Consider the following 72,089-nt stretch of genomic DNA (forward strand, 5'->3'; position numbering starts at 1 on the left):
CAGTGCATCCACATCAGAACTTTACATTGTATTTAGTTCCAGCTCCTTCCAATTTGTAAGTTAGCACAAGCACACCTTACTTTAGGCAAGCAATGCTTTCCTGAAAAGGAAGGTGAAAAAAAGTAACTGTAAATGAGAAAATCAACCTCTATGAATTAGTGGAATCTGCTATTTAATATATTCTGTAGGCAATACCTTCACAAATAATATTGTTGCAATTTTATCTGTCTCATAAGTATGTTTTGTATGCTGTATTTCTTCAAAGTGAGGTCTTCCTAGAGCTGATTTTCTTTGCCTTTAAAATGAACTGCCATAATAAGGTAATCTTCCTGCTCACAGTACTCTGATGGAAAACCTATGACTAAGGTTAAGAATTTTGTTATTCTCAGAAGTCAAGATCTACTGAAAGAGAAAGTTTTAAAAGTTTTGAAATTAAAAATACTCTGTATTCCACCTCATATGACAAAGTGGCAACACAAGATAAGGGTTTAATAATTATTTTATTTATAAATTTCCACAAACTCTTCCCATTCATATTATTCTGGCTATCACAGATGGATTAACAGTATTATCGTACACTTATCTGCATGAAAATTAGGGGGGAAAAGACATATAAACTGTATGAAAATGACACCTTAAAGCTCATATTTACAATATAATACTCTGTAAACACACAGGCCTATTAGCTGAAGTCAGCTCTTGTCCTATCGCCATCCAGCTGTTCAGTCTTGGGCAAATCATTTGTTTCCTCATTTTTAAATTACCTATCACCTGACTTTTCTAACTCATAGACTCAATTGGATGCATGCAAAAATATCTCTAAAAATACCATGCAGTTTAAGTGTGAAATAAGTTACTATAAAGTGCTTTATTTACGACTAGCCTTCCCCTTTTTAGAGTAACACTATTCATATTTCAGTAAAAGTCATTTGTTTGTTTGCAAAGCGACTCTTAAAAGGAACTCTTCGGCACTAGTCTTACCGACAGTCTGGCATGATCTGAAGCCAGTGTCTTAAACTTTAGGAACAGAATATGCCATAAATACATATAATAATCATAGCTTCATTTAATAACTAATAAAAGTGGCTTGTTAATTCTCTGAAATAGAATAATCCAAAAGTGACATGCTCAAACTGTGGAGAAAAAACCCATCACAGCTGGTTTAAGTGATGTAAAATACAAGTGATAACTAAGGAGTGGAAACCAACTTTCACCTAAATTGAAGCTTTTCTGTATAGAAAAACATCAAAGGATAATCACTAAAACTAAAATTCCCTGAAAATTTCTAAAAATTAAAATTCTGAGATTTTTGTTGAAAATTTTGTTTCTTTGGCAAAATATTTAGCACAGACTACATTATTCTCAAATCAATGTTGTGGCCTTCAAGCAATTTTTTTAGAAAGAGTCACATTGCTTTTTAATTACAAAATGACTATCTCCATGACCTCAAAATTCAAAGGACAACCTAAGTGATATTTATAATGACGAAAAAGGGATGACTATGGCATGCAGAGCAGAACTACACAATTATGAATATCTAGCAAACTGATCTCTATTTGTATACTTACAGGGTAAAGCTAACATGATCACAAGGTTTTTTTGGAATGGAGGAAGAGGAAAATAATCTGCAAATATATCTTGACTTACTCAGTGTTTGGGTGCGTGCTCAGTCACATCTCTTTGAGACCCCATGAACTACAGCCTACCTGCCTCCTCTGTCCATAGAATTGTCCAGGCAAGAATACTGGAGCAGGTTGCCATTTCCTACTCCTGGGGATCTTCTCAACCCTGGGATCGAATCTGCATCTCCTGTAGTGGATTCTTTATCGTGCATCACCTGGTAAGCCCACAATGTACTAAGTACCACGTCATTAATGCAGTCTCCATACTATTACCCTTATGTCAGTTCCTCAGAACTTTTTAGCCTTTAGGTCCTCTAAGCTTTGGTTGGAATTATTTAGGGAATGGTTAGATATATGCAGAGAGCTTTATGCTTTAGAAATGTTCTTGGTTTATCAAAGTGAAAAGATAATTATCACACATAGTGAAAATGTTTGTGAGAGCTGCCAACTATTTGGGTACCACTTATACAGTATCTTCATCTGATTCAATATCACTCTTGGGTTTGGTAAGTCTTTCCAGTTCTTCTCCATCCTAAAAGGAAACATGAAATCAGTAATTAATTAGGACAAAACTAGAAATGCTCCATTTTTAATGATTAGTAACAAGAACCTTTACTAACAAATCATGGATTTTATTTAATTAAACTATAATCTGGCTAATGAAATGGAATAAATACTTATTCTTAGAAAGTTAATTTTAGACATATAATGAGATCATAAAAAATTGGAATGCATTTCAATGTATTTGAATTTCAAAGTTAACAAGAGCAAAGTAAAGGGCGCCCTCTGCTGGTCCTGAAGGGAAATGACTAAAGGTTGCAGAAATAGGTATAAACTAGGCGTTGTTACCCAAATTCATTTTCTTTTACCTAAAAAAGTAGGGCAAACAGTGTTATTAGACTTTTGGAAAAGAATACAGAATTTATAAATCTATACTCTGACTGAGATTAGAGCAGGCTTCTAGTTTTTCCATCTTAAGAATCTGTCGTATTATCACTTCAGAGGCATTAATGAGGAAGCTCTGCCATGAACTCTAATAAGCAACAGGCTAACTTTCCCAGAGTAAAATGTTCATTGTATGAACTATCACATGAAGTATGTTCATGGTGCGAACTATCTCGTGTGTTCACGAGAACTGTAAATGTAAACCTAGATAGAGGACTCTATTTCATGTTTTATTTAAACATATATCCCACTCCTAACTTGAGCCTCCAAAAGATCACTATTCATTTGCTAATAGTATGACTGGCAGACCTTCCTAAAACAATTATAAGCACTCAGAATAATATTCAGAATAACTGCACATGTACTTTTCTAGAAAACCGTTTTGGTCAACGTGCAGAGATCCTTTTGGGGACCACCTTCTTAGTGAGATAAAAACAGCCTGTCCTTCAGGCACACTCTGGTTTATGAGTAACTACCAAGAAGCAAGGAGCCAGGCTTTCAATTTAGTGATACATTTAACAAGCCTTACTAATGTTGAAGATCAGCTTTTTTTATAAATGAAGCTTTTTTCCTCAACTATGGTGGAGTAAGAAGAGTAATGAATGGATAAGAAGTCAGACCTCATGGGTTTGTTACAAGTTCTTTCACTTATTATCTGTCACCCAGTAAGCCTCTCAGAGTCTGTTTCTTCATTGTAAAACTATGGAGACTAGACAAGATAACCTATGAAGCATTTCTGGCTCTATGACTCTATAATAGTCTATGATACAGCTAATGTATAAGGCCCTTGACACTCCGATTTATAATTTTTTTCAACCCGACAGTATTATCAGGAGCCCTTACACACAAGGAGTCCAACAAAGTTGGACTTGCCAGAGTTGAATGATTTTTAAACTCACAGAGATTAGATATGTCCTGTGATAAAACAGCCCTGATCTATTTCTTTTCTCGTATAACCACGCTTTGAATTTGGGAAGCAGCAGCATCCTCACAAACTTACCCCACTGGAGCGCTCCCAAAGAGTGCCACTTAGATCTCGAATCCTTTCTTTCCTAGGTACATATTCCACACCTTGAGGATTGCTGGCATTGTAAATAAGTATTGAGAGAAGAACTGATGGGGCTTCTAAGAAAAACTGCAGGGAGGGCCTGAAGTCAAAGACCAAGACAGACACTGTTGTGATCACGACAGTGGTGACCTGTGCCATCAAGACATGGAACATGTTATCCAGGAACTTCAGAATAAAGGCCACTGAGAGGCCCTGGAATGCAGTTACAAAAATAAGGGCTACTGAAAATGCATTGTGGCCATAAAAAATCCCGCAATTCTTAATCTGATCACGGTTACTGCTCTGAAGGCCCAGGGTCAGTCCATTAAAAAGAACGCCAAAGAAATAGAGTTTGCTGTTCTGTACGAAAATGCTTTCGGTGAGTTGGTTCCCTTCCTTCAGTATCTTTTCATTATAGATATTGGCCATTGAAGAAATAAAACACTGGACTATAATAAGAACATGGCCCAAGCCAAGACGGATGTGACTGAAAACTCTGGCCGTCGTGTTCCACTGAGCTTCAGAAAATGTCCACTCCTTTGCTGTGCAATTGTCTTTCCTGGGACACTCCCTTTTGAAGAGAAGACAGGAATTGGATGGGCTGAAGAGGGCGTCATGATGAAATCCATGTCCTGCCAGGCTATGCTGTGAGGTCTCAGTCCCAGAAGTGAGGGCCACAATAGACAAAAACAGAATCAGGAGGGAAGCCCACTGTATCCCGTTTAGATGCCTCCTGTTCAAAGATGAAAAACGAGATTTTTAATTACTCATTTTCCCTCCTCCCACATCAACTGTTTCTACTGAAAACTCAATTACTTGAGTACTTGGTTGCCTGAACCACACCATTTTTGCTAGCATTCTCTACAATTCAAGTTCAAAGGAAACCTGTTGGGTGAGTCTGCTTCTTGAACTTGTTATTTTTATTCACTTTTTAGAGTAATTGTCTCTTAAGGCTATCCAGTCATTTCTCCTAGTTGTTGTTTAGTTGCTCAGTCATGTCCGACTCTTTTGCAACCTCCCCTAAGCTCCTCTGTCCATGGAATCTTCCAGGCAAGATTACTGGAGTGAATTGCCATTTCCTCCTTCAGGGGATCTTCACATTGTAAATTTCCTTCTAACTTATATGTTTAACCAAGTCTCCTTTCTACCTTGAGAGCTGATCTTAGTTGTTTGGTACAATCACTTTTTATCTGGGAATAAAGTACGTTAAAGCAGGAATTCTTAATCTAGTTTCCATGAATCAGAAGAAAACGTGATGAACTTTTCTGTAAATTCTAAGTGTGTGCCAAAGGTTCTACAATACATAGGTGAATTTCTGGCCTTCCTCACCCTCTCCAGGAGACCCTTCAAAGCTCTGTCAAATTTTCAAAAGTATTCATGACCCAGAAATGATTTAAGGATGAAGCTAGCTCCCTGATCCATAGCCTCATCATAAGGTATTACACCCCAAACTACTGTTGGCTAAGACAAGTTAAAAATATATATATTTTTAGTGTTTCAGTTGACAAAGTATTTATTTACTTTGTAACAACACATGTTGAGAAAAAGAGGATGTAATGATTATTATTCCATTTTCTGAGTTCAGTTTAATAGATATTTAATGAGTAGCAACTATGTCCTAGGCATTCTGCAAAGAGAAAAAAGACTTGGTCTCCAGTCTCTAAGAATTAACACTTTAATAGGGAGAGTCATACCTAAATGATGACAATATAATGTGTGGCATGTTATACACAGAAATAGGGTACATTGAGGAAGGAACACTTGAGTCTGTAAATAGAATCAGGTATTGCTTTGAAGAGGAGATGACACTTAAGCTGAAAGATGAAAAATAAACTGAAGTTTGTCATGTGAAAAGAGAGTTGGTGATATATCCAGGCAGAGGCAAGAGTCTATGCAAAGGCTAAAAGAATGTACATTGACTAAGGAAAGAGGAGGATGGCAGTCAGGTGGGAACAGCCAAGGAGGCTTCTGGAGGTGACAACATCTTCAAGTTTGAAGATCAGTCAGTTAGATGAAGAAGAGGGATACCAAGAATAGAGCAACATAAACAAAGGCCGACGTGTAAAGCAACAGGTGAGAACTAGAAGTAAGAATTTTGGAGCATTCGTTGAGCATCTACCATGGGTCAGGCAGTTTGTTCTGGGGCAGGAAATGGTTCTCAGAAGTTAACTGACTTCCCTAAGGTCATGTATTCATGAGAGCAAGGAAGCAGTCTGAGTCATGGTTTTGTTAAGTCCTCCTCCTGGACCAATGCACCTCTTATGTATCAATACAATTCTGAGTACCGAGTATGCCTATATGGGAATACGTCTGATTTCACCAATGCTTCCATGGTTTCATGCTGTGAAACTGCTAACTACACAGTCTCAAAAGCAGCACTATCTGAGCATAATATCATATGTCTTCTTGTGCAGACACTTTCAAATAACCAGATCTAGCACTTAGTGATTGGACTAGCATAGTCCTACTTTAAGAGATCAGAAACTGTTAACTAGTCACTGACATTTCTGAAGATGCAAGTGGTAAACCTTCAGTGGTAGAAAGCTAACGTGATGGAAATTGAAAAGACATAGATGAGGTGCTCAATTCATAAGAATCATCCTACAAGTGATTACTACGCATCAAGATAAAAGAGGCAATGATAATACTCTACAGGTCCTTTAGAAGCTATAGATTTTCACTAATATTGTACTAAGAAAAAAGAACCTAAGAAAGTAAAGCCTTATACAAGCTAAATCGTACCTACTACAAATAATTACTCATTCTAGAATGTTCTAGGGAAGATTAAAAATTACTAAGGCAGCCAAAGATGGAGAAGCTCTTTACAGTCAGCAAAAACAAGACCAGGAGCGGACTGTGGCTCAGATCATGAACTCCTTATTTCCAAATTCAGACTTAAACTGAAGAAAGTAGGGGAAACCACTAGACCTTTCAGGTATGACCTAAATCAAATCCCTTATGATTATACAGTGGAAGTGACAAATAGATTTAAGGGACTAGATCTGATAGACAGAGTGCCTGATGAACTATGGACAGAGGTTCGTGACATTGTGCAGGAGACAGGGATCAAGACCATCCCCATGGAAAAGAAAGGCAAAAAAGCAAAATGGCTCTCTGAGGAGGCCTTACAAATAGCTGTGAAAAGAAGAGAAGCGAAAAGCAAACGAGAAGAGGAAAGATATTCTCATCTGAATGCGGAGTTCCAAAGAATAGCAAGGAGAGATAAGAAAACCTTCCTCAGCGATCAGGGCAAAGAAATAGAGGAAAACAATAGAATGGGAAAGACTAGAGATCTCTTCAAGAAAATCAGAGATACCAAGGGAACATTTCATGCAAAGATGGGCTCGATAAAGGACAGAAATGGTATGGACCTAACAGAAGCAGAAGATATTAAGAGGTGGCAAGAATACACAGAAGAACTGTATAAAAAAGATCTTCAGGACCCAGATAATCACAATGGTGTGATCACTCACGTAGAGCCAGACATCCTGGAATGTGAAGTCAAGTGGGCCTTAGAAAGCATCACCAAGAACAAAGCTAGTGGAGGTGATGGAATTCCAGTTGAGCTATTTCAAATCCTGAAAGATGATGCTGTGGAAGTGCTGCACTCAATATGCCAGCAAATCTGGAAAACTCAGCAGTGGCCACAGGACTGGAAAAGGTCAGTTTTCATTCCAATCCCAAAGAAAGGCAATGCCAAAGAATGCTCGAACTACCGCACAATTGCACTCATCTCAAACGCTAGTAAAGTCATGCTCAAAATTCTCCAAGCCAGTCTTCAGCAATACGTGAACCGTGAACTTCCAGATGTTCAAGCTGGTTTTAGAAAAGGTAGAGGAACCAGAGATCAAATTGCCAGCATCTGCTGGATCATCGAAAAAGCAAGAGAGTTCCAGAAAAACATCTATTTCTGCTTTATTGACTATGCCAAAGCCTTTGACTGTGTGGATCACAATAAACTGTGGAAAATTCTGAAAGAGATGGGAATACAGACCATCTGACCTGTCTCCTGAGAAACCTGTATGCAGGTCAGGAAGCAACAGTTAGAACTGGACATGGAACAACAGACTGGTTACAAATAGGAAAAGGAGTACGTCAAGGCTGTATAGTGTCACCCTGCTTATTTAACTTATAAGCAGAGTACATCAAGAGAAACGCTGGGCTGGAAGAAACACAAGCTGGAATCAAGATTGCCGGGAGAAATATCAATAACCTCAGATATGCAGATGACACCACCCTTATGGCAGAAAGGGAAGAACTAAAGAGCCTCTTGATGAAAGTGAAAGCGGAGAGTGAAAAAGTTGGCTTAAAGCTCAACATTCAGAAAACTAAGATCATGGCATCTGGTCCCATCACTTCATGGGAAATAGATAGGGAAATAGTGAAAACAGTGTCAGACTTTATTTTTTGGGCTCCAAAATCACTGCAGATGGTGACTTCAGCCGTGAAATTGAAAGACGATTACTCCTTGTAAGGAAAGTTATGACCAACCTGGATAGCACATTTAAAAGCAGAGACATTCCTTTGCCAACAACGGTCCGTCTAGTCAAGGCTATGGTTTTTCCAGTGGTCATGTATGGATTTGAGAGTTGGACGGTGAAGAAAGCTGAGCTCCGCAGAATTGATGCTTTTGAACTGTGGTGTTGGAGAAGACTCTTGAGAGTCCCTTGGACTGCAAGAAGATCCAACCAGTCCATCCTAAAGGAGATCAGTCTTGGGTGTTCATTGGAAGGACTGATGTTGAAGCTGAAACTCCAATACTTTGGCCACCTCATGCGAAGCGCTGACTCATTGGAAAAGACCCTAACGCTAGGAAGGATTGGCGGTAGGAGGAGAAGGGTACGACAGAGGATGAGATGGCTGGATGGCATCACCAACTCGATGGACATGGGTTTGGGTCAACTCTGGGAGTTGGTGATGGACAGGGAGGCCTGGCGTGCTGCGATTCACGGGGTCACAAAGAGTCGGACACGACTGAGAGACTGAACTGAACTGAGGATGAAAATAGATTTTCAGCAAAGAAAATATAACAGTAAGTCATTTTGTAAAGTGAGCTGAGAATCTGTGCTCTTAGAAATGATGACTGATGATGCACAGAAGAGTGCTCCTCAGTTTAGGGGATGGACTCATGCAGAAGCTGAAGCTCCAATACTTTTGGCCACCTCACCTGAGCAAAAAGCTGACTCACTGGAAAAGACCCTGATGCTGGGAAAGACTGAGGGCAGGAGGAGAAGGGGGCAACACAGGATAAGATGGTTGGATGGTATCACCAACTCAATGGACATGAGTTTGAGAAAACTCAGGGAGATAGTGAAGGTCAGGGAAGACTGACGTGCTGCAGTCCAGGGGGTTGCAGAGTCAGACACAACTTAGAACAACAACAGTAGACACTCAGTTGACCTCTCCACTGCTCTGTGAAACATTCAGATTGATGTGCAGAGCTGAATGCTTCTGGCTGGAAAGCTGCTTGCTGAACATGAGGGCCTCTCCTCCCAAGTGAACTGTTTGCTCAAAAAAAGTGTCTGTTCCAAAATGTGTTTTTGCCAGGTAAGCTCATTATTCTAATCATACATTTTAATGATTATAGAAACCATAAATTATGTGTGAAAGAAAAGGATTGCCGTTTTTATGAAAACTAAGTTGAAAGCTTTAGGAAGATTAAAAGCAAATCACAAGATTAAAAAAAAAACACAACTGCCTTTGAATTAGATGCAGGTGAGTTAGTTTTAAGATTGGGGAATGAATAATAAAGAATCTACTATAAAAATATTTTTAAGGCTTGTTCCACTTTAAAGAAATTGGAACTGGAAACCATGGATGATGTGTAATGAAGGTAGCTTCAAGCAAGAAAGAAGCCAAAGAACTCCCATCGGCAAATCCCAGACACACACAAAGGAAAGGCCTTAGTTCTTTATCAAAGGAATGATGAATGGAAACTCACATATCCTAAGTTAAATTTTCTAAAGTGTGTATATATATGTACATACATATACACACAATACGTATATACACCATATTTGGTGGTGAACCAAGGCAGAGCAAGAAAATATTTAAGTGGAAAAATACTTTTTTCAAGAAACCATACATCATACCTTTCTAATTAGCACAGAAGATGACCAGGGACATATTTATCATGAGAAATTACAAAAAATATTTATCACGTGAATGAATGGTTTGGGAGAAATGCTTATATTACTGAGTGGCACTTTTGTTTTTCCTGCTACTTCTGAAAGTAAAGTTTACCGCAACTTCCAAGATACCCATCAAAGTTTCAAAATGTGTTTTTTAATAATTTTTTCCCCCTGCCCTTTGAAGAAATCAGGAAAAACTCATATACATTCTTTAGGTAAAAGTAAGTGCTGTTCCTGGTTCTGTTCCCAAATCTCGATGTTCAGGTTGAATTATTATTCCCTAAAGCCTAGCAAACAAGATTATACAACCCTGCCAAGCCTTAAGAGCAAACCAATGGGGCTTTGAGGCATGCTCGTTATATTTCTACTTTGAATCATTAGTTATACTTCAAAGAGGGAATCTATGCATTCACATGGGGTTTAGAATAAGACATTTGGATAGTGGTATTTTTCTTTTTCTCACTTTCAAATTCTTACAAGTAAATTCTTGCATTAGTCATCGGACTTATTTTTTTTCTACTTGTATAGCCTTATATTCTTTACCTGTATGGGAAAGGTATTTGATGGCTTTGCCAGAGTCAAGTGTAAGACAAGATCTTCAATATTCTAAATGAGTTATTTATGGCAAACAAATTAAGAATTTGTGATAAAACTCAAACTATTTTTAGGTCAAAATTTTATTGCAAAAGACCATCAAAGAGTCACAAAAAATTAAGTTACACAGGGGAAAACAAGCAACATACATCACCACCAACAAAAAGATCAAAACAGAACAAAGTTGATTTTAAAATGTACTAACAGGTAATACTTAAAAGGTATTTCCATAAAATACATTATTAGATTTACTATAATATTTCAGCTCTACTATTTCAAGTAACTTCAGGGGTGATTTGTGAATTACTCAAACTAAGACCCACTCTGGGAACTAAATTAAAGCTTCTGGAAATAATAAAAATGGAGTGATTTATTGTTTCTTTAATCCAAGTAACTTCTAAGTATTCAAAACAAAGAGATATTCATAAACTTAAGAGAATGAACTTCCAGTTGCAGAGGGAAAGAATGGAGTGAACGGATACTAGGGAGTTTGGGATGGACATGTACACACTGCCATATTTAAAACAGATAACCAACAAGGACCTACTGTATAGCCTGGATGGGAGAGATGTTTGGGGAAGAATGGATACACGTACTATGTATGGCTGAGTCCCTTCGCTGTTCACCTGAAACTATCATAACACTGTTAATCGGCTATACCCCAATACAAAATAGAAAGCTTAAAAAAAACAGAGATACTAACAACAAAGTAAACAAATGCTTAGGAATCAGTATTACTGCTTCGAATATTAAAAGGTAAAATACGTGAAAAAAAAAGTTTGAACTATAGTTCATAATGTTGTTTACCCCTCTGCCCCCAGCCTAGTCACCTAAACTCCCTCCTCTGCAGCCAAGGGGAGCTGCCCAAAGGCTGCAAAATGCTTAGTGGCTCCGGGCTCCAGGCAGACCCAGCCTAACTGCACCTACAATTAGGGGTCCTTATGGAATTAAGTTAAAATAGGGTGGAGAGGCCTTAGGGTTTTCTGGTCACTGCCTGATGGAAAGCCTCCCCGCATAGCTGCCACATGGCAGTAAGGGCACCCTGGGCAGGGCTTTTCCAAGTGGCCCTCACCTCAGCCTATGGCCCTGCTCATGCTCTGGAGTCACTAAAAAATCAACCAACCAACTCTGGGCACAGCTAGAGCTACTGGCCAATCTCAAGCCAGGCAATAACATACTTTTAACCTTCTCTTTGGTAAAATCAGTTTTAAATTAATGTAATTTTGGCATAATACTTATGCATTACATAGTAACACCATGCATAAATTATCATTTCATGGTAAAAAACGTTTTTTTAACTTAAAGGTAAAAAAAAACCTCAATCAACACAAAACAAAAAATGCATGTTTTTGTAACCACTGCTCCCCTAATAGTGAGCCTTTCTATGTGTCAGAGCCAATAATTTTTCCTTTATGGAAATGAATCTCACATAAAAATATAATTGCTTACATATGTCTTCTCAGAAGCCAACTTTTATCCTACTAAGTGATATTCATGCTGATTTTAAAGACTATAAAATGCTTTTGGATTAGCATTCTTTACATATTAGTTGGACTGAATTATTCTCACAATTCATAAAGAAAGAAAGTGATGCAAAAGCAAACTTCAGTTACTCTAACATTTAAATTGGTTGAAATGCTATGTTCATTTTTTCCCCATATCTTACATCAACCATTAAACTGAATGCTTCCTCAAGGTAAAAGAAAATCTTTCAAGAATATCATATAATTTCTAAACTGAATGCATCAAGGGATTCCACAATAACTGCTGAGTGCCTATGTACCAAGCCTTTCACCCTTCTGTGCACATCAATTACGAAAACACTCTGTCACAGTACACTGAGAAAGAAATTAAAAACAGCAAGTGAATGTGAAATTAAAACAATCACAACACATATAACAAAAAGTTATTTTATTTTCCATCATCACCACCATCATTAAATAACAAATTAAACTGGAATTAAGTACCCATATCCTATATCACCTTAGGACATTCTGGCCTTTGCTTTGCAGCACAGCCTATTTAAACTTGATGCAAATCCTCTGTCAGTTAGAGCTTAAATAACATACTTATCTCAAGGACTTTTAATAAAGACAATTTGTCACTTTTTATCATCTCCAAACTCCAAATAACAAATACATTAATTTTAGGAACTTCTTGGTTCCCTATTAATGTAGAGAGATTCTGTTAAAAAAGAAAAGCTAATGAATTATTTGTTGAAAATCTGGCACTAAAAATTAAAATAATTAAAATCTAGTCATTCTTCTCTTTTTTTGAGATGCTAAGGAAAAACATTTCAAACACTGAATCGCAGGCTAACACTGCAGCTGCTTTCCAGATGGGTTAGACAACCTGCCCAATACACAAAGCCAATTAGCAATAAAATCCTGGCCTTGGGATTCAAAGGGTATATCATCTGAAACAAGGTGGTGCCACTTTAAAGTATGATATATGCTTTCACAACAAGTTACTTACTTCAGCACTATCCTGAATAGGAGAGCTGTTGTTATAATGCTAAAATTTGAGAAGATAACAGCCATGGCCTAGAAAGAAAGAGAAGATAGAGTTACAATCCAAACAAAGCACTGACCTCAGAAATCTCCCAGCTTGGTGCAAGTTCACCTGACAAAAAAAGCTTTTTGGTCAAAACCCAGAGGGGTTATTAGGGCAACTACTTCACTAGAGGATTAAATTCTATTTTTATTGCTGGTTGAATTTATGCAGATATGATCAAATCATTGTACAGGCTTTGAAAATGTGTTGAAGTTCAGCAAATGCCCGAGTAATAATCTGTATGAGCAGATCTGGAAATACTTATAAACTCTAAAGGTTTAAGTCCAGAAATAATGGTTACCATGACTATAAAGCATCCTTTTTCAAGCTCTTAAAGAGATTTATATAGTCGTTTAACGCTGATTATGTGGATAGAGAGAAAAGCCAAATACTGTTAGGCTCCTTTATACATTAGGAAGATACAGGTACAGGTTTTTAAGCATTTTTAATGTTCTAGAATGAAATCAATTTATTTGGTTCAACTACAGTGATTCAGTATCAGTGATTCATTACCAAACTCATACTTGACAGTCCTTTGGATTTATTCCCATTGTTCTGAACAATGGGAAAAAATTAGAAAGGTGCTAGCGCGATTTTTACAAAGGTTTGTTTCTCTGAATTTAGTCAAATTGCACATATGAGAATATGAATCTGAATATATGTACATTTTGGCCCAGAAAAAGTATGAAATTTATCAGTATCCTCATAACTGGATCTGACAATGTTATTTTTAAAAACAAGTCCTACTGCCTTCCTCCTGTCACTTTACATTGATTAAACCCTAAAGAGTTTACACAATCTATACAACCAGTAAACATGACCAATATACAGCTGAATGAGAGAAATGAGTAAATCCAATAAAAACTAGCAAAAACTCCAAGAATACAACATTGCTCTTTTTCTACTGCATTTTTATGGGAACCATTAATTTGAGGTTTTCTCTGTAGATGAATGCTTGCAAACCCCTGGTTAGGAGACGAGTAAGAGGAGGTAAGAAAAGTATGTGGCTGCTAAGTTGGAAAGTGGTGGCTCTGATCAGTCACAGTAACAGCAGTGCAAAGGTACACAGTGAATCAGCCCGCTGGCCTGGAGCACTGTATCCACTCTGTCCAGGCAGTGGTACACAATAAACAAAATATCAGAGCTCTATGCCCCCAAACTGCCATGCATCTCTAATTCTTTCCCACTAGGCTTGGGCACAGAAGAACACAGAATATGAATGCCAAGGGATTTATTTTGTAGTATCTGTGGTTGTAAATTATCAGGAAGGAAGAGCAAAGCAATAAGTTGTAAGAACAGGAAGCTGCAATCTTGCTTCAGTACTGGGGATTTAGCAAAGCGGTATAAATTTAGAGCTAGTCTGTTAGATACCAACGAAACACAACAAACATATACTTGTTGAATGTGAAAAATTATGTCGTTGGGTACAGGAATTCTCAGATCTGAAAAACAAAAGTGAAAGAATTTAGAAGAGGACACACTTTAGATGCAATGAACGCTTACTAATAAAATGGACCACAGACCCGAAGGAACTTCAGGTGCTCCTCTGGCCCATGTCCTTGCCTTTGGGCTAGTATGGTAACACTATTCTATTTTTATGGAGCAGTTTGGTTTTGCTTGGTTCTAATTTTCTAAATTGCGCAAAAGAATCAAACTCCTGTTCTCCACCTCAGTGCCTTCTTGGACCCTCCTTTTCACCCCACTCGCAAACTGATTTGGCTATACCTAAAGAGTCTTCAAATACAGGATTAGCGTCAAAAGAAATCCTACTTATAATCAAAATGAATGAATTTGGTCTTTAAATGAAAACACATTTTGTTAAATGCAGCAACAGAAACTTTCATTTTATAAAATAAAATTATAGAGAGGAAAAAATACATGTGATCCCAAATAAATAATAAGTAAAAGCAGAAGTGTGTGTTAATTGCTCAGTCATGTCCAACTGTTTGAGACTCCATGGACTGTAGCCTGTCAGGCTCCTCTGTCTATGAAATTCTCCAGGCAAAGAATACTGGAGTGGGTTGCCACTTCCTGCTCCAAAAGCAGAAGACCAAAGTTTAATTCTGATTACTAGTGGCTCTCTAAATTGGCATAGGGAATGCCAGGAGAGATAAGAAGCATTTCTAGTATTATCAGTTATGGATAGTATTTAGATTGGGAGGATAGAATCTTTACCCTTTAACAACTTGTTGGTTAAATGACAGGACTAACACAATAAGAAAATCATACCAATAGAATACATATAAACCACATTAAAACAAGTATAAGAGCAGTACACTGAGAATATAATTTTCCAAGTTGAACACTGGAGTCAGCTTGGAGGTCCTGGGTATTGAGATTAGCATTAGAGGTGCGTGACCACAGGATGGCTCAGAAAATAGGCAGACAGGTTAAGGTTACACAGAGATGGCTCTAGATTCAGGGATCATGAAGCAGCTCCCTCAGATCAGTCAGCACAGTTTAATACAGTTATCTTTCACAGTGGGAGAGTCTGGCAAGTGGATTGGCTGTGCTCAGGTGATTCTGGTAAAACCTTAGGAAGGCCAGTGAGGCAATGAGAAACTAACAAAGGCAAGGAAAACAAAAAAAGAAAAAGGTTAGTTCTGGGATTCATTTCTCTTGTCTTTTCAGTGCTATTTTGTCATTATTTACTTACAGGCTGAAGATAGGAAAGGACATAGAAGACAATCAAATTATCCAGGAAATAAAGAAAGGCAGGAATGGACCACTTCATGAAATTATAGAATTCCTTCCAGGAACCACATCTCAACTTTCTATTTCGATGATCTTCTGGAGAAAAGAAATACAGCAATAAATATATGACCTTGATAAGAATGCACATACTTTTAGAAAAAGTAATTTACATTGACTCCTGACACAATTCTTTAAAAGAGGCTTAACAAACTTGCTTTCATAAGTGACTATTAGTCTTGAGAAATCAAGGACAACACAGGATTTCATTACTGTCTTTCTTCACCCCACCACTGTGCCCATCACTGGTATCAGCAACACCTTAGGAATTACGATTTGCTTAATTTCTGCTAACCTGAGATGGATGTATCACTGAAGAATGCAACTCAGGATACCCTTATGGTTTCTCTTACTACTCTGAGCATAAAGCCAAAAGAGATCAACCAGTTAAAAATTTTAAGTGGAAAGAAAAATCAATCACTCGTGCTGTAATTTTTTTACCCTGGGGGGCTGTGTGTGGGGAGTGGGGGAGGGAATCACAAAAGGGAGATACTAACTAAAACTTAAATAGAGGGGAGTAGATAAAATTAACTTTTACTCATCCTAGTATGAGTTATTATCCTATCTCTAGGTTTCCAAAAACTTAACAAGGTACTGTAACAGAGAATGTAAAATAAAATAAAGATAGAAGTCAATTTAAATTTAAGCCCTAGTAAATAACGCATAAATTTTATGAGATAAGAAATGTATTCTACCAACTAGAAATGTTGCACAGACTGAAACTTTTGAAAATGAAAAGATATCTTTTGGGGCAAGTCTTTAGCAGTCCAAGTTCTCTGTTTACCTGATGTGGGAAGGCAGACCAAAGTGGTAGAGAGGTAAGGTTCAATAATTGGAGAATTAACAGCCACAAAAGGCTACTTACTTTAGATGTGAGGAAGGATTAGTATCCTTATTTGATAGCTAATGAAACAGGAACTCAGAAAAGTAAAATAATCTGTCCCAGAATACAGTCTGACTTCAAAGTGGTATGCTGCCTCCCCTAAAGGAAATGTGGACTACTGTCCAGTATGCTACATATCAAGTTACACAGCAGTGATTTAAATGATCCTGAACTTGAATACAAACTAACTCCTCCCTATGGGATCCACCACAGGAATAAGTCAAGAGGCAGAGCAGTGGACAGGATGCTAGGACATGTGGATTGGAGTTGGGGCTCTGCCCCCTCCTACCCAGTACCACCTCACATTTTCTGTTTGAGCCTGTTCCTTACCTGCCAAACATGGGTAATTGTACTTCTATTTGTATTTTAGCATCCTAATATATACAATTAATGGGCTAGACTAACTGACATAAAATTTTCCTTTCAGTTCTAAAATTTTTTGATTCTCTGATTTTTAACCAGTATATAGTACCATGTCAAGACTCACCTTTCTTTAAAACCCAGAATGACACAAGTGCACAGAAAACCAGCTTTACCAGTTCTGAGCACACATTCACAGTAGTTGGAAGATAATCGTATTTGTTCTCTGAAATGAAACAGAAATGTTTTTTAACTATAAATTTTGGTCTACATAATACTTGTTGTTGTTTAGTTGCCCAGTTGTGTCTGATCTTTTTGTGACCCTATGCACTGTAGCCTGCCAGGCTCCTCTGTCCCTGGGATTCTCCAGGCAAAAATACTGGAGTGGGTTGCCATTTCCTTCTCCAGAGGATCTTCCAGGGATTGAACCTGCATCTCCTGTATTGGCAGGCAGATTCTTTACCATTGAGCCACCAGGGAAACCCATATAATGCTTACATATACTAATAATCAATAATTTAGAGCTGTTTCTAAACTTAATAGTTAGATTTAAATACTAGTTACATTAAATTTCATCTAGTTGGCTTTGTTCTTTTCGATGTTTGAATCAATTCACCTAATGTGTTAGTTAGCCCTACCTCAGTCAGTATTTTATTATCCTTGAAATTGAGAACTCTCTCTCTCACGTTTTCATTCAAGTTGTTGAAAAATGTGCTGAGAGGGCTAGGGCTACCAGCAAAGAAAGCTTTGTGGTATGGCATTAGAGACCACCTTCTAAATGGACTATTAATTAACAATCAGTGCCTGACTCATCAACCAGCTATCAACTTATGTGGCTGAATTATTACCCAGCTCATGGTTCCTCTGTTTGTCTTATTTGCTTTGCTTAAACCAACATACATTCTGTGATATTCCCTAACTCAGAGGTTTCCTACCTGTTTCATATCATGGTACACATGTAAAACATTATTTGTTAGGCACTTTGGGACAAACAGATGCTGAGGTAACAAGAAGGAAGCACCAAGAGGCAACGGCCCAGGGCTCTAGGGTGGACAAACACGCTCTCAGACACATCCAAACCCACTGACACATTAGGAAGAGATGTCCCACCTTACAAGTCAATCTACTTAGGAAATGAGATTTGGTTAGTATATATACTGACTTAGCTGTTACTTCTTTTTTCCAAATGCTTACAAACAACTTGTTCTATAATTTTGCCAAGGACAAACAAATTTTATCCAGTACTATTTTGAGTAATGTATTTTTTAAAAAATATTTGCTTGTTTCCCTTGGTTGTCATATGAAAAACCCAAACTGGCCAAGTAGAAAGGAAAAAAGCCGACTCAACATTCTTTCTCCCCAGAACATCCTTTCTTCCTCTTTTCTGTGGTTTTCCCTGACCTTCTTAACCTATGCATAATCAATCCTTTATTCACCTCCAATCCTGTAGCACTACTGTAAGCAGATGAAGTCGGGGGTCCCTGGAGAAAGAGAACAGGCATGGCTCTCTTGACATAAGAGATGCCATTTTTAGTTTAAGTCATCTTGTGACCTAAACTTGGCCACAATGCTTATCTTTGAACAGGTCTCAGTAATTAAGAATCTTATGGAAACAAAAGAATGTAGGAATCAACTGTTATCAGTCAAGAAAAGTGACAATGGTAAAGATATCAGTTCATAAGATATTCGACCATATCAGTTACAAAGACAGTTCAGTTTCAATGGTAAAGATGAGACTGCAGTGTTCAACCACCAGGTCAACCAGAATCTACGGGATGATGATGCTGACCTTTTCTGCCCCTTGCAACTTCAGCCAGCTAAAGTCTGGATTCTGTCAATAACCCAAGCCCCTTCATAAAATGCAGCTTAACTTAAAACTTCCCCACTTTTGCTGTTTGGGGAGACACTGCTTTGGGAAAGCTCTCTGGTGTTCTCCTTACTTGCTACAAGTAATAAATCCTTTCTTCTCCTGATCTTTGGCTTGGTTGTATCTTTCGGTTCAACACCCACCAAGAGATGAACCCAATTTTCGGGTAACTACCTATAAATCTTTTAACAGTGCTTGTAACATTGTATTATGGTTATTTTTTATGTTGTATGTCTTACCCTTAAAATGTAAGCTTCTAATAAGACAGGGACTATGTTAGCCATCTTCCTAGACCTGGCAGTTAAGTGTTCTGTACTTAACAGGCACTTACTTAACTGCCTCTTAAACTTCGTCCATCATTAAAAGCTTAGCTAAAAACATCTCTTCCTCCCTTTTCTGAGCTGAAAGCTAGACTGAAATCACATTCTATTATCCTCCAACATACCTGCATTATTCTCTGGCATGATATACATGAGCATACATGCACACACAAAAACGGAGGGCCTCAGACCACAACTTTCAAACTCTTGTCACCGCTCTTTAACTAACTCATTATTGTTTTTTGTTTTTTTCCTTGCATTTCTCTCATGGCTGATTCCAAATCATGCCATGGTATCATTCCACTCACCTTCTGCCCACACTCACAGTTTTGTCTACACCATACCCATCCTTACTGGTTTCTCTTCAGTCCCACAGAGGACAGCCATGGCCTCACTATTCATCCATTCTCCCCATTAAAACCTTCCCTTCTCATCAGGGGCTTTGCTACAGTAAGTATTTCCTCTGGCTTCAGTGTATCTTTTTTGTCTTTCTATTAACTGCCTTCTTTTCCTCTCCTACAAATATGCTCAAAATTACCAACTTAAAAAAAAAAAAACTCCATTACACCCACTTTCCACTCAGATCTTGTCCCCAAACAGTCTGGTTTCTGATCCCACCTCAGTACTCCAACTATCCAGTCCCTGAGATAATACCTTCTAATTAGTAATTCCAAAAGGCAGGTTTTTTTTTTTTTTTTTTTAATGGCTTAAAACAACACAAATTTATTATCTTACAATTCTGTAGGTGAGAAGTCCAGTTCGCATCTCACTTAGCTAAAAGCAAGATATTGGCAAGTCTGTGTTTCTTTCTGGAGTCTCCAGGAGAGCATCTGTCTTCTTGACCTTTGCAGCTTCTGTGTGTGTGCGTGCCCAGTTGCTCAGCTGTGTCCAACTCTTTGAGACCACAGGGGCTGTAGCCTGTCAGGCTCCTCTGTCCATGGGATTCTCCAGGCAAGAATACTGGAGTGGGTTGCCATGCCTTTCTCCAGGGGATTCCCTCAAGCCAGGGATGAAACCCACATCTTCTGAGGATCCTGCATTGGCAGGTGGATTCTTTATCACTGAGCCATCTGGGAAGCCCCTGAGGCTGCTAGAGGCTGCCTGTATTCCTTGGCTCCTGGCCCTCTTCCTCCATCTTCAGAAGTAGCAACATCAGGTCAAGGTTTTCTCATATCACATCATTTCTGACCCTTTTCTGCCTCCCTTTTCCATAATGAAGGACCTTTGTGATTAAATTGGGCCCACCTGGATAATCCAAGATAATCTCTCTAAAGTTTAATCCTTATCTTATCCTGATATTGCAATTCTCTCAGGGTCTTCAAACTCCCTTCTACAAGTCATGTGCATTTAGTTCTCTCATCTTTCTAATTCCTTCTTAAGATCCTTCTGAGTGTTCGCATGCCTGTTAACTGTTGGCATTCCTCAGATTTCTATCCTTGACTCTTATTTTCTCATTCTGTGTGCTTACCCTGAATGAGCCCTCTGCTCATCAAATTTTAAATGTCAATATTAATGTTTCCAAATCTGTATTCTAGAACATTTAATGTTCACTAAATATATCCACATGAATAACTATCTTCTATTTATTCACTAAACTGGCAGTTCCTTGACATGTGTGAAGTGCTAGACATTGCAGGACACAGCTCCTGGTCTCATGTAAGGTACAAGAGCTAAAATTTTAATCTCTATGAGCTCTGTCCAATCTCCTCTTCCTCCTTGGTCTCCGTCTCAGTTGGGAGCATCATTACTCTACTGGGCATCTAAACTAGAAACCTCTGAGTGAGCTATTCAATACTTCATCTCCTTCAATCGCCACATTCAATACACTCTCCAAGCCCTGTCTTTTTTTTTGGTCATACCACACAGCTTGTGGGATCTTAGTTCCCTCGACGAGGGATTGAACTAGGGCCCTCTGCAGTGAGAGAGTAGAGTCCTAACCACCAGACCACCAGGGAATTTTCAAGTCCTGTGTTTTCTATGTTTAGAATATTTCTTGAATCTATCCTCTTTTCTCTACTCCTACTTTAAAATCCTTCATTAGTTTTCATCATCTATGGCTCAAATTTGTAATAACTCCCCAACTGGCTACTTCTCTTTTCCTTTAGTTTTGTCTTCACCCAGCTATTGTAACAGTCTTTCTCATTTTATCCAGCTGTTTACAGTTCTCCAAGTATTCCCTGTCCCCCAGAATCTACAGCCTAGAGAATAAAGTGTCAGATCCTTAGCATGGCCTATGGAGTCCTCAAATCCGTGATTATTAGTGCCCTCTCAAGCCAAGCGCTCCTTCCTCCCCTCCTCCAAGTCATTAAAATTTTTTCTCAGTAATTCTGAATGACATGTTCTTACAATCCATCCTGCTTCTTGACACATCTGTCCATTTTTACAGGCTGCTGCTTCTGTTTTGAGTACCTTTGCCCCCCTTGTCTTCTTGTAGGTCAACTGTCACCTTACCAGGGAAGTGTTCCCTGACCTCTCTGCAGTCCACATCATGCTCTCAGAGAGAATGTATCACCTTTTACTCTAAACTACCTCTGCATCTTTGGTATAGAACTGCACTTATTATACTGTATTTTCTTGATGCATTTACATGTATTTCTCTACTAATAAACTGTGAATTCTTGAGAATAAGGTCTACATCTTATGCATTTTTGAACCTTACTACTAACATTTAGCCCAGGGTGAATTAAGCTGTTAAAATATAAATTTTTACATCAGGAATAATAAAATATTTCTTGAGTATGTATTTACCAAAGCTAATGTGGGCAAGAATCCCTTAGAAGAAATGGAGTAGCCATCATGGTCAACAAACGAGTCCAAAATGCAGTACTTGGATGCAATCTCAAAAACGACAGAATGATCTCTGTTCGTTTCCAAGGCAAACCATTCAATATCACGGTAATCCAAGTCTATGCCCCGACCAGTAACGCCGAAGAAGCTGAAGTTGAACGGTTCTATGAAGACCTACAAGACCTTCTAGAACTAACACCCAAAAAAGATGTCCTTTTCATTATAGGTGACTGGAATGCAAAAGTAGGAAGTCAAGAAACACCTGGCATAACAGGCAAGTTTGGTCTTGGAGTACAGAATGAAGCAGGGCAAAGGCTAATAGAGTTTTGCCACGAGAACGCACTGGTAATAGCAAACACCCTATTCCAACAACACAAGAGAAGACTCTACACGTGGACATCACCAGATGGTCAACACCGAAGTCAGATTGATTATATTCTTTGCAGCCAAAGATGGAGAAGCTCTATACAGTCAGCAAAAACAAGACCAGGAGCTGACTGTGGCTCAGATCATGAACTGCTTATTGCCAAATTCAGACTTAAATTGAAGAAAGTAGGGGAAACCAGTAGACCATTCAGGTATGACCTAGATCAAATCCCTTATGAGTATACACTGGAAGTGACAAATAGATTTAAGGGACTAGACCTGATGGACAGAGTGCCTGATGAACTATGGATAGAGGTTCGTGACAATGTACAGGGGACAGGGATCAAGAAAATCCCCATGGAAAAGAAATGCAAAATGGCTGTCTGAGGAGGCCTTACAGATAGCTGGAAAGAGAAGAGAAGCGAAAAGCAAAGGAGACAAGGAAAGATATTCTCATCTGAATGCAGAGTTCCAAAGAATAGCAAGGAGAGATAAGAAAGCGTTCCTCAGCAATCAGTGCAAACAAATAGAAGAAAACAACAGATTGGGAAAGACTAGAGACCTCTTCAAGAAAATTAGAGATACCAAAGGAACATTTCATGCAAAGATAGGCTCGATAAAGGACAGAAATGGTATGGACCTAACAGAAGCAGAAGATATTAAGAAGAGGTGGCAAGAATACACAGAAGAACTGTACAAAAAAGATCTTCACGACCCAGATAATCACGATGGTGTGATCACTCACCTAGAGCCAGACATCCTGGAATGTGAAGTCAAGTGGGCCTTAGAAAGCATCACTACGAACAAAGCTAGTGGAGGTGATGGAATTCCAGTTGAGCTATTTCAAATCCTCAAAGGTGATGCTGTGGAAGTGTTGCACTCGATATGCCAGCAAATTTGGAAAACTCAGCAGTGGCCACAGGACTGGAAAAGGTCAGTTTTCGTTCCAATCCCAAAGAAAGGCAATGCCAAAGAATGCTCAAACTACCGCACAATTGCACTCATCTCACATGCTAGTAAAGTAATGCTCAAAATTCTCGAAGCCAGGCTTCAGCAATATGTGAACCGTGAACTTCCAGATGTTCAAGCTGGTTTTAGAAAAGGCAGAGGAACCAGAGATCAAATTGCCAATATCCGCTGGATCATCGAAAAAGCAAGAGAGTTCCAGAAAAACATCTATTTCTGCTTTATTGACTATGCCAAAGCCTTTGACTGTGTGGATCACAATAAACTGTGGAAAATTCTGAAAGAGATGGGAATACCAGACCACCTGACCTGTCTCTTGAGAAACCTGTATGCAGGTCAGGAAGCAACAGTTAGAACTGGACATGGAACAACAGACTGGTTCCAAATAGGGAAAGGAGTACGTCAAGGCTGTATAGTGTCACCCTGCTTATTTAACTTATATGCAGAGTACATCATGAGAAACGCTGGGCTGGAAGAAACACAAGCTGGAATCAAGATTGCCGGGAGAAATATCAATAACCTCAGATATGCGGATGACACCACCCTTATGGCAGGAAGTGAAGAAGAACTAAAGAGCCTCTTGATGAAAGTGAAGGAGGAGAGTGAAAAAGTTGGCTTAAAGCTCAACGTTCAGAAAACTAAGATCATGGCATCTGGTCCCATCACTCCATGGGAAATAGATGGGGAAACAGTGTCAGACTTTACTTTTTTGGGCTCCAGAATCACTGCTGATGGTGACTGCAGCCATGAAAATAAAACACGCTTACTCCTTGGAAGGAAGTTTATGGCCAACCTAGATAGCATGTTTAAAAGCAGAGACATTACTTTGCCAACAAAAGTCCGTCTAGTCAAGGCTATGGTTTTTCCAGTGGTCATGTATGGATGTGAGAGTTGGACGGTGAAGAAAGCTGAGCTCCGCAGAATTGATGCTTTTGAACTGTGGTGTTGGAGAAGACTCTTGAGAGTCCCTTGGCCTGCAAGGAGATCCAATCAATCCATCCTAAAAGAGATCAATCCTGGGTGTTCATTGGAAGGTCTGATGTTGAAGCTGAAGCTCCAATACTTTGGCCACCTCAAGCGAAGGGCTGACTCATTGGAAAAGACCCTAATGCTGGGTAGGATTGGGGGCGGGAGGAGAAGGGGACGACAGAGGATGAGATGGTTGGATGGCATCACCGACTCGATGAACATGGGTTTGAGTAGACTCCGGGAGTTGGTGATGGACAGAGGGGCCTGGCATGCTGCAATTCATGGGGTCGCAGAGAGTCGGACACGACTGAGCGACTGAACTGAACTGAACTGAATAACCTGTACTGTTCCACTGATAATGTAATTAAAATAGTACCTTACAAATGCCAGGTGCCCAAATATATCTCCTGTCCATTTCAAAATAAGTTATATATTGCTATAGGCTCAGAAACACCTGCTGACTGAAGCAACAGTCAGATGTTATGATCTGTTCTGCAAAAGTTTTGATCTGTACTTAACTGACCCAAATTTTACTCAGCATCAAAAATTTTTCTTGGTAAGGAATGCAAGACTAAAGAATCATATTTAAACATGTCTTATCATTTACATGAAACAGAGGGCTTTTAAAGATGAAAGTGAAAGTTGCTCAGTCCTGTCAGACTCTTTGTGACCCCATAGACTGTAGCCCTGAATTGTAGCCCACCAGGTTCCTTTGTCTATGGAATTCTCCAGGCAAGAACACTGGAGTGGGTTGCCATTCTCCTCTCCAGGGAATCTTCGCCACCTAGGGACTGAACTGGGGTCTCCCACATTGCAGGCAGATTCTTTACCATCTGAGCCACCAGATGGTGGCCAACTTTTAAGGGTATTATCCCCATTTTATACACAAGGAAACTATAAACAAGATAATATGCAGTTAGATGGAAGTGCTCTATACATATTTCAAATCTTAACTTACCTTCATTAGCTGAATATTTTACCAGTAGGATGCGACTTGAGCTTAAAGTAATGAATACGGCCCCCAGCAGGAATGTATACATTGCTGACGAGGCGCTTAACATGGGATGACCACAATTGCTTTCCATTCCACTGTTTTTTAATTCCCTTAAAGACAATAATAAATTCATGAGCAACCGTGCTGGCAGATTAAGCATAATACAAGTGCCACTTATTTGTGAAGAATAGAAAAGGAATTTTTTTAGATGTCTAGCTATGGCTATACCTAAACCAAAAGTTGAGGAATACAAGAGAAACCAGGGGAAAGGAAATGAAAGAGTCAATTTTATCAAATCTCTGATAGGAGGGGGGGAACTCCTTAGACAGGAAAGACAAGAGCCAGGTTAGAAGTGCTGTTCTCTAACTTGGAAACTTTAGAAGGACACTTTAGGACTGCAGAATTCTGCAGAAAAACAATGCTTTAACTTTCATTCTTATGAGCAACTTTGCTCTAAAGATAATTTCAGATTTGTCTTTTTCTCCTCAGTAGCGTCTTTCCATAGGATGAAAAAGCGCTTGCTGCGAAAGATTTCGTTGCCGTAAAGACCAAACGGAAATATCCGAAACACTACTGTTAATTTATACTGGATTACTGTTGAAAGTAGAAGACAACTTAAATATCAAGGACCCTAAGGCCTTCTTTCGATATATTAAGGCTACTAAACTCTAGGCCGGATAATTAACTTGCCCAAACCAACCTAGTATAAAGACAGCGCACAGGACCTGCGAAACTGATGGGAGACGGGCTGAAAATGCCAACACCCACACCCCAAGCGGGCCTACGACTACAGAGGCCAAAGAGACACCACCCCTCCTCGGGAAGGACAGGTTTCTCTCCATCATCTAGGAACGCCTTCTTGTCACACATGCGCAAGAGGCATCTGGTCGGCAGCGCCCTCCCTCAAACGCACGCGCAGTTCTTTGCCCGGGGGCCGGGGGGCGCGGTTACCTCGGTCCCTTCGAAGAGCTTCTAGTGGAAGAACGCACATCCTAGAGCTGAGACAATAACTGTCTAGCTCGGCAACAGCAGCAGCAGCGGCAGCTTTTAGGGTCCATAGGCGAGGGAGCTATGGGAGGAAAAGAAAAGCGAATAGGCCTCTGGACAAGACCCTCCTATTCCGGAACAAAAAGCACAACAACGACCCGACAGGGAAAGAGCGGACCTGCAGCCCATTGCGCAGGCGCGCTCTATGTTACGCTTCCGCAGGGAGGGGAGAAGCGACCTGATCCCGCCCCAGCGCGGCCTTTCTCGCGTCACGTGTCGGGAAGAGTCCTGTGTCACGTGAGGCCCAGGTGGCGGCGGAGCTACGGCGAGAGAGTGAGAGGAAGAAGGGGAATCCGGAAGGGGCGCGAGTGAAGCCTGCTGGAGAAGACAGCTCCCCAGAGGGCGGGGGGTGCGCGTGCGCCTGCTTCTCCCCGCCAGCTCGGCCCCGTCGCCCTCCCTCGCGGCCAGGTGATAGCTGGGCCGGGCCTGTGGCGCGCTGCCTGGGGCGAGAGGAGCGCGCGCCCTGCCCTCGCGCGCCGCGCCGGCCGCCCCTCCCCCTCGTCCCGTCCGTCCCGTCGCGACCCGTCCCCTCGCGTGCCGCCGGCCGGGTGCTGAGGCCAATCGGCATCAGCGGGGACATTTTCTGACTCCCGTTCCCTGCCCCGGCTGCCCTTCCACTCCTTCGCGGGGCCGGCCGCCCCTCCGGCCCCAGGATGCAGAATGTGATTAACACGGTGAAGGGAAAGGCACTGGAAGTGGCTGAGTACCTGACCCCGGTCCTCAAGGTAAGCCGGCCGTGAGAGGGGCTGGCAGGCACACGCTTGGCTCTGCAGGGACCGAGGACCTGGCGCCGGGGTGTCACTGTGGTGTCCGGCGGGGAGCGGTGTAGCCAGCTAGTGAGGGTAGTACGCGGGAAAAGGTGCAGCCCCCTACCGCGGTCTTAATCTATTCTCGCAGCGACGCTCCGTGGGTCTGTACTCTTGGCTACTCCCGTCGGAACTCAGCCCCTGTTGGGTACCTTGCGTTAGAAGGTGGTCCGCAGCTATGTGGGTTTGAGAACGTTAAATCGTAACATCGGAAATCTTTTGAACTTTTAAAAGAAGGATTATTATCTTAAATAAATCAGTGTTTGTTACTAAAATGACATGTCATTTTTTTCTTTGAAATTTCATAGTAAGTTTCTTATAATTAGGAGTTTGAAATAGTTGTGAATGAGGTCGCAGCTTTGTTAGATTTCAAAAGAGCAAGGTGAAATTTGCAACATTTTTTTTCAGTACCACTGAACCCAGTCTACAGGCAAAGCCCCCCTTTTTCTGGTTTTAAAATAGCTGAAACTAATTCATCCTGGACGTGAGCAACCTGACCATTCTAAATACATAATTTTATTTTACATTGGCAATAACAGCATTTTAAAAGTAAAAATTGTGACACATTACTTATTAAACCGGTGACTGATTTCTTATTTTCAAAGATAAATTTGTCGAAGTGCATTCGAGTTTTTCTTTTATAACTTTCAGGGTAGTTTTTTTGTTGTTATTGCAACTTTTTTTTTCCTTTTTGTAAAGCGAGCAATGATGAAAAGGAAATGAATAAGGATTTCTTGCTTAAGTGTCTTTTTCTGTAAGTTTTCAATTAAAATTCTACATTTCTTAGCGTGGGGATGAAATACCCTTGGAAATGGTTCCTCTTTATTCAAGAAGTTACTCTGGTATTTTAAAATTTTACTTTACACCCTTTCCAGGACAATGGGAAATGTTAATCCTGTGTTTTTAAATACTTATTTCTAAGAATTGTTTAAAATTATACCTTGTTGGGCCAAGTTTTTAAAAAATTTATAAAAGAGAACTCCAACACTTGCTATGCCTATGTTTGTTTACCAGGCTCCTCCGTCCATGGGATTTTCCAGGCAAGAGTACTGGAGTGGGGTGCCATTGCCTCCTCTGATTTAGTGTGAAACCCATCCTAATTAAGATTATTCAGTCTATTTTGAAATTGAAAATGATTTTGACATTGAATCAAGTGATTCTTTTGCATATTGTGCCATCTCTTCAGAAACATGTCTAACTAGGCATACAGCATTTAAATAATACATGCTTATTAAAACTTTTTAGTTTCAGGGAGAGAGGAGCAAGATAAAAAGACCTCTTAAACATGAAGCTGCTATTTTATTGACCAGTTGTATTTTATTGAACTTACAACAGAAGATTATGTTTTTAGGAAGCGTTCTACTTGTTCACCAAACTGAAAAAATGTGTTAGCTTCTTAGTATGTAGTTTTAGTAATAAGGAAAAAAGAATTAATGACCCTCTTCTTGTTCTTCCCTGTGCAAACTTCCTTGTTTACAAAACTAATTCTTGTGTTGATAGTTTCCTACTAGACATGGGAAGGCAAGGAGAAAAAACTAAATTCCTGGGAAAGAAAGAATGATTTCTCTTAGGAAGTAAAAGTTAAGAAAAATCGTGGTTTGAAAGGCATATGTATAGTGAAAGCCAAAGTCCTTACAGGGATCTTCAAGCCTATACTTGTTTTGTGGTTTTTGTTTAGTCTTGAAGTTGCTTCCGACGGTTTTGCGACCTCATGGCCTTTAGCCCGCCAGGCTCTCTGTCTGTGGGATTTCCCAGCCAAGAATACTGGATTGGGTTGCCATTTCCTACTACAGGCGATCTTGCTGACCTAGGAATTGAACTGGAGTCTCCTGCATTGGCAGGCAGATTCTTTAACACTGAGCTGCCAGGGAAGCCCATACTGGTTTGATAAAGGGTCCTATCTCAACTACTACTGGTTTTTAAGCAAAACCTCTTGCTCACTTTTGCTTAAAAGCCAGTCTAACCTCTATATTATCTATCAAGAGCTCTCAAAAAAAAACCAACCTTCTTGCCTTGGGTTTTGCATTTGCTCTGAAATGCTCTTCAGCATTTGGCTGTTTTCTTTTCTTTATGTCTCTACTGTATAGTCACCCATCAGTGAAGTCTTTGTTCCCTCACCATCCTATTTGAAATAACCATCTCTCTCTTTCCACCCCCACTAGTATCGTCTCTGCCTTATTTTTCTTTCTGGTATTGATTACCATTTGGCTTTTCTCCCTGCACTAGAGTTTAAACTTCTTATGAAGACAAGGATGAATTCGTCTATTTTTTTCACTCTATGTCCCTATTACTCAAATAGTGCTTAGTATATATTATTTGGTATTTTTTGAATCAGTAATGTTCATAAATGGATCTTCATTTTTGTAGATTTCTACCATAGAATCTTATGTAAAACTTAAACTTTAGAAAAATTTGGTAAGTAACATCCTTGCTTTAGGGAGAGTATAGTGTATACTATCTTGGTGGACATGAGAATAATGGGAAAGTATTAAATGGTTTAGGACTCCTAGATTTGGTTTCTAATATTACCCAATTTCAGTGAGAAATTGGCTGAATTGTAAGATGTCTAAACATCTTAAGATATTTTTACTGTCTTGTAAAATAATATTTGGTCATTTTACAAAATTATTTTGAGGTTTAGTGTTTGTATAAACCTTTGAATGTTTTTCCAAAGAGCTTTGCTCTAATGTAGTATTGATCACACTGTATTTTAATTATTTTCATGTCAGTTTCCTCTGCTACATAATCCTGAGGTCAGGTACCAGTGACAGATTCTTTTTTTGCACATTCCATTACCTAGATGGGTGCTAGGCAAATAGTTGCCCACAAATGTTTTTTCAATTGAAAGTGAGAGATAGTGTAATACTGTTACTCTTTTTACTCTTTTTAGGAATCAAAGTTTAAGGAAACAGGGGTTATCACCCCAGAAGAGGTGAGTATTGAAGATATTATAAAGCTGTTATATTCTACAGTTACAGAAAACTGGGCGACTTTTTTGCTTTATAAGAAAACATCTTGAAATTTGATCTTGATTTGAGTAAAATTAGATCCTATTGACTGTATTAGCAATCTTGTAAGGGTTTCTACTTCCCATAAAAGAAAATGTAACTTCCCTCCCAGTTTGTCATTTCTCATATTTTTCTATAGTTCCTCTTTATTTAAAAATGAGGGTGGGAGAAGAAATGGAAAAGACTCCTGTAGTCATTTATCCTTCAATCATATTTGTATTATATTGAACTGTGCATTGGACTCGGATATTTGTTACGTCTTGATTCTTTCTACACCAAACATGAGTATTCATGGCTTTCCATTTGGAAACTTTGGCTTGATACTTGGATATTAAGTTTTCTATCAGTATTCAGGTTACATATTTTATTGCTACACACTTAACACTGATTTTTTTCACCATTCTTTCACTTTTTCTACTAACCATACAATAATGAATCTGCTTAATGCTGAAACTCATGGTTCTTTTATAGACCAATTGTGTTTTATTGAACTTTTAACATAGAATTATGTTTTGAGGAATCATTTTGCTTGTTCATCAAACCTATGTAATAAAGGTTTTCTTTTTCCTTTAGATAATTTATTTTGTTGTCTTCAGAGAAATAAACTCTGGTCTAAAAATCCTTTTGGACTTTAGTTTTATGAGTAGTTACAATTACATCACATTTATTTTTTATTGTTAATGAATGGCAAATAATTTCTTTAACCTTCACCTTTAGCTCTCATTAAAAGTACCAGTCATTGGCAGTGGAACTTAACTCACTGTTTTGAAAGAAACATTTTGAAATGAGCCGTGTTACATGATCATGTTGTAAATTCCAAGACCTGAAGTCAAAGAATTAACTGATTTTTCAGTTTTCAGTTGTGATGCAATCTCTTCAGTCCCAAATCCTTTTTAAGTTCAAAGAATGGTGTGCTGAACCGACAATTTTATCTAAAATTGTCTTTATTTTTAGTGAAGACACATAGTGGTACTGACAAAACTTGGAAGACCTGCCTTCTAGACCCGTTTCTCTGATTTCTCCTGTTCTGACTTGGCCAAATCAAGCTATCCAGGCACAGGCCTCATGTTTCCTCATTTTTTTTATTTTTTAATTTTTTTATTTTATAAATTTATTTATTTTAGTTGGGGGCTAATTACTTTACTTGTTTCCTCATTTTAAGATGAGGAGTTTTGGCTTGACATTCTCTAAAGGACCTGTTTGCCTTAAACATCATAAGTTTAATATCTTGAATGCCAAGTAAAACTAAGTTTTGAGCTTAAGGATAGTATTAATGTTCTTGCCAGATATAATTTAGATATGAGTCTTAAAACTCAGTATCTAAAATAAAGAGCAGAGATCAATGTATGCCGTTTTTCTTGTATTTTTCGGCTTTATCTCCTCTATGTGAAAGTGACATGGATGAAAAGATAGCTGAAGTTAGAGATGCAAGCCTGTGGTCATTGAATAGAATTAAGCTGTTTTAAAACAGCTACTGTTCCTACAATGCACTTAATTGTATCATGAAGTGAGTTATAAATTTCCCCCTTTTTAAACAAATGCACAGCAAAAACTAGCTCAGTTGGGTACCAACCACATAATCCTGGATTGAGAATAGAGCACAGTTATAGGATTTAGTTAGTTTAGAATGAGCCTAGAGGAAGAAGATCAGAAGACATAAAATGCTTTGTTGTTGTTCGGTTGCTAAGTCGGGTTGCTAAGTCGTGTCTGACTCTTTGTGACTCCATAAACTGCAGCATTCCAGGCTTCCCTGTCCTTAACTGTCTCCTAGAGTTTACTAAACTCATGTCCTTTGAGTCAATGATGTTACCTAACCATCTCATTCTCTGCCGCCCCCTTCTCCTCCTCCCCTCAATCTTTCCCAACATCAGGGTCTTTTTCAATGAGTCAGCTCTTTGCTCAGGTGGCCAGAGTATTGGAGTTTCAGCATCAGTCCTTCCAATGAATATTCAGGATTGATTTCATTTAGGATTGACTGGTTTGATGGAAATGCTATACTGATTTGATCTGTTCAGTTGTTTTCTCTTACTGTTTCTGGGCTTCTGGCTGGCAGCATTTAGCTGTCTTTTTGTTTTCATTTAGAGATGTGGAAGTATTGTTTTTAAAACAAGGGACAAGCATTAATATGGTACTTTTTGGACTAAAAATACTTTAATGTACAGCATGTATATGGCTTGAGTAAGTCGAGTACTAGTAATAAAGGATAGCATGAAGAATAAAGCTGCTTATCAGAATGTTAACATTAATTCCATCTTGTTAGAGTTATCCAGTGTTTAATCACTAAGAGTAAGCAGTACTGAGAATTTAGAAATTTGAATCTTTCATTTGAACATAGGAAGCAGGTAATAAAAATAATGGCCACTGCTAATGAGAGCGAGAGATACCATATACTAAATATCATCGCGATGCTGTGTTCTTTTATAGTTTTCCTTATCTTCTAGTGTTTTTGTTATTTTTTCAATAGATGTAACCAGAGGTGCTAGGGAATAAATACTAGAGTCTTGTGACCTCAAAGAAATACCATTAAAGAATTTTAAAATTTTTAATTCTTTGTTTTGCTTGCATTTTGTTAATACTTTTGTGTTAGTGATGAATTAATTCCTGATAACCACCAAGTTGTTATGTAGCATCTGGTTGCAGTGACCCAAAATGCATAAAACTTGGGTTTTTGTCTTTACCTAATCACTTTAAATAGTCAAGAAATTCTTTAAATAAAAGAGTAGAAACATTTTGTAAAGTTGCTGTTGGGAGTATGCTGTTAAATCTTGTTTATCTGTCTTCTTAGAAGAAGTTATTCACAGAATTCTTAAGAGTTTTACTCTCAAATTAAAATAGGATATCACATAAAGACATACTTTTCTCAGAAAGGCATTAGAAGACTAAAGATAATGTATTTTTTTTGCTGTGTAATAAACATGTGAACACTACATGATTTTAAGTGAGAGCTATTGTTGTGAAATAGAATTGGGAAAGTGTGTGTATTGCTTGAGTCAGGACACTGCAGTTACGCTTAACAGACTCATTTTCTGCTTTTAAGAATAAGCAGAATTTCTGTCTTGCAATTAATATCAGTCCATGCTCACGTATACTGGGAATTTTCAGAAGGTTAAACTATTTCTTTCTGAGTCTGTTTTTCATTTTTGAAGAAAAACAAAAACTTGTACAATATTCAGCCTGACCAAAAAGTCCAAGATTTGTTAGGATTCAGTTTCTTAATTGTCTTGTTGTTTTCCAATTCAATCCAAAAGCTTCTAACTTTTCCCCATTGATTGGCAGTACTTTTCTCTCTTTTATTAATGATTGCTTTAACAGTGTGAAAAAGCTTTCACAATTATATATTACTTAAATTTTTTTTAAAAATGAGGAAGAAAAACTGTACACTATGAGGTAATAAACTATTCTTACATCATAGAACTGTTAAAATTTGTAGTTTTAATACATATTCAAAAATAAATCTTCAGGCTGTAGAGCAAGTTGGTGCTGTTTGCATTTTAGTTGATTATTTTGTATCAAGATTACACAGGATGATCCCTTTGGTATTCTGCCACCTTACATTCAGTGATGTTCAATTTTCCTTTTTTTCATATTTCTTCTAAATCTTGAATAGTTTGTGGCAGCTGGAGATCACTTAGTCCACCACTGTCCAACATGGCAATGGTAAGTACTCTTGATTGAGGAACAGAAAGTTCATAAAAGGTACGATTTCATGATTATGGCAGTTTACAAAATAGATTGGTGCATGAAAATTAGAATAACCAGTTTAATTTTCCTCTTGTAGATTGTTCTTTTAAATAGTGCCCCAGTATTACTCAAAGTGAAATAAATAAAGAAAAATTGAACTTTACACTTGTTTTGTTTTGCTCTGCTAACACAAAAGATGGACATTTTTGAGATCAGTGCCTTCCTGTGCCAGCATTCCCTTTCTTTACAGTGTCTAGGTCAGTTCTTATGGTAGGTCTTTAAAAATATTTTCAAATATTTTAATAATTTTGATTAGCTTATTTTTCAAATTAAAAAGTATTGAATTTTTTATGATATTAATAGAAACAGAATTTTTCAGAATCTCATGTTTCTTCACCATAAGACCTTCTTTGAGGTTCAAAAGTTTCTCCCCGTTTTTAGGAATTTCAGCTCAAAAGTTGAGAGATTCATGATAGCAAATGAAGTCTTAATTGGAAATCTATCTGTAACAGACTTTTCTAATTTTTATTTTTCTCATTAACTTTTCTTTTAATTATAAAGTAATTAAACAGCTTAACAGTTCTCATAATGTATCTTTAAAATATCTGAATAATAATAAATTTAATTTCATTACTTTGAGTACTTACGATAAAGCTACCTGGCAGTAGCTGAAAAATTGATCCCAATACTGGCACACTGTTTTATTAGGCTAGAATTGTTTGGAATTATTATCTTGTTTGGATATGAGTGGTTCAACTTGTTACATCCTTTTTTTTCCCAGTGACACTTTTTCAGTTGTAGTTGAAAGGTTGAGTTTTGATTAGGGAGCAGGGATTTTAGAATTAACAAGGTTCTAATTGATAATGTTTTCTAAAGAGCTTAAGTAAACTATTTAAAATCACAGTTGGAACTCTTTCATCTGTGGCCTATTCTGTTACCTTTAATTTTTATATTTTAATACATCCAAAATAGTTCTTACTTCTTGAACATTGTTTCCTATGTACCAAGAAAGGCTGAAATGTCAGGTTCATTTATTTTTATGTCTTCTGTTTCCTGTGTGTATTTCTGTTCCATATATTAAATTGTGTTCATATCATAGAAGCTCTCAGATTTAGACTTTTTCCCACCTTCTAAATTGTTAAAACTATATTTAGCTACATTCTGATCTACAGTACATCAATATATATATATTTCAAGTCAAATAGGGGTATAACATTTAAAATAATAGTCATTTTGTAAGAAAAGAACTAAAGGATTTTCTTCAGTACATATGTGATAGATGTATATTTTCTTTATTCAGATTTGATTGTTGTAGTCCTTAGTTGTCTAATTATATAATTTATAGTATTGTTTTAAGGGTTGATACCCATGGATAGAATCATCATTTAGCAGATAGTATTTATAGTTCCCACTTCATGAATTATGATAGTTGAAATAATTTTATTGTAACTTAGACCTCAGTTATATCACACTCCAGTGTCTATGCTTCTGACTGAATTGTTGGGGCTAGAGGAACAATTTATTTTAAATCTGTGCTAGAAGTAGACCATTTCTATGCTGTATGTTCATGTTTACAGGTGCCAGTGTGACTGTATTATATCGTCTTCCCTCAGAACTTCAGGCATTACCATTTCATTGTTGAGTTTGACACTTGGGAATGGTCTAAAAAATCCTAGAAGCCTGACAGATGGTTTTGGGGCATTTCCTGGCTTTATCTTATGCTCAAATCTATGGTTTGAAGTTTAGATGGAAGCTTAAGGCAACAGAACTCCAAATCATTTATATTTGTGACAGATACCACATGCCAGCCCAGCTCTGACCAGTTCTAGTAAGAGTCAACTCAAAAGAATCTTTGAAGAAATTTCTTAGTGAGATATTCCAGAGTAGCCCCCCAAATCAGAGATGTTATACCTGGCTCTGACGACCCACAGAGGGCGCAGTATTCAAGAGCAGAAGCCCCAGAGTAACTTGACTTGATCCTGGCTTCTTTATACCTTCTGGTTTTGTGACTGTGGGCAGCGTGACTTCTTTAAGCTTTTGTTTAACGTATAAACTGGGGCTGTTAACATTGTTCACTTCTTAGATTTCTGGGGATTATGTGAAAATAATGCATGTTGGAGTTCTAGATCCTGTACTTAATAGAAAGAAAGTGAAAGTGTTAGTCGCTCAGTCCTGCCCAACTGTTTGCAACCCCATGAACTGTAGCCCACCAGGCTCGTCTGTCCATGGGATTTTCCAGGCAAGGATAGTGAAGTGGGTTGCCATTTCCTTCTCCAGGGGATCTAACCCAGGGATCAAACCTGGGTCTTTTGCACTGCAGGCAGATTCTTTACGAACTGAGCTACCAGGAAGCACTCAATAAAAGGTTTTATTGTTTATTTCTGTCGTTATTATTCTCAGCATTATCATCTGGTGATTCAAAGCATCTTATCTCTGAGTTCCAGTTTTAATACAGCAGTAGGAATGTGAATCTTGTCAACTACCTACTTTGTTATGCAATATCATGCAGCTATTTTTCTGCCTCCTCTTGGTCTTACAATCAGCCCTACCTTAAAAATCTAGTTCAGATTATTTTTGTTTGAAGGAAGACATAATAGTTGCTTAATATATTTCCATATTATTCTTTTTTTAATTTAATCCAAATCCTCTTGGTCTGTCTGCAGTCTCTTAGTACATTTCACTTAAATACATTTCACTTTTATATTATTGCTATGCTCTTCATTGCCCCAACATACATCACTTTTTGGATCCTTCCTAAAGCAATCCTAAAATAGTTTTCTGATGGGTGTGGGTTGTGTGGTGTTGAGATTAACATGTGATACCTTCTGTTTTTGCCTTTTAAAATATTTTTTGTATTTTGGTGCTTTTCACTTTTTAAAGGGCTACAGGGGAAGAATTGAAAGTGAAGGCTTACCTACCATCAGGCAAACAATTTTTGGTCACCAAAAATGGTAAGAATTATGTTGCATATATATTAAAAAAAAAAAAAAACCTTAGTACTTACTGAACTTTTTTTTTAATTTATTTTTTTATTGAAGGATAATTGCTTTACAGAATTTTGTTATTTTCTGTTAAACTGCAGCATGAATCAGCCATAGGTGTACATATATCCCCTCCCTTTTGAAGTTCTCCCATCTCCCTCCCCATCCCACCCCTCTAGGTTGACACAGAGCCCCTGTTTGAGTTTCCTGAGCCATACAGCAAATTCCTGTTGGCTATCTATTTTACATATGGTAATGTAAGTTTCCATGTTTCTCTTTCCATACATCTCACCCTCTCCTCCCCTCTCCCCATATCCATAAGTCTGTTCTCTATGTCTGTTTCTCCATTGCTGTCCTGTAAATAAATTCTTCAGAACCATTTTTCTAGATTCTGTATATGTGTGTTAGAATACGATATTTATCTTTCTCTTTCTGACTCACTGCACTCTGTATAATAGTTTCTAGGTTCATCCACCTCATCAGAACTGACTCAAATGGGTTCCTTTTTATGGCTGAGTAGTATTCCATTGTGTGTATGTACCACGACGGTTGCTTCCACGTTCTAGCTATTGTAAATAGTGCTGCAGTGAACAATGGGATACGTGTGTCTTTTTCAACGCTGGTTTCCTCGGTATATGCCTAGGAGGGGCATTGCTGGGTCATATGGTGGTTTTACTCCTAGTTTTTTAAGGAAGCTCCATACTGTCTTCCATAGTGGCTGTATGAATTTACATTCCCACCAATAGTGCAAGAGCATTCCCTTTTCTCCACATCCTCTCCAACGTTTATTGTTTGTAGACTTTTTGATGATGGCCATTCTGACTGGTGTGAAGAGATATCTCACTGTGGTTTTGATTTGCATTTCTCTAATAATGAGTGATGTTGAGCATCTTTTCATGTGTTTATTAGCCATCTGTATGTCTTCTTTGGAGAAATGTCTGTTTAGGTCTTTTTCCACTTCTTGATTGGGTTCTTTGTTTTCATCAGTGTCTTATAATTTTCTGTGTACATTTCTTTTGTCTTGTTAGGTAAGTTTATTCCTAAATATTTAATTCCTTTTTGTTGCGGTGGTGAATAGGTTTGATTCCTTACTTTCTCTTTCTGATTTTTCATTGTTAGTATATAGAAATGCAAGTGGTTTCTGTGTATTGATTTCATGTCCTGCAACTTTGTTAAGTTCACTGATTAGCTCTAGTAATTTTCTGATACTATCTTTAGGGTTTTTTATGTACAGTATCATGTCATCTGCAAACAGTGAGAGCTTTACTTCTTTTCTGATCTGGATACCTTTTATTTCTTTTCCTTCTCTGATTGCTTTAGCTAGGAATTCCAGAACTATGTTCAATAGTAGTGACGAAAGTGGGCACTTTTATCTCGTTCCTGGTCTTAGGGGGAATGCTTTCAGTTTCTCACCATTGAGAATAATGTTTGCTGTAGGCTTGTCATATATGTGGCCTTTACTATGTTGAGGTAGGTTCCTTCTATGCCCATTTTTTGAAGAGTTTTCATCATAAATGTGTGCTGAATTTTGTCAAAGGCTTTTTCTGCATCTATTGAGATGATCATACGGTTTTTATCTTTCAATTTGTTAATATGGTGTATCACATTGGCTGATTTGCGTATATTGAAGAATCCTTGCATCCCTGAAATAAACCCAACTTGATCATGGTGTATGAGCTTTTGATGTGTTGCTGAATTCTGTTTGCTAAAATTTTGTTGAGGATTTTTGCATCTATGTTCACCAGTGATATCAGCCTATGGTTTTCTTTTTTTGTGTTGTCTTTGTCTGGTTTTGGTATCAGGGTGATGGTGGCCTTGTAGAATGAGTTTGGAAGTGTTCCTTCCTCTGCAATTTTTGAAAGAGTTTTAGAAGGATAGGCGTTAACTCTTCTCTAGATGTTTGATAGAATTCTCCTGTGAAGCCATCTGGTCCTGGGCTTTTGTTTTTTGGGAGATTTTTGATCACAGCTTCAATTTCAGTGCTTGCAGTTGGGTTGTTCATAATTTCTGTTTCTTCCTGGTTCAGTCTTGGAAGATTGAACTTTTCCAAGAATCTGTCCATTTCTTCCAGGTTATCCATTTTATTGCCATATAGTTGTTCATAATAGTCTCTTCTAACCTTTGTGTTTCTGCATTGTCTGTTGTAACCTCTCCTTTTTCATTTCTAATTTTGTTGATTGGATTCTTCTCTCTTTTGTTCTTGATGAGTCTGGCTAAAGGTTTGTCAATTTTGTTTATCTTCGCAAAGAACCAGCTTTTAGTTTTATTAATCTTTACTATTATTTCTTTCACTTCTGTGTCATGTATTTCTGCTGGGATCTTTATGATTTCTTTCCTTCTACTAATTTTGGGGGGTTTTTTTGTTCTTCTGTTTTCAGTTGTTTAGGTGTAAAGTTAAGTTGTCTATTTGGTGTATCATGTTTCTTGAGGTAGGATTGTATTGCTATAAACTTCCCTCTTAGAACTGCTTTTGGTGCATCCCATAGGTTTTGAGTTGTTGTGTTTTCATTGTCATTTGTTTCTAGAAATATTTTTATTTCCCTTTTGATTTCTTTAGGAACCTGTTGGTCATTTAGAAATGTGTTGTTTAATCTCCATGTGTTTGTGTTTCTTACACTTTTTTCTTGTAATTGATATCTAGTTTCATAGCATTGTGGTCGGAGAAGATGCTTGATACGATTTCAATTTTCTTAAATTTACTGAGGTGATTTGTGACCCAAGATGTGGTCTATCCTGGAGAATGTTCCATGTGCACTTGAGAAGAAGGTGTATTCTTCTGCATTTGGATGGACTGTCCTGAAGATATCAGTGAGGTCCATCTCATCTAATGTATCATTTAAGACTTGTGTTTCCTTATTAATTTTCTGTTTTAATGATCTGTCCATTGGTGTGAGTGGGGTGTTAAAGTCTCCTACTATTATTGTGTTACTGTCAGTTTCTCATTTTATGTTTGTTAGTGTTTGTCTTACGTATTGAGGTGCTCCTATGTTGGGTGCATAGATTTTTACAATTGTTATGTCTTCTTGTTGGATTGATCCCTTGATCATTATGTAGTGTCCTTCCTTATCTCTTTATTTTATGGTCTATTTTGTCTAATATGATGATTGCTACTCCAGCTTTCTTTTACTTCCCATTTGCATGGAATATATTTTTCCATTCTCTCACTTTCAGTCTATATGTGTCCTTAGGTCTGAAGTGGGTTTCTTGTAGACAGCCTATATATGGATCTTGCTTTTGTATCCATTCAGCCAGTTTGTGTCTTTTGGTTGGAGCATTTAATCTATTTACATTTAAAGTAATTATTGATAAGTATGTTCCTGTTGCCATTTTCTTAATTGTTTGGTGTTGATCTTGTAGATCTTTTTTCTTCTCTTGTATTCCTTGACTATATGAATCCATTTAACATTTGTTGTAAAGCTGGTTTGGTGGGACTGAATTCTCTTAACTTTTGCTTGTCTGAAAAGCTTTTTATTTCTCCATCAATTTGGATGAGGTCCTTGTCAGGTACAGTAATCTTGGTTGTAGATTTTTCCCTTTCATTACTTTAAATATATCCTGCCATTCCTTGTGGCCTGCAGTTTCTGCTGAAAGATCAGCTGTTGTTAAGCGTATGGGGTTTTCCTTATATATTACTTGTTGCTTCTCCCTTGCTGCTTTTAATATTCTTTGTGTCTAGTCTTTGTTTGATTAGTTTGTGTCTTGGCATGTTTCTCCTTGGGTTTATCCTATATGGGACTCTTTGTGCCTCTTGGACTTGACTGATTATTTCCTTTTCCATGTTGGGAAAATTTTCAACTATAATCTCTTCAGAAATTTTCTCATACCCTTTCTTTTTCTCTTCTTCTGGGACCTCTGTAATTCAAATGTTGGTAACGTGTGATATGGTCCCAGAGGTCTCTGAGACTGTCCTCAGTTCTTTTCATTTTGTCTATTTTATTTTGCTCTTCAGAAGTTATTTCCACCATTTTATCTTCCAGCTCACTGATTCATTCCTCTGCTTCAGATATTCTGCCATTGATTCCTTCTAGAGTATTTTCAGTTTCAGTAATTGTGTTGTTTGTCTCTGTATGTTTCTTCTTTATTTCTAGGTCTTTGTTAATTGATTCTTGCATTTTCTCCATTTTGTTTCCAAGGTTTTTGATCATCTTACTATCATTATTTTGAATTCTTTTTCAGGTGGTTGCCTATATCCTCTTCATTTATTTGGACTTCTGTGTTTCTAGTTTGTTCCTTCATTTGTGTAGCATTTCTCTGCTGTTTAATTTTTTTTTTTTTTTAACTTATTGTGCTTGAGGTCTCGTTTTCCCATGCTTCAAGGTTGAATTCTTTCTACCTTTTGGTTTCTGACCTCTAAGGTTGGTCTAGTGGTTTGTGTAAGTTCATATAGGGTGAGATTTGTGCTGAATTTTTGTTTGTTTGTTTGTTATTCCTCTTATAGGCAAGGCTGAGTGAGGTGATAATCCTGTCTGCTGATGATTATATTTTTGTTTTGTTTGTTTAGATGAGGCGCAGGGTGCTACTGGTGTTTGGGTGATGCTGGGTCTTGTATTCAGGTGATTTCCTTTGTGGGAGTTCTCACTACTTGATACTCCCTAGGGTTAGTTCTCTGGTAGTCTAGGGTCTTGGAGTCAGTCCTCCCACTCCAAAGGCACAGGACTTGATCTCTGGTCAGAAACGAAGATTCTATAAGTGGTTTGTTGTGGCATTAAGTGAGATTAGAACAAATATCCAAAATGAGAAACCAAAGATGAACCCCAGACAAATGGCAGTTACAAAATCAGGCAAATGATACTTAAAATAATGGAATATACATATATACCCATGAGCAAAGTCAAAACAGTACAACAAAAATAAAGTACAACAGATTGACCCAGCGAACACGGGAAATCAAAGATTATATTTACCAGTTAAGAATAACACTAACTAAAGCACAAACTGGAAAACAAAACTAAAGCAAGGTGCCATTTGGGGAATAAAGGAATGAAAATAATAGTAACAAATATGTTGAGAGGAAAGGAAAGAAAGACAGGAAGGAAAGAGTAGCTATGCAGTGTTAAATAGAGGTAGATGAAGACGATTTATAGCCATTGAAGATTAACTGCAAGGGGAAAAGAACAGTAAGAAAGGAAACAAAGGAAGAAAAGTATAATAGGTTTAAAAAATTAAAATTATAAAATAGAGAAAAGAAAAAATACGAAAGAAGAAAGAGAAAAAGAAGAAAAGGAAAACTCCACAAAACTTCAAAGGCCCAGTGTAGAGGCAGAGGTTTATAATGAGTATTAAAAGGGTGACTGAATATACACATATACATATACACCCATAAGCAAAATCAAAACAGTCCAACAAAAATAAAGTACAATAGATTGACTTGGTGAACAAAGGAAACCACAAATTATGTCTACCAGAACAAAACTTTATAAAGCACAAACTGGAAAACAAAACTAAAGCAAGGTGCCAATTAGGGTAGAAAGCAATGAAAATAAAACTTAACAAATGTGTTGAGACTAAAGAAGGAAAAGAAAGAATAGATGTGCAAGGTTAAATAGAGATAAATAAAGAAGATTTATATATATTAAAGGTTAACTGCAAGGGGAAAAGAACAGTAGGAAAAGCAAACGGAGGAATAATTGTAGAAAAATAATAATAGGTTTAAAAAATCAAAAAAGAACTCCCCTGAACCGCAAAAGCCCAATATAGAGGCAGAGGTTTTATAACAGCAATAAAAAATGTGACTGAGGGGGGAAAAAAAATGCTCAAAAGCTTAGTTAGATTTCACAGTGCCAATAAAATTGACAACTACAACAGAGGGAGGGGGAAAAATCCAAAAGAATCTACAGAACAAGTCAAAACATAAGAAGAAGGAATGATTTTCTTGAGTCACTGCTATCAGATTACTTTTCCCCACTGGGGGTCGCAGTTCACTTCACTTCCCTAGGATGCCCTCTAACACTGTGCTGATCTCTGGACCTGCTGTGAGGGCAGCTCAGATTCTAATCTGGTCCTTCTGCTACGTGTTCTTGCCTCCAATGTCCACAGCTATCAGAACTAGTGCGTTTTCTTTTGTGGGAGCTCTCAGTGACCTTTTATATATTCCACAGACTCACAATCTGCCTAGTTGATTGTGTGGATTTAATCTGCAGCTTGTACAGCTAGTAGGAGGGTTTTGGGTCTTTTTCCTTAGTGACAATGCCCCTGGGTTTCAATTGTGGTTTTATTTCCACCTCTGGATATGGGTTGTCCACTGGGGTTTGCTCCTGAGGCTGCCTTGGAGGACCTGGGTTTGCCCCTGTGAGGGCCAGGTGTGGAGGTGGTGCAGCTGTTTGAGTCGCAGGGGTTCTGGCAGCACCAAGTACTCAGAGGAGTTGGAGGCTCGGGCAGCAGGAAATACAGTGCTCTAGGAGGGTATGGCAACCAGTATAGGCCAATATTGGAGAAGGAAATGGCAACCTACTCCAGTATTCTTGCCTGGAGAATCCCAGGGGCAGAGGAGCCTGGTGGGCTGTCGTCTGTGGGGTCGCACAGAGTCAGACACGACTGAAGTGACTTAGCAGCAGCAGCAGCATTGGCCAGTATGGTCCAGTATTCTTGCCTGGAGAAACCCTCTCCATGACAGAGAAGCCTGGCAGGCCACAGTCCATAGGGTCGCAAAGAGTTCAACACAACCTAAGTGACCCTGTGTGCATAGACACAAGACATTTTTTGTCTGTGGCAGCTCTGCCCCAGTGAGAGTTGAGGGTGAAGGTAGCGCAGCTCCTGGGCTTGCGGGTACCCTGGTGGCGCCAAGTGTGCAAGGACACGGACTACCTCTGGCACAGGAGTTATGGCCCTATCAAGAGTTTTTTTGAGCCTCTTGTAGCTGGCGATCAGAAGGCCTAATTGTCCAGTCTTTCTCCATAGTAGCTCTGCCCATTCAGGCACTTATAGGGCTCCCTTGTGTGGGATCCTTCTCTGTTCAGTGCATCAGGCACATAGAGGGGCCCCCTGCCTGGGATCCTACTCTCTAGATCGGTGTTTCAGGCACTTAAAGGGGCACCCTGGGTGGGGTCCTACTCTCTAATTCAGTGCATCAGGCATTTGATGGGCCAGCCTCTCTATTGTTCAGCTGCTGATGCTGGCATGTCAGGGGAGAGAGGTTATGGTTATGGCTCCACCCCCTACACATGACTCAGCTGTATTGCCTTGCTTCCTTGGCTGCTCAGCTTTCCTCCACAGGCATTTCCCAGCACAGTCTCGTGTCCTCCTTCACATCCCCTCAATCCATCTCTCTGCAGTCAGCAGCAGCCCTCGCCTTGGGATTGCTCCACAATCCCTAAACTCTAGCTCCCAGCCGCTGTGCCATCTAGGGTATGTATGGCTGTGGCAAAGACTGTCTGATTCTCATTCCATTTCAGTCAGTCAGTTCAGTTGCTCAGTCGTGTCTGACTCTTTGCGACCCCATGGACTACAACACGCCAGGCCTCCGTGTCCATCATCAACTCCCGGAGTTTACTCAAACACGTCCATTGAGTCAGTGATGCCATCCAGCCATCTCATCCTTTGCCCTCGGTGGGTGGGGGAACTGAAGCAGGGGTATGATCCCCATGTTGGGGCATCTGAGTCAGAGGAGAAACATTTAAGGCTGAGAGGGAAACAGCTTATTTGTGGCAGCCTAAATGGCTCCAAAATCACTGCAGATGATGACTGCAGCCATGAAATTAAAAGGCCCTTGCTTCTTGGAAGAAAAGCACTTCTGTGTCTGAAGGTGTATTTCTGATGTATCTGTGGAGAGAGATGTATTCCATGTCCACCTACTACTCTGCCATCTTGTTCCTCCTCATTGATCTTAAATTAGTGCTTAAAGCTGTACTTCTAGCTTCTCTCAGACAGAAAGTTGGAAATTTAATGAAATTCTGAATTTTATATGAAAGTGAAAGTCATTCAGTCTTGTCCGACTCTTTGTGACCTCATGGACAGTCCATGGAATTTCTCCAGGCCAGAATATTGGAGTGGGTAGATTTTCCCTATGGTAAAGTTTTATTTTCCTATGGATTTTCTATGGTAGACTATTTTTTTCCATACTTGATTTTATCTCCTTCCATTTTGTTATTTCTTTTTGCCAGAAAAAGTGTAGGTTTATGATAAGGAGGAGAATGGCTCTAAGCAAAATTGGACTTCTTATTGGGTTTCTTTGTTTTTGCTGCACTGACTGCAGTGGCGTACAGGATCTTAGTTCCCTGGCAAAGATTGAATCCATGCCGCCTCCAGTGGAAGTTGCAGAGTCATAACAGCAGGACTGCCAAGGAAGTCCCCTTGTTGGACCTTTTAAGTGGACTTCATAATTATAATCTTTTCAGCTACTTAATATCAAATCTTTTTTAAACCTAAATTTTTCATGGAAGGTATAATTGATACTACCTTTGATATCTAAAATCTCAAAGCTAGAGGTTTTATTATCCATTGTGTCATTGAAAGATTACCTGTAGGCACAAACATGTTTCTGAAACAAGTATTTATGAAATTAATGAAGTTATTATGAAGCTAATTTGAAAACAACATCAAAAGGTTGTTATAGTCACTGTCTAATGACATAGCAATATGTTGATTTGTGTTCTCCTCATTATAAGAAAGGGAAAACATGTACAAAACATCAGTTTTTTATTTCTTACAGTATAGTTTTTGGTGGGATTGCTCATATCTATCTTGCTTGTTTTTAAAAAAAATCAAGAGATTAATAGCATTTTGTTGACTCCACATCGTAATGTTTTTACCTTATAATTTTTCAGTTTTAGGCTTATATGAATTATACCTGTTGATTGAAGCATATGCTATATGAAGAACTTGGCACCAATTTGTGTAAGAGTAAAGTTTAGCAGATTAGCGAACTTTACACTGGTTTATCCATTATTAATAGCTGGAGCTTAAATACAAATTATGAAGCTCACATTGATTAGCATTGTAAACCAGAGATCACCTCTACCACCTCTGAGTATGACAGGTAGTACCTCCATGTTCTGAGAGTAAAGCCACTAAAATGATATGTTATTCATTAACCTGAGGTTGAACAATGTCATCTCTGACTTCAGGTTTGCTGATCACAGATCATAAAGATAGAGAATACTTTGAACACTCTCAGTAGAGCCTTTCTACTTGTCTTCTCATAAAGCTATTTAGGGAAAGATAAGTGTCATCAAATAATTATGTATCTATGGGTCGAGTGTAATTCTTAAATACTCTTATTAGCAATAAAATATTATAATATTCCCTTAACATTTGGGCGGTAGGAATATATTTTGTGGAATGAACTTTCTCTTTTTAAAATGAATTTGCAGGAAGCAGAATATATCCTAGTAACTGCCCTTGCCATTTCTTTATAGTTCCATGCTACAAGCGGTGTAAACAGATGGAATATTCAGATGAATTGGAAGCTATCATTGAAGAAGATGATGGCGATGGGGGATGGGTAGATACTTATCATAATACAGGTAAGAGGAGAATAGAATGGCATGTGTTTAATTTGTTTTAAACTCTTTTGCAATCTTTTGTAACAGCCTTGATTTAAAAAATAAAGCAACATAAGGCATAGTTTTGTACCAGGAGATTTTTACCTGAAAAGAAGCTGGAGAACAAATTAGGAAAAAATGCCGTTGGAGTGTACCACATTTTATAGTACTTTGCTACTTGCCACTACACACTGCCAAATATACCATGAAGGCAAAATTATTGCTCTCAGTTGAGATTCACTGCAGTAGTCAGAGGGCTAAATAATCTGCACAGGAAAAAGTACCTCTTTAAGTTCGTTTTTCCTCTGCTCTGAGTAAAGGACACTGCCATCTGTTTCCTTAGATGATTCAGAAACAGATTCAGGACTTGAGTTCCTTGATTTGAAGCTTTGTTGTTCCTTAATGAGTTGAATGTTGTTATGTCAAGGCCTAGAGAAAATAGCAGATTGAACAACTTCTTCAAATAATTTCAAAATCATCCTCTTTCCTCAACTGAGTAGTGCTGTTAGACTTTTTGTATGTTTTTTCCCCTGCATCTTCCCAAAATCTTTCAATTTTTCTGCTTTTGTCTTCATTACTAGAAGATGTGGATGGCACATCTGTAAGAAACTGCCTGTTGATAGAGCAGAGCCACTGGTTATAGCACTATGTTTCTGATGTCAAGTTAGTGAGCCTCTCAGTTGTCTAGTTGTATTGCTTAATCCCTGTCCCAGAATCCAGGTGCATATTTACAAAGGCATTCATCACAGAGATAAGCAGGTGTTGGAATGATTGTGCTGTGCTGTTCTTAGTCACTCAGTTGTGTCCAACTCTTTGAGACCCCATGGACTGTAGCCTGCCAGGCTCCTCTGTCCGTGGGGATTCTCCAGGCCAGAATACTGGAGTGGGTTGCCATGCCTTCCTCCAGGAGATCTTCCCAACCCAGGGACTGAACCAAGTCTCCACATTGCAGGCAGATTCTTTATGGTCTGAGCCACCAGGGTAGCCCAGGAATACTAGATGGATAGCCTATCCCTTCTCCAGGGGATCTTCTGACCCAGGAATCAAACTGGAGTCTCCTGCATTGCAGGCAGATTTTTTACCCACTAAGCCATTGGAGAAGTCCTTACATGATTATGGAAGCCAGCAATTCTGAAATGTAAAGGGCAGGCTGGCCAGCAGTCTGAAGATTGGTAATGGTCAGTTGATACAGCTAGAGTCTGAGGCCAGTCTGGAAGCAGAATTAATTCTTCTAGAGCACTCAGTCTTTTTTTCTTAAGAAAAAAGTCTCTTAAGAGACTAAGTCTCTTTTTCTTAACCATCTGCTGATTGAATGAGGCTCACCTACATTATGGAGAGTGATCTGATTTAAATGTTAAGCACATTTAAAAAATAACCTTCAGAGTAACATTTAGACTGCTGTTTGATCAAACTATGGGATACAGTAACCTACCCAAGTTCACATGTGAGATTAATCATCACAACTGGTACAGTGTTACCTTCATTAGAATCCTCTGAGCTTTCTTTTTCTTTTCCAATATGTCCTCCTTTTAGGAGAGTCTGATTTAATGGGATGCTACTGCATTATATTTAGATGGATTGAAGAGGTTTATTTTCTTCTGTTAAGTAGTCTCAGTGAGTTGTAATAGAAATCCATTATGTTAATAATCATACCTATTATAAAATAATTTCTGGAAAAACTACTCTGATATAAAAGCTTTATGCTCGACTGTGGATTGTGACTGACATTTTCTATTTGAAAGTGAGTCTTTGGATTGTATATATTGAACAGATACATCAAAGTTTCAGAAGATAAAGGAGCAAAGTATATTTTGTGTTTAGGGTTTTTTTGTTTTGTTTTGTTTTTTTTACTGTTTCCCATCCTTGTTGAATCATTTGAAAACACGGATGGATATTTTGAATTAGAAATGTTATTTAGCTGACTTATGATCCTGCCATCTTATGTCACCTTCATTGAGATAAGTGGTATCCAAGGTAGCTGCTTAATGAGGTACAGTGGACAGAGCATTGAACCGAAGAGCAGGTGTGGATTTGAATCCCAAGTTCTTCATGTAACTGTGAGATTTATACAAGTTTCTCTCTCTGGAGACTTCATTTCTTTATAGGGAGAAACCATTACTGTGACTACCTTACAAAATAGTGTTTGTGAGGACTATATAAAATATAGAAGCAGTAAAATAGAAAGTCTCATATAAATCTGATGTGATATTACTTCCTCTGGATGTCCTAGATCTCTGAAGCAAATAGCATATTTAACATAACCATTATCTTATTGAGAAAGTTTCATTGCAGGTTATATGACCCCTATAGTTTCTTCACTTTCTGTTTACTTTCTGAGAATACTTATTTTGATAGGCTCACACAAGGAAAGTAAATAAAGTAAATGAAAGATACTAAATGAGGAAAGATAGGCTAGGATAATTTATGGTAAAATATTAAACTGATATTTAAAAAGTTATTTTTAGTTTTGGGAAGTACTTTTGTGATTATTTATCCCTATTAGAGTTCATTTGTAAAAGTGCTGCTAACATTGCTTTCTCATTTCAGAGAACTTTGAGAATTTAGATAATGTTAAAAGTGTTTTTATATTGCTCAAATCAGGTAAATTGAAGATCTTTACAACTTGATTTTAGTTATTTTCTGCTGAATTTTAAACAGGTATTACAGGAGTAACCGAAGCAGTTAAGGAGATTGCACTGGAAAACAAGGTAATGGTTAATTAGTTATGTTTCTAAATTCAGTGACCTAGTTATTTGTTTGTATATTTATTTTGAGGTTGTTCATATCATTCATATGCAAACTCTTAATATCAATATTTATTTATCAGCTTTTAAATTCCAGCTATTTTAGTTCCTCTCATTTTTCTGCATCAGCATACTACTGTTTCCCAGAGCTTCTCTTTTCTTTACTCTGTCAAATGGTTAAGAAAAACATTTTTTGAGGCTGTAACTGGTTAAAATCTATAGATTTTTACTATTTGGGAAGATTTCTAAGCCAGTTTATAAGAAATGGCTTTTTATTTTTAAACAGAAGTCCCACACATTCTGTAAGTGGAGGTTTTTGAGGGGATTTACTTACTTGCTGATTACTGTAATAGATTGCTGATAATATAGTGTTTAAATTGTAGTTTAAACATTGTCTTAAGCTGTTTATTCGTTTCTTCTGAAGTTTGTTAATTTACTGCTAATTTGAGGGGTTCTTGTTTTTTGTTCTGCTTTTCATTTTGAAAATTTAAAGGAAGCTTTATAGCATCCAAAATCATGATGTTTTGAATGAGTGAAAGCTAAATCAGTTGGGTTATACTGTACAGTTTATCTGAAGGAAGGGTAAAATTATACAATTGGGTAGGAATTTTCTGCTTGAAACTTTTCAGTTAATTTAGACTATCTATGTTAGCTTTTCATTTCTAAAGAATGATTATAGTTGTCTTCATATTTTTATATAGTTGTTTGAAATAATATAAAATAATGCAAAACACTTTCACCTTTATATTTTCTTAACTACTTTGTTAAATAGTCCATTGTCTTAGAGGATAGAATATCTGACAGAGTAACCGTTCTTTTTGTCTTTCTGACACAGTTAGCTGCAGCAGTTCCTGGTTTAAGATCATCGTCTTTGTGTATTTTTATCATTTGGATCTTTTGGGATTTGTTACTGGGGCTTAACAGAAGGTGTTAAAAACCAAAATAAGGTTTTTTCTTTTTTTTCCAGTGTACAATTTTATGCTTGCTAGGGATTAAGGTTCAGTTCATTAGTCTGAGAATTCATCCTTTTGAAGCTCTGCTTTTTGGAGAATTTTACTAAGGAGAAATTACATAAATGGCTTTTGCTGCTTCAGAAGCTCTTGTTTATTCCAGTGATTAATGTGTATGGATCAGACTTTGGGAATAATAAATGGCAGAGTGTGGATCCATTGTTTTGATAGGTTTATGATAAACCCTCTCAGGAATTTTTAATAAATTTAATAATTGTTAATATGGTACTTAGTATCCCACTTAGCATTCTCATGTCTTACTAATGGTTGAGTACTTGGAATAATTTACAACTAGAATTTATCTTCCCTATCATTTCCTGTTTAATACAGAATTTACATGATTATTTTTTATAATTTAGTGCTTAGAATACATACTATTAAAATTATAAATTAGGTGAAACTAAATGTCCAGTTTTTTGACATTGACTTCAGATTTTTAGAATATTAATTTTGTGAAAATGATAATTATATATTATATTAGCCTTGTCTTTGGTTAGCATTATTTCATTTTAATGCAGATATAGTTAAGAAATTGAACTGAAATCTTATGTGTTATAATAATTGTAATTGCTTAATTCAACCAGGAATGTTAAATTAGAGAATATGATAGTCTTTGATTTATAATAATATTAACATGTAAATGTATTGTGGTTTATAAATATATATATTTCTCCTTTAAGTGTATGAGTTAACTTTGAACTGATTTTCTAATACTAGTGAATTGGTTAGCTAGAAATATTGTTTTGTCAGAAGTGCAACTGGCAACAATTTTTAAATGACTCCTGGTGCTTCTATGATACTTTTTATATTTTTCAGTCACAGTGGTTAGCACATGGTTTTTAATGATTGGTTTATGGGTTTATCGTTTGAAGTAGGAGTTTTTTGAGTATAGAATATCTCATCATGCTTGCTTTTGCAGTGGTTAGCACTGTGCTGGCATGTGGATGCTCAGTATTTGAACTCATGAACATATTTAAGTGACTTTAAATATAATTGATTTCAAAGGACAGTATAAAACTCCAAGATTGCTCAGCTTTATGTGAGGAGGAGGAAGAGGAAGATGAAGGAGAAGCTGCAGATATGGAAGGTATTTGTTATGGATTTGTTTTAATCACAGTAGAGGATTGATTTTAGAATATACGTAATTGGTGTGGATTAAGAATTCTACTTTATTGAGTTCTGAATTTTAACATTTAACAGCCTAGAGAGGATTTGTTTAGTTTTAAGTTTAATCAGTGCAGAACTTATCTTGCTCTTGGACTTTACCCAGAGCATGGCCTTGATAGCATTATTTCTGCTGGATCAGTATTGATCATAAATATTTAATGCTGGAGACAGCCATAAGATACAGATTCTTAAGCTAATTCCTAAATTCCTTCAGAACAGAAGAAAATTTGTTCAGGGATTTAGTATTTTCTTTTTCCTTTTTGATAGCATCTTACTATTGGAACCTTATGATAGTCATTCTTAAGGGGGCCTTTTGAACTATATGGAATCTTCCCACTGCTTCCTGAGAATCTGAAGTGCCTTCCTAGGATTGCCAGTTGAGAGTTGAGACTTAATGTATTAGTGAATCATTGTTACAAGAGATTGAAACCCGTTATACTAACAGAACACAGTAATACAGGTCTAAAAGTATACGGCTATTCAAAACTTCATATTTCATTAGCATGATAATCTTTAATACCAATGAAATTTCAGATATTTAAAATTAGATGGGAGAAATTGCTATCACCAGGACAACCTCTCTGTTAAGTCCAATATGTCTTTATAATACTTACCTTCTCTGCATATTTAAGATTCAGTTAACCTTTTCCTCCCTTGGTTTTTATGACATGGGATTTTCCTCCTCCTTCCTTGACTGTTTCTTCTAAGTCTTCTTCCCAGGCTCTTTACTTTTGCTTAGCTGTTAAGTGTTGCTGCTTTATGGTGTTTCACTCTTTTTTCTGCTCACACCCTATACTCCCAGGTAGATTTTTATCTACTCTTGTAACTTCTATAATTGGAGACTGTAGTCTGGCAGGAAGAATGGTGTGTAAACTGCATTAGATTTTCTATGAGAGTTTAAATATGAATGTATGTATGTATAGAGAGAGGGTTAGCAGTTGGAGAAAGGAAGAGAATATGAAAAATGAAAGGGCAGGCATTTTGGAGGCTGTAAGGTGGCCAGATCCCCCCAGTACCTAGAATTTAGTGAGATAGAATGCAGAAGTAGAAGGTAGTATCTGTAGAGATGGCAAGTGGTGTTTGCTGAAGAGGCGGCGGCAGCTTAGCCTAATCAACCAGAGTAGCCTTGACTTAAAAGAAAAAGTGAAAAAGTGTTGGTCGCTGAGTTGTGTCTGACTCTTTGCAACCTCATGGGTTGGACTGTAGCCTGCCAGGCTTCTCTGTCCACGGGGATTCTCCAGGCAAGAATACTGGAATGGATTACCATGCCCTCCTCCAGGGCATCTTCCCAACCCAGGGATTGAACCCAGGTCTCCCACATTGCAGGAAGATTCTTCTACCATCTGAGCCACCAGGGAAACCTTTGACTTAAAAGTACCTTTCAAAAAGAAACCTAGCTGTAGGTTTCATGGATTCTAGTGAGAATTTTATCCTTATTTCCATGTATACTCCTATTCGTTGAAGAAATCCAGATGAGTTTACTTGTAACCAAAATTGATCACAGGAACCTCATATACTGTGTCTACGCTCAAGACATCCATGTCTAAACCCCAACCCAGATCTACTTGTTGAGATTCATTTCCACATGGATGTCTCATAGTTGTCAGACCATCTTCTTGCACAAATACTCATTTCTGGATTCTGTCTCTGAATGGTATACAGTTGTCAAGTTGGAGCAGGAAACCTTATAAATAAAGTACTGTTTTAGTGCTTCAATACTTTGGCCACCTGATATGAAGAACTGACCCATAAGAAAAGACCCTGATGGCGGGCAAGATGGAAGACAGGAGGAGAAGGGGATGACAGAGGATGAGATGGTTGGATGGCGTCACTAACTTGATGGACATGAGCTTGAGCAAGCTTCGGGAGTTGGTGATGGACAGGGAAGCCTGGTGTGCTGCAGTCCATGCGGTTGCAAAGAGTCGGACATGACTGAGCAATTGAACTGAACTGAACTGTTCTTAGAGTTCAAGGTGTAGAATTGCCTTAAATATCTGACCACCTTCGTGTATGTTTGTTACATTTCCCTTGGATAGAATTAAAGAAAGAATTGCTATGTATGGAATTTTGCTTAAAAAGTGTCGTTGGTATCTAATATAACAGTTAATTTTCATCCATTTTTCAGCAAATATTTATTGAGCAAGACAGTATCTATATATCAGATACTACATTTGGTGCTGGAGATAAAGCAGTAGACATGATCTCACAGAGCTAATATTTGATTAGGGGACACAGACAAAAACAATAGATAAAGCAAAACATAAACTGTCTCAGATGGTTATAAGTGTTACGGAGAAAAGTAAAGGCAGGCAGAGATAGGGAGTCTTGTAGTAGGATGAGTGTTGTAATTTTTAAATAGATTGGTTAAGAGAAACCTCACTGAGGATATGCCTTTTGAGTACAGCCTGACAAGAAGTAAGCGGACAAGCTGTTTGGTTATCTGAGGAAGAGTGCAAAGGCCCTGAAGTGGGAACACATATGACTTATATAAATACTACAAGGAGACTTCTATGTTTAGAGAGGCGTGAGGAGAGGGTAATAAAGCGTGGAGTTAGAGAGGTAACCTGGGAACCAGATGGTGTAGGGCCCTGGCTTTAACTCTGAGATGAGAAGCTGTTGGGGGTTTTTCTAAGTAAAGAAACAACAGAATGAGATTTTAAGATCTCAAAAGAATCGCTATGACTTCAGTGTTGAAAATAAAGACTGAAGGGGTTTGGGACAACAGTTAGGCATCTATTTTGATAATCAAGGCAAGAAATGACTGTGACATGGGCTCAGGTGGTAACTGGAGGTGACGAGAAAAACTGAAGATTCTAGATATTTTGAGGGTAGGGCCAAAAGAGTATTTGTTGCTGGATTGAATGTGACATGTGGGAGACTGAGTGGTCATGTGTGACTCCAGGGTTTTTGACCTGGGTGTGTAGAAAGATGTTATTCAGATGGGGAGTGAATGGCTTTGGAGGGTATGTCAGGAGCTCAGTTTTTGACATGTGATACTTGTGCTTCCCCCTAGTCATTCATTCGAGTCATAAATAAACAATTGGGTATCAATGTTTGCATTTTGCAGTAAGGGAATAAATTCAAGAGTCATCAGCATTTAAAGTCATTGGGACTAGATGAAATCCTCAAGGGAGTCAGTGTGGATGAAGAAGAGGCAAGTTCCAAAAACTGAGCTCTTGGTTACTGTAGATGTTGAACAGGACCAGCATAGTCCATAGTGAAGGAAAAATTAGTGAGGTGGGAGGAAAGCCAGGAAAATGTAGTATCTTAAAGGCTGAGGAAGGAAAACGTTGCAAGGAAGAAGAAATAAATCATGCCAGATGTTCTTAAGAGGTCAATTAAGATGAAAACTAGGAATTTACCACTGGTTTCAGCAAGTGGAAGTCACTGATGACTTTAACGAGCATGTCTTATGCAGTTATATAAATATCCTTGCGTACCCTATGGAGTCACTAAGGATTCTGCAGTATTATTGTGCCAATTGGTATTAGTAATAGATCAAGCCTTAAGTATGCTGACTTTCTCTGGCACTGTTAGGTAAAGTATCTGCTTCTTTAGAAATATAGAATTAGTTCTCTCATAATATTCAATATCTTCAGTCAAAACTAAAGCAAAAACCCAGGTTTTTCATTCTCTGAAGTAATATGTAATTTGGTTTAGGAAATTATTTTGAACTTGATTAATCTTTTGTTGCTTTTTATAACAGAATATGAAGAGAGTGGATTGTTGGAAACAGATGAGGTTTGTAAATCGAGTTTTCTTCAGTTAATTTTTAACGAGTAAACTTGGGGATTAGTGTTCCTAATATCTTGATCTATCAAATGAGTTTTTTATGTGTACATTGTTTATAGCATATAACATTTTAGCTTTGAATTTTGTTATATCTGCTGTTGAATAAAAAATACATAGGATGGGAAGATTTGCTAAAACATCACATAGTGATTTTAATGGTTGTAAATTTTTTTCCACTGTTACCAGGCTACTCTAGATACAAGGAAAATAGTAGAAGCTTGTAAAGCTAAAACTGATGCTGGAGGTGAAGATGCTATTTTGCAAACCAGAACTTATGACCTTTACATCACTTATGATAAATATTACCAGACACCACGACTATGGTTGTTTGGCTATGATGAGGTAAAAATAAAGAAAAATTTATTTTAGTGTATATATTTAAAATTTGAGGGTTGAATTCTTTTGTCATTAAGTCCATGGGTATATATTTTGGCCTTTAAAGTTTTAGGAATCATTTGTTTTGTAATTTTGTGATTAATGTTGAATTCGATTCTTATTTTGAAGAAACTAGGAATTATTCAGTGTGAAACAACACTGCTAAGGATTAAACAGAAATAATCTGTTACATTTATTCCTTGGTCCCTAGAGCTTACACCTTCAAAATGTGAGGAAATGTGAGGAAAATTGAAGTTGGTTAGTTATATTAAATTTTGTTTGGGATTATAGATAGACATTTGCAAAATGATTATATTGCATGTGGAGTTTTTTTCCCTGTAGACTTTCACTTAATTGAATTAAAGGAAAACTAAAATAAAATTAACTTGTTTAACCTGTCATTCCAATGACTATAAATGGAAAATAAATAGGCCTAAAAGATGTTATGAAGTTATAAAATGTTTTGATAGCTCTGAACTTGCCTTTTTGTGGACTTTTTTCTGTATTAGATGATAGCTGATGTCACATAGCCTTGATGGACAGACTCTCCTCCCTGCCTACTTGGTATAAACTTTGCTGCAAATAATCTGGTGATTCTAAATAGTATAGAATTTGAAATTGCAAGTGATGTGGAAGGTGGGGCTAAGTATATTATAAAGACTAAAGTTTAGGCCTAAAAGTTTATAAACAGTACTTTCAAAGCATTTTTTATGGTTTCAGCAACGGCAGCCTTTAACAGTTGAGCACATGTACGAAGACATCAGTCAGGATCATGTGAAGAAAACAGTGACCATTGAAAATCACCCTCATCTCCCACCACCTCCAATGTGTTCAGTTCACCCATGCAGGTGTGTGTGTGTGTATACTTCATGGATTTACCACTTGAGAGTCTGTATAAACAGTGTCTGAAGAGAAAAAAATTTACTTCATAAATAAAATTCTATTGTCTTCCTTAGAAATGTTTTTGTGTTTAAGTAATATATAAGACCTAAAAAAAATTTATCAATTTCTTTTAATTTTCAATTCATTAAGAATATTTTTTGTTCTCTGTGTGTTGTGTTACAGTATAGATTTTTGTGATTTTACTCCTGTTATTAGCTCCAAGAATATTTTGGAAGATTCTTTTTAGATTAAAAAATACTAGTGGTTTGCTCTTTGTGATATCTTTCTGCGAATGTGGAATATGAAGTTAACTTTGTGCTTTTTCTAGGTGACCTGTTAATCTCCTTTTATTGGTTAGTGAAGGGAGATGTGTACAGAATTTCTATTCTCCTCTACTTTTCAGTTAAGAAGTTTCCAACCCTACCAAATCAAGTACATTTTATAATTTGGTGTTTCTTTGTATCAGTGTATTTTCACAGGGCTAAAAAAGTGAAACTGAGTCTGTATACATAATCAAGGCATTTTAGGCCTTGCCATTGGCTGCTTCAGATTATGTCATCATATTCTCAGGGCCAGTACATTTACTCTCATCTTCTAAGTTGACTATCTCTGTCATGGAGGTTGTATTCAGAGTTTGAAGTGGCGTTATTTAAGCCAGGATACATATAAAAGTTCATTTCTTCTGTATGATACCCTTTACTCAGTTAATTGCTCAGGTAATTACTATGATATCATCATTTTCTGTAGCATAGGAGATTCACCAGTTGGCCATGAAAAGATTTGTGGAAAACTTTAGATAAATATCCTTTATATAAAGGAAAAAAATTTTTTTCTAAGTAGAATCAGATAATTTTTATCTGAAAAAATATATATATGAACTTTGACCAACTGGTTTTTCTTTAACTCAGTTGTGGCTTATTCTCAGTTAAATATTTAAGCAGTCAAAATCACAGCATTATAAATACCTCTTCATTGTTGTTTTTAACCAACCATTTTCATGTAACTTTTTTGAATTTGTCTGGTTGGATTCTTGTTTTTTTCTCAGAGCAGAAAGCCCTTGCTCTGCAGTTGTGCCCTGGCATGATTTCCCTTTCTGATTCTCTGCCCTACCCCCCTTCCACCCCCATTATAGGAAAGCTAACTAGTTCCATTGTGTTTCTTTGTGACTACATAGCTTTTTAAAATTACCCCCTCCCCCAGTAAAATTGTCTGCATGTCTCAACAGTCTGGCTTGTTGGGGAGTAGGGAGGAGAATATTTTACATTATTACTGTTGTATATTAAGATAAAATCACTGACAATAAAAATTTTCACAAATTTTCACAAACAAAAACTTGCTTTTCCTATTTTGATCCAGTTGATCTATACTAATATTTATTCTTTTGCGTTTAGGCATGCTGAGGTGATGAAGAAAATCATTGAGACTGTTGCAGAAGGAGGGGGAGAACTTGGTGTTCATATGTATCCTTACCTGTCTGTGTATGTGACTAGAGGCAAAGTGCTTCTGGGATTTTTTTTTCCCCCTTTTTGAGAAATTTAGCCCCCCATATGTGGAAATCTTAGTGGGAGTCTTCATTTGGAAAATGTTGCATTGTGATAGTTCTGGCCTTGTTCAGTTGTTGAGCACATGTCCCTGTGTGAACCAGTTTGCTCTGCTTTGTTACGGAGCTTCAGAGCAATATGTGCTTCTAGGTAGCAGCTTGCCAAGTGCCGTTGTTTGTTCAGGAGGCAATGGCTGAGAGTATGCAATTCATAACTGTTAACTCTTGATGGAAAAGAAACTCAGAATACTTAATCTGTTGATGAAAGATGAGTAACCTATGAATTTAGAGTATAACACATGAATATCTTTTCCTCAGATATATTCCTAATGTAGCATGTTATCAAAAGTGTACTTTCCTATCAGGTAAAAAGTAAAGTTGGGTTTTGTCAGTCTGAGGTCTCTGAAGTGAAGAAAAGTAAAAAGCACGTGAATTCTATTTCAGGTAGTCTTCAAATGCAGTATTCTCATTTTTCTCCAGATATGAGCACCCGTTTATTTTTCTGGGGTTGACAAGAGGAATTAAGTGAACTACTGGATCCTGAAATACACGTGCCCATAGCCTGGATTTGTGAAAAGCAGCCAAAGTCAGTGGTTTAAATACCAAACAGCTTGAATGACTGGTTCATGCCACTCACTGTTAGGTGTAGACTGAGGGGTTGCCACTGTCTTGGAACTATAGATAACATGAGCATTGCCAATAAAATGTGTGTCCCTCAGAGAAACATTGAGCTGGTGTGATATTGAAACAACCAGGAGTTTTTGGTCCAAACCAGATTTACTGTTGAAAGCCTATTATGCATAATATGAGCATTCATCTCTATTTTTGAAGCTATATGGCAACTTGGAAGACTCTATATAATTCTAATTGAGTCATCAATTAAAAATTAAGTTCTTAATGTTTCTAAGTGCAGTGGAACATAGGAAAATAATTCAGGAATTTGTTAAAGACAGTCCAGTATAACAGATTCTATGGCAGGTACATATACTAATCAAGAATCAGTCCTTATGGAGGATTTTTACCTATTTTTTGTTCTTTTGCTTCAGTATTTCTATATTCTTCACACTGTCTCATTTTCTAACATACTCTAAAAAACTTATAGGCAGTAAAAATAAAAAAGCCATTTCCCACTCATTTAAATATGTGCAACAATGTCCTAATTTATATATTAAAATATTTGGGCTAATAAGAACCTGTACTCTTTAAGAAGTCTTAACATACAAATATTAAATTGGGATAAGTCAGGCATTCTTAAAGTTGTAGAGATCCTTGTGTTGAATAGACACCAGCTTGCATGAATGAATGTTTTTTTTTAATATACTTGATTTAATATTCTGTCTTCTATATATTTTCTGAGGAGTTATTGCTTAATAAAATGGATAATTACAATGTTAGCTTAAATCAGAACTATTTACCAATCTGTTTTCCTTAGCTAAAAACCTTTAGGTATCTTCTAATTTTCTTGAAATTTGTACAAGCTGTCATTCCAACAATAGAATATGACTACACAAGACACTTCACAATGTAACAAAGAGAGCATAGAATCTATCCTAATTATTGGTTCTGATTTTTAAGGAATTAACCCATAGATGTGACCATTGACCATATTCACCAGTATGTACAATTTCTCTAATAAAGAGACTTATGTTTATGCATTAAATAAAAAAAGTTCCACTACCAGCCTTATTTGTTTAATAAAAATGAGTGTAAAGAGACCGTTTTTCTTGCTTCTTATCAAAAAGGTGGTAATAGCATTTTTCTTAAATAATAATAATTCTTTAAGTGTAGAAATATATCATACAGAATGATGGTAAGAGTATTTTTGGTTCACATTTATGAGGAAGGTATTTAAATGTGTGTTTGTGTGTGAGAGCTGGGACTAGAAAGTACCGCATGCTAGACTCCCTTTCCCTTCTTTCTCTTGCTCTTTGTTCCTTTTGTTTTCCCTCTGTCTCCCTAAGTCTCTTATCTGCTAATAGTTAACATTGATGAAGTACTTACTGTGTGCCAGGAAATTAAGTGCTGTTGCTTATTTTGTTGAGTCAATACTTCCAGAATAATTCTGGATTCAAGAATATTTTTCTTATTGTGATTTCCTGTGTGTGCGTGTGCACATGTGCGCGCTCAGTTGTGTTCATCCACCTCTTTGTGACCCCATGGACTGTAGCCCACCAGGTTCCTCTGTCCATGGGGTTTCCCAGGCAAGAATACTGGAGTGGGTTGCCATTTCCTCCTCCAGGGGATAGAATATTAAAATTTCAATTGAATTAAATTAACATTAAAATTAAGTTAGTATTAAAGTTTAAAGAAGTCCCTTTGTTGTATAGTTTATAGATCTAGATCTGGGAGTTCAGAAAGGGTAGGTGTGCAAGAACACTCACAGAGCCAAGGAGCAGAACCCAGGCCCTTTGAGAACTCCATTTACATTCTCTTTGTTACTGCCACATTGCCCTCTTCCCTCTTTTTTTCATCCCTGCGCATACCAGGAGTGGCTGACTGCCTTTGAGGAACTTTAGTTTAATCCTCATCATTCAAGAATACTTTCCTTACCTTCAGTGCCCTTTTTCCCCCTTTTCTAATTGTAACCCAGTTTTTGTGTTTTAAGGAAATCTCCATAATGAAAATAATGACTGAATAGCCTGCTTGCTCATGTACGCCACCAGGTTACTCTTTAATTTAAATTAATCTTCAACTGATGTTGGGCTTCCCTGGTGGATCAGACAGTAAAGAATCTGCTTGCAATGTGGGAGACCTGGGTTTGATCCCTGGGTTGGAAGGATCCCCTGGAGGGGAGGGCATGGCAACCCACTCTAGTATTCTTGTCTGGAGAATCCCTATGGACAGAGGAGCCTGGTGGGCTGCAGTCCATGGGGTCGCAAAGAGTCAGATATGACTGAGCAACTAAACACTCAGCTGATTTTACTGAAATATCCTATTTTTTAATACCTTTAATCTAAATGATATGTAATAATAGGTATTATCACATTGTCAACGTTTTCTCCCAGTTAAGCCTTTATTGTAAGTACAGATATTCTCAAATCTTATTTTAAGCTAACAGTCATTTATTTCAGTTACCACTAGGTGGCATAAATGATTTTGTTGGTCAAAACTTTTTAGTTTCAGATCCTTTTTTCCTATTGAAATCTTTGTATGAGTGCCTAGTGTGTAAAATAGGGTTTCCCTGGTGGCTCAGTTGGTAAAGAATCCACCCGCAGTGCAGGAGACCCAGATTCAATGCCTGGGTGGGGAATACCCCCGGAGAAGGAAATGAAAACCCAAAATAAAAATGGATATGTTAATGGTATAAATGTGTTATTTATGAGTTCAGGTTTCTAGCACTCAAGAAAAATGGGGTTGGTGTGATGAACAGTGAAGTTGTTCTGATGAACTTAGAATTGGGATTCAGATTATGTGCAACAGTCTTATAAGCCCTCACATGTAGTTTATTTTTTATATTAGCTTCATGTCATTTTTAAATGTCTGATTTGCATATGTATTAGTAAATGGTGATAGTTTTTTTTTCTTTTCTAACTTTTTTTTGGAAATAATTTTATATTTTTAGAAGAATTTCAAGTCCTGTACATCCTTCACCTAGTTTCCTCTAATGTTAATATCTTGCATAACCATGATACACTTATCAAACAAAACTAAGAAATTAATGTTGATGCAATACTATTAAGTAAACTACAGATTTCCTTGAGCTGTTTGTGCATTTTTTTCCTTGCCTCTTTTATGGTAGTGATATACAGTAGTACATCTTTTTATGTGCCTGTTGGCCATCTGCTTTTTCTGTGGAAAAATGTCTATTCAGTTCTGTGCAGTTTTAAATTAGATTTTTTTTTTGATGATGAGTTGCATAGGTTATTAATTTATGTTGAATATTAACCCCTTATCAGTTACATTATTTGCAAATATTTTCTCCCATTTAGTAGGTTTTCTGTTTTGTTGATGGTTTTCTTTATGGCATAGCCATTTTAGAGAGGAAACTGGTAGTATGTGGTCACATTAAGTATGTCTCCTCAGGTTCAGTAATTTTGCTGAAGTGGCTAACAGAACTCAGGGAAACACTTAACGTTTATCAGTTTCTAAAGGATATGATGAAGAGCACACATGAGCAGCGGGATGAAGAGTGAGGTCTGGAAAAGTCCCGGTACAGAAGCTTCTGTTGCTGTGGAACTGGAGTGCATCACCCTCTCAGAGTGGATGTATTTGCCATCCTGGAAGATCTCCAAACACCATACTGTTGGGATTACTGTTCTTTACATAGGCATGATCAATAGTTAACTCTGTTTCTAGCCCTCTTCCCTCTCTGGAGGATGGGGAGGTGGGACTGAAAATTCTACGCTTCTAAGCATGGCTTGATCTTTCTGGTTATGAGTCCAATCCAAGAGCCCATTCAAAATTATCTTGACAGAACAGATGTGCTTGGTGCTCTTACCACTTCGGAGTTGAAGGATTTTAGGAACACTGTGTCAGGAACTGAGGATAGAAACACACACACACACACACACACACACACACACACACACACATGTATTGATTACTATATTACAGGAAACATATAGGAGGATGCTTGTTGCTGTTTTGTTTCTGGTGACAGGAGTTGGAAGTGATCTGGGAAATAATCATTGGTTGAGATACCAGGTCCTGTACAGCCATTAAATACGTAATAGATACACATGGCTAGATGACAGCATGGCTAGATCTTAAACATAGTTGTAAATTTAGTAAGTCTCAGTTATTTCCTTTGTAGTTTTCCTCTATCTTTCATTTTTATTTTGTTCCTATTTAATCTCTCAAATGTGTTTAAAGCAAAACTCATGATTTTATATTCACTGCCAAAACAGCACCTACCATAACAAAACCACTAACAATAGAAACTCATTCGCTTTCAATTCTATCCAGTCGACATCACTACCACCTACCCAGCTGCTCAGCCAAAACCCTGAGTCATCCTCTTGCCCTCTGTCCACTCCATCCCACTGATACGTATCACGTCTCTCAAAAAATGAGTCCTGTCTTCTACTTCCACGACATATCCTGGTGCCTGGGACTCTGTATTAAACCAGCAACTCACAAAGTTTTATTGTAGGAGATTGATTCATGGATCACACTTAGAGAAACATACTCTGTTGCTCTTAGTTGAGTGAACTTCATTTTTGATAAATTTTTGGGCCTCTTATGAGGGAAAAATTAGAGAAAGATACTTTGGGAGGCTTTTTACAACAAGTCACTTTTGTGAGTCCTTTATTACGAGTTAATCAACTGGTCATAAAAGGTAATATCTTCCAGATTTATCTCCCAGTACAGCTGATAGCATGGAAGTTTAGAAAACAGGAAGTGGCTAAGAGCTGTCTCTGTAGCCAATATTTTAATTCTGTTCTTTTCTGGGACGTTGGTTGGTTCCCTTGTCACTGAACATCCAGGTTCCTCACCTACAAGGGGAACATAGCATTTTCTAGCTATAGAGTTGTTAGGAGGGTTGAAAGAAATGATGCATGTAAAGCATTTAGCATAGTGCTTGACCTCTTTGCTGCTGCTAGTGTGGTGATGATAATGATTATAAGTAACTGTTCCCACTCTAGAACTTGCAGTTTTGATGTCAGAATGATCACATCCAGCAGAGGGCAGTGGAAGAGCACAAGGTTAAGCATTTAAGCATTCTGGAGATGGCAGTTATCAAAAATCATGTCAAGTTTTTTTTTTTTTTGATGAGGAAAGGAGGTGTATGATATTGGTTAGCCTCCTTTATGTTTGAGATCCTCAGTTTATCGAAGAACAAGGCATCCAGTTTGTCCAGTGTTTGCTTGCAGTTACTTGCCATCTTCCCTGCCCTTCATATCTACCTTTCAAAATTAAGGGAATGGATTAAATTATTTTTGTTTTACTGATGTATGGTTGATACATTTTTTAATGTATTTAAAGTGTACTATGTGATGATTTGATACATGAATAATTTGTGAAGTAGTCTCACAATTGAAACAACATATCCATATCACTTCACGTACTTACTTTTTTGATGAGGATGCTTAAGATTTATTTTCTTACCTAAATTTCAGTTGTGCAGTGCAGTGTTATCAAGTATAATCACCACACTATAATTAGATCCTTATACCTTGCTCATTTTATAATTGGAAATTAATATATCCTTTCACCCGCCTCTCCCCTCCCCTTTTCTCCCAGCCCCTGGAAATCACCATTCTACTCTTTTCTACTCAGTTTCTAAAGGATGTGATGAAGAGCACACGAGTAGCTAGATGAAGAGTGAGGTCTGGAAAAGTCCCAGCACAGAAGCTGTGGAGTTGGGGGTGCATCACCCTCTCAGGGTGGAGGTATTTGCCAACCTGGAAGATCTCCAAACACCATACTGTTGGGATTACTGTTCCTCACACAGGCATGATCAATAGTTAACTCTGTTTCTAGCCTTTTTTTTTTTAAGTTTCTACATATAAAGGGTAACATGAAGTATTTGTCTTCTATCTAGCTTATTTCTGGTGAAATGCCCTGATTAATCCATGTTGTTGTAAATGACAGGGCTTCCTATTTTTTTGAGGCTGAGTAATGTTCCAGTGTATATATACATCACATTTTCTTTATCTGCATCCTTTGAAGGATACCTGGGTTGTTTCACAATCTTGGCAATTGTGAATAACATGTGAGTACAGATATCTCCTTGAAATAATGATTTTACTTCCTTTTGATATGTACTAAGAAATGTGATTGGTGGATCATGTGGTAGTTCTATTTAATTTATTGAGGAATTTTCCATACTGTTTTCCATAGTGACTGTACCATTTTACATTTCCCAGCAGCACATGTACGAGTGTTTCCTTTTCTCCATAACTTTGCCATCATTTGTTACCTCTGGTCTTTTTCATAATAGCCACCCTAACAAATGTGAGATGATACCTCATTGTAGTTTTGATTTGCATTTCCCTGATAATTAGTGATGTTGAGCATCTTTTCATGTACCTGTTAGCCATTTGGATGTCTTCTTTGGAAAAAATACCTGTTCAAGTACTTTGCTAATTTTTTAATTGGATTGGGTGTTTTTGTTTGTTTGTTTTTGCTATTGAATTTTATCACTGGGGATAATGGGCGTCCTTGTCCTGTTCCTGATCTTACAAGAAAAACTTTCAGCTTTTTCTCATTGAATATGATGTTAGCTGTAGGCTTATCCATAAATGGATTTTATTATGTTGGAATACCTTGTATCTGTACCTAATTTGTTGAGAGTTTTTACCATGAAAGGATGCTAAATTCCATCAAATGTTTTTCTGTGCATATTGGGATGGTCGTGTGATTTTTATCCTTCATTTTGTTAATTCAGTGTAGCATATTATTGATTTGCATATGTTGAGCCATTCTAGCATCCTAGGAATAAATCCCACTTGATCATGGTGTATGATTCCTTTAATGTACTGTTGAAATTGGTTTGCTGATATTTTGTTAAGGATTTTTGCGTCTATGTTCATCAAGGATATTGCTCTAAGAATTCTTGTCGTGTTCTCGTCTGGTTTTGATATTAGGATATTGCTGGCCTTGTAAGTTTGAAAGTGTTCTTTCTTCTTCAAAGTTTTGGAAGATTTTGAGAAGGATTAGTATTAATTTTTCTTTAAATGTTTGGTAGAATTCACTAATGAATCCATTATTGTGGATTTTTCTTTGTTGGAATATTTTGATTACTGATTCAATTTTCTTATTATTGTTCTGTTCAGAATTTCTCTTCATGATTCAATGTTGGTAGTTTGTGTGTTTCTAGTAATGCATCTATTTCTTCTAGTGTCTCTAATTTGTTGGCATATATCATTCATAGTAGTTTCCAACAATCCTTAGTGTTTCTGTGTATCAGTTGTAATGTCTATTTCTGATTTTGTGTCTTCTCCTTTTTCTTAGTCTAGTTAAAGCTTCTTTGGTCTTTGCTATTGTCTTTCTAGTCTCTGTTTCTCCTGCTCTGATCTTTGTTATTTCCTTCCTTTTGCTAAATTTGAGCTTAGTTCTTCTTTTTCTACTTCCTTGAGGTATAAAATTAGGTTGTTTATTTGTGCTCTTTCTTTTTCTTAATGTAGCCATTTATCACTAAAAAATTCCTTCTTCATTTTGCTTTTCCTGCATCCATAGTTTTTAGCATGCTATGTTTTCATTTTTGTTTGTATGAAGATACTTTTAAACTTTTCTTCTGGTTGTCTCTTTGACCCAATCACCATTCAAGAGTGTGTTGTTTAGTTTTCATGTATTTGTGAATTGTCCAAATGCCTTGCCTGTTGTTGATCTAGTTTTAATCCAAGTGATTATAAAAATTACTTGGAATGGTTTCAGTTTTCTTAAATTTGTTCTTTGTTTTGTGACCTAACAAGATCTGTCTTGGGTAGTGTGTTCCATACACTCATTGAGAAGGATGTGTATTCTTCTCCTGTTGTGTGGTCCTGTATATGAACTTTCATTGATCTAGAGTGTTCACGTCAGCAGTTTTTTTATTGATATTCTGGATAGATGTTCTACTCACTGTTGTAAGCAGGGTGTTGAAGTTCCCTGCTGTTGTTATATTGCTGTCAGGTGCATGGATTTATTTCTGGGCTTCCTATCTTGTTCCATTGGTCTATATTTCTCTTTTTGTGCCAGTACCCTACTGTCTTGATGATTGTAGCTTTGCAGTATATTCTGAAGTCAGGAAGGTTGATTCCTCCAGCTCCATTCTTCTTTCTCAGGACTGCTTTGGCTATTCAGGGTCTTTTGTGTTTCCATATGAATTGTGAAATTTTTTGTTCTAATGCTGTGAAAAATGCTGTGGGTAATTTGATAGGGATCACACTGAATCTGTAGATTGCGTTTGATAGTATAGTCATTTTTACAATATTGATTCTTCCTACCCAGGAACATGGAATATCGCTCCATCTGTGTATGTCCTCTTTGATTTCTTTCATTAGTGTCTTATAATTTTCTGTGTACAGTTCTTTTGTCTCCTTAGGTAAGTTTACTCCTAGATATTTAACTCCTCCTATTGCAATGGTGAATGGGATTGAGCCCTTAATTTCTCTTTCTGATTTTTCATTGTTAGTATATAGAAATGCGAGTGATTTCTGTGTATTGATTTTGTATCCTGTAACTTTGCTAAATTCACTGATTAGCTCTAGTAATTTTCTGATACTATCTTTAGGGTTTTATGTGTACAGTATCATGTCATCTGCAAACAGTGAGAGCTTTACTTCTTTTCTGATCTGGATTCCTTTTATTTCTTTTTCTTCTCTGATTACTGTAACTAGGGCTTCCAGAACTATGATGAATAATAGTGGTGAAAGTGGACACCCTTGTCTTGTTCCTGATCTTAGGGGGAATGCTTTCAGTTTCTCACCATTGAGCATAATGTTTGCTGAAGGCTTATCATAAATGGCCTTTACTATGTTGAGGTAGGTGCCTTCTATGCCCATTTTTTGAAGAGTTTTAATCATAAATGGGGAAAATTCTGAAAGAGATGGGAATACCAGACCATCTGACCTGTCTCTTGAGAAACCTGAATGCAGGTCAGGAAGCAACAGTTAGAAATGGACGTGGAACAACAGACTGGTTCCAAATAGGAAAAGGAGTACGTCAAGGCTGTATATTGTCACCCTGCTTATTTAACTTCTATGCATCATGAGAAACGCTGGGCTGGAAGAAACACAAGCTAGAATCAAGATTGCTGGGAGAAATATCAATAACCTCAGATATGCAGATGACACCACCCTTATGGCAGAAAGCAAAGAAGAACTAAAGAGCCTCTTGATGAAAGTGAAAGAGGAGAGTGAAAAAGTTGGCTTAAAGCTCAACATTCAGAAAACTAAGATCATGGTATCTGGTCCCATCACTTCATGGGAAATAGAAGGGGAAACAGTATCAGACTTTAATTTTCTGGGCTCCAAAATCACTGCTGATGGTGATTGCAGCCATGAAATTAAAAGATGCTTACTCCTTGGAAGGAAAGTTATGACAAACCTAGACAGCATATTTAAAAGCAGAGACATTACTTTGCCAACAAAGGTCCATCTAGTCATGGCTATGGTTTTTCCAGTGGTCATGTATGGATGTGAGGGTTGGACGGTAAAGAAAGCTGAGTGCCGAAGAATTGATGCTTTTGAACTGTGGTGTTGGAGAAGACTCTTGAGACGCCCTTGGACTGCAAGGAGATCCAACCAGTCCATCCTAAAGGAGATCAGTCCTGGGTGTTCAAGGGAAGGACTGATGTTGAAGCTGAAACTCCAGTACTTTGGCCACCTCATGTGAAGAGTTGACTCATTGGAAAAGACCCTAATGCTGGGAAGGATTGGGGGCAGGAGGAGAAGGGGACCACAGAGGATGAGATGGTTGGATGGCGTCACCGACTCAATGGACATGGGTTTGGATAAACTCCAGGAGTTGGTGATGGACAGGGAGGCCTGCTGTGCTGCGATTCATGAAGTCGCAAAGAGTCGGACACGACTGAGCGACTGAACTGAACTGAACGGAACTGAATCATAAATGTGTGCTGAATTTTGTCAAAGGCTTTTTCTGCATCTATTGAGATGATCATATGGTTTTTATCTTTCAAGTTATTAATATGGTGTATCACATTGGCTGATTTGCGTATATTGAAGAATCCTTGCATCCCTGAAATAAACCCAACCTGATCATGGTGTATGAGCTTTTTGATGTGTTGCTGAATTCTGTTTGCTAAAATTTTGTTGAGGATTTTTGCATCTATGTTCACCAGTGTTATCAGCCTGTGGTTTTCTTTTTTTGTGTTGTCTTTGTCTGGTTTTGGTATCAGGGTGATGATAGCTTTGTAGAATGAGTTTGGAAGTGTTCCTTCCTCTGCAATTTTTGAAAGAGTTTCAGAAGGATAGGCATTACCTCTTCTCTAAATGTTTGATAGAATTCTCCTGTGAAGCCATCTGGTCCTGGGCTTTTGTCTTTGGGAGATTTTCATCACAGCTTCAATTTCAGTGCTTGCAGTTGGGTTGTTTATAGTTTCTATTTCTTCCTGGTTTAGTCTTGGAAGATTGAACTTTTCCAAGAATCTGTCCATTTCTTCCAGGTTATCCATTTTATTGCCATATAGTTGTTCATAATAGTCTCTCATAACCCTTTGTGTTTCTGCATTGTCTGTTGTAAACTCTCTTTTTTCATTTCTAATTTTGTTGATTTGATTCTTTTCTTGTTCTTGATGAGTCTGGCTAAAGGTTTGTCAATTTTGTTTATCTTCGCAAAGAACCAGCTTTTAGTTTTATTAATCTTTACTATTATTTCTTTCACTTCTGTGTCATGTATTTCTGCTGGGATCTTTATGATTTCTTTCCTTCTACTAATTTTGGGGGGTTTTTTTGTTCTTCTGTTTTCAGTTATTTTAGGTGTCAAGTTAGGTTGTCTATTTGGTGTATCATGTTTCTTGAGGTAGGATTGTATTGCTATAAACTTCCCTCTTGGAACTGCTTTTGGTGCATCCCATAGGTTTTGAGTTGTTGTGTTTTCATTGTCATTTGTTTCTAGAAATATTTTTATTTCCCTTTTGATTTCTTTAGGAACCTGTTGATCATTTAGAAATGTGTTGTTTAATTTCCATGTGTTTGTGTTTCTTACACTTTTTTCTTGTAATTGATATCTAGTTTCATAGCATTGTGGTCGGAGAAGATGCTTGATACGATTTCAATTTTCTTAAATTTACTGACGTGTGACTTGTGACCCAAGATGTGGTCTATCCTGGAGAATGTTCCATGTGCACTTGAGAAGAAGGTGTATTCTTCTGCATTTGAATGGAATGTCCTGAAGATATCAGTGAGGTCCATCTCATCTAATGTATCATTTAAGACTTGTGTTTCCTTATTAATTTTCTGTTTTAATGATCTGTCCATTGGTGTGAGTGGGGTGTTAAACTCTCCTACTATTATGTTACTGTCAGTTTCTCCTTTTATGTTTGTTAGTGTTTGTCTTACGTATTGAGGTGCTCCTATGTTGGGTGCATAGATTTTTACAATTGTTATGTCTTCCTCTTGGATTGATCCCTTGATCATTATGTAGTGCCTTTCCTTATCTCTTTATTTTAAGGTCTATTTTGTCTGATATGACAATTGCTACTCCAGCTGTCTTTTACTTCCCATTTGCATGGAATATATTTTTCCATTCTCTCACTTTCTGTCTGTATGTGTCTTTAGGTCTGAAGTGGGTTTCTTTTAGACAGCCTGTATATGGGTCTTGTTTTTGTATCCATTCAGCCAGTCTGTGTCTTTTGGTTGGAGCATTTAATCCATTTACATTTAAAGTAATTGTTGATATGTATGTTCTTATTGCCATTTTCTTAATTGTTTGGGGTTGAGCTTGTAGATATTTTTTCTTCTCTTGTATCCCTTAACTATATGAATCCATTTAACATTTTTTGTAAAGCTGGTTTGGTGGGACTGAATTCTCTTAACTTTTGCTTGTCTGAAAAGCTTTTTATTTCTCCATCAATTTTGAATGAGGTCCTTGTCAGGTACGTAATCTTGGTTGTAGATTTTTCCCTTTCATTACTTTAAATATATCCTGCCATTCCTTCTGGCCTGCAGAGTTTCTGCTGAAAGAGCAACTGTTAAGCGTATGGGATTTCCCTTGTATGTTACTTGTTGCTTCTCTCTTGCTGCTTTTAATGTTCTTTGTTTGTGTCTAGTGTTTGTTAGTTTGATTAGTATGTGTCTTAGTGTGTTTCTCCTTGGATTTATCCTTTGGGATTCTTTGTGCCTCTTGGACTTGATTGACTATTTCCTTTTTCATATTGGGGAAATTTTCAACTATAATCTCTTCAAAAATTTTCACATACACTTTGTTTTTCTCTCCTTCTTCTGGGACTCTTATAATTCGAATGTTGGTTTTATTTGATATGGTCCTAGAGGTCTCTGAGACTGTCGTCAGTTCTTTTTGTTCTTTTTTATTCTGCTCTTCAGAAGTTATTTCCACCATTTTATCTTCCAGCTCACTGATTCGTTCTTCTACTTCAGATATTCTGCTATTGATTCCTTCTAGAGTGTTTTCATTTTCAGTAATTGTTTTGTTTGTCTCTGTATGTTTCTTCTATAATTTTTCTAGGTCTTTGTTAATTGATTCTTGCATTTTCTCCATTTTGTTTCCAGGGGTTTTGGTCATCTTTACTATTATTATTCTGAATTTTTTTTCAGGTAGTTTGCCTATTTCCTCTTCATTTATTTGGACTTCTGTGTTGCTAGTTTGTATTTCATTTGTATAGTTTTCTCTGTCTTTCCATTATTTTTTTTTTTAACTTATTGTGTTTGAGGTCTCCTTTTCCCAGGCTTCAAGGAAATTTGAATTCTTACCTTGAAGAAGGTTGAATTCCTTCTTCCTTTTGGTTTCTGCCCTCCTAAGGTTGGTCCAGTGGTTTGTGTAAGCTTGTATAGGGTGAGATTTGTGCTGAATTTTTGTTTGTCTGTTTGTTTTTCCTCTGATGGGCAAGGCTGAGTGAGGTGGTAATCCTGTCTGCTGATGACTGGGTTTGTATTTTTGTTTTGTTTGTTGTTTAGATGAGGCGTCCTGCACAGGGTGCTACTGGTGGTTGGGTGATGCTGGGTCTTGTATTCAAGTGGTTTCCTTTGTATGAGTTCTCACTATTTGATATTCCCTAGCATTAGTTCTCTGGTAGTCTAGGCTCTTGGAGTCAGTGCTCCCACTCCAAAGGCTCAGGGCTTGATATCTGGTCAGGAACGAAGATTCCACAAGTGGTTTGTATGGCATTGCCTGCTGCTGCTGCTAAGTTGCTTCAGTCGTGTCCAACTCTGTGCGACCCCATAAACATCATTACGTGAGATTATAACAAATATCCAAAAATGAGAAATCAAAGATGAACCTCAGACAAATGGCAGTTACAAAATCAGGCAAATAATGCTTAAAATAATGGAATATACACAATACATATACACCCATAGGCAAAGTCAAAACAGTCCAACAAAAATAAAGTACAATAGGTTGACCTGGTGAACAAAGAAAGCCGAAAATTATATCTACCAGTTAAGAACAAAACTAAGCACAAACTGGAAAACAAAACTAAAGCAAGGTGCCAGTTGTGAAATAAAGCAATGAAAGTAAAAGTAATAAATATTTTGAGAGGAAAGGAAAGAATAGATATGCAAAGTTAAATAGAAGTAAATAAGATTTATATGTGTTAAAGATTAACTGCAAGGGGAAAAGAACAGTAGGAAAAGCAAATGAAGGAATAAATGTAGAAAAAATAATAATCGGTTTAAAAAATTAAAATTAGAGAAAAAAAAATGGAAAACTCCACAGAACTGCAAAAGCCCAACACAGAGGCAGAGGTTTATATCAATAAAAAAAAGTGAGAAAAAAAAGAAAAAGCTTAATTGGATTTCATAGTGCCAATAAAATCAACAACTACAACAGAGGGTGAAGAAAAAGGAAAAAGAAAAA

General features: G+C 37.4%; 2 protein-coding genes across 22 annotated transcripts; one reads left to right on the forward strand and one right to left on the reverse strand.

The window, feature by feature from the left end:
* Nucleotides 1-481: 481 nt before the first annotated feature.
* SLC35A5 (solute carrier family 35 member A5) lies at nt 482-35,741 on the reverse strand. 11 transcript variants are annotated; one of them, XM_081542097.1, is made up of 9 exons: nt 35,610-35,741; nt 26,911-27,150; nt 26,108-26,225; nt 25,121-25,266; nt 17,015-17,113; nt 15,550-15,680; nt 12,816-12,883; nt 3,568-4,348; nt 482-2,154 (listed from the first exon to the last, which is right to left on the reverse strand). In XM_081542097.1, the coding sequence occupies exons 4-9, from the start codon at nt 25,245-25,247 to the stop codon at nt 2,086-2,088; spliced, it is 1,275 nt and encodes a 424-aa protein (XP_081398223.1). In that variant the 5' UTR covers nt 25,248-25,266; nt 26,108-26,225; nt 26,911-27,150; nt 35,610-35,741; the 3' UTR covers nt 482-2,085. The 11 variants fall into 11 exon arrangements, with proteins under 11 accessions (XP_081398223.1, XP_081398177.1, XP_081398245.1 ...); XM_081542051.1 differs by having other exon boundaries at nt 15,550-15,683; XM_081542119.1 differs by lacking the exon at nt 26,911-27,150.
* ATG3 (autophagy related 3) lies at nt 22,778-59,383 on the forward strand. 11 transcript variants are annotated; one of them, XR_014068926.1, is made up of 12 exons: nt 22,778-25,027; nt 29,900-29,941; nt 33,625-33,674; nt 36,579-36,649; nt 46,033-46,140; nt 48,817-48,866; nt 50,918-50,999; nt 54,786-54,820; nt 55,058-55,213; nt 55,756-56,094; nt 57,520-57,588; nt 59,115-59,383. XR_014068926.1 is itself a non-coding variant. In XM_081542145.1 (12 exons), the coding sequence occupies exons 1-12, from the start codon at nt 24,881-24,883 to the stop codon at nt 58,195-58,197; spliced, it is 1,005 nt and encodes a 334-aa protein (XP_081398271.1). In that variant the 5' UTR covers nt 22,778-24,880; the 3' UTR covers nt 58,198-59,383. The 11 variants fall into 11 exon arrangements, 10 of the variants coding, with proteins under 10 accessions (XP_081398271.1, XP_081398261.1, XP_081398336.1 ...); XM_081542145.1 differs by having other exon boundaries at nt 55,967-56,094; nt 57,520-57,606; nt 58,149-59,383; XM_081542135.1 differs by having other exon boundaries at nt 55,967-56,094.
* The last annotated feature ends 12,706 nt before the right edge of the window (nt 59,384-72,089 follow it).

The sequence above is a fragment of the Giraffa tippelskirchi genome, chromosome 2 (genome assembly GCF_054371585.1).
Source record: "Giraffa tippelskirchi isolate mGirTip1 chromosome 2, T2T-mGirTip1v1.2.pri, whole genome shotgun sequence".
Classification (NCBI taxonomy): Eukaryota; Metazoa; Chordata; class Mammalia; order Artiodactyla; family Giraffidae; genus Giraffa; species Giraffa tippelskirchi.

Bases quoted from the DNA above. Each gene is read 5' to 3' on its own strand.
- ATG3 (XM_081542135.1), top strand. From the start codon at position 24,881: ATGGAATTCTCCAGGCAAGAACACTGGAGTGGGTTGCCATTCTCCTCT. The intron at 29,942-33,624 runs GTGAGTATTGAA...AATCTTGAATAG, and splicing joins GGGTTATCACCCCAGAAGAG to TTTGTGGCAGCTGGAGATCA. The intron at 36,650-46,032 runs GTAAGAATTATG...ATTTCTTTATAG, and splicing joins ATTTTTGGTCACCAAAAATG to TTCCATGCTACAAGCGGTGT.
- SLC35A5 (XM_081542024.1), bottom strand. From the start codon at position 26,026: ATGTGTGACAAGAAGGCGTTCCTAGATGATGGAGAGAAACCTGTCCTT. The intron at 25,267-25,856 runs GTTGGTTTGGGC...ATTGTCTTTAAG, and splicing joins GTGCGCTGTCTTTATACTAG to GGAATTAAAAAACAGTGGAA. The intron at 12,884-15,549 runs GTAAGTAAATAA...CTTTCTTTCTAG, and splicing joins TCCTTTCCTATCTTCAGCCT to GCCATGGCTGTTATCTTCTC.